The 72,089-nt window shown below is 39.1% G+C and overlaps 2 protein-coding genes across 2 annotated transcripts in view; one reads left to right on the forward strand and one right to left on the reverse strand.

The window, feature by feature from the left end:
- SPX (spexin hormone) overlaps positions 1-7,715 on the forward strand; it is a 9,124-nt gene extending 1,409 nt beyond the window's left edge. The window contains exons 4-6 of the mRNA XM_011236963.3: positions 1-8; positions 997-1,080; positions 5,450-7,715. The exon at positions 1-8 is cut by the window's left edge and continues 55 nt beyond it. Of these exons, the coding sequence (XP_011235265.1) occupies positions 1-8; positions 997-1,080; positions 5,450-5,508 (151 nt within the window). The 3' untranslated portion in view covers positions 5,509-7,715. The remainder of the gene's footprint in view (positions 9-996; positions 1,081-5,449) is intronic.
- A 1,804-nt stretch (positions 7,716-9,519) lies between these two features.
- Positions 9,520-57,449, reverse strand: GYS2 (glycogen synthase 2). The gene is made up of 16 exons (XM_002928988.3): positions 57,029-57,449; positions 47,808-47,989; positions 43,845-44,036; positions 41,347-41,529; positions 35,596-35,740; positions 33,118-33,235; positions 32,813-32,933; positions 30,132-30,238; positions 29,204-29,263; positions 28,121-28,199; positions 27,226-27,339; positions 18,734-18,860; positions 15,575-15,670; positions 14,596-14,759; positions 13,159-13,239; positions 9,520-10,795 (listed from the first exon to the last, which is right to left on the reverse strand). Exons 1-16 carry the CDS (start codon positions 57,147-57,149, stop codon positions 10,574-10,576), a joined length of 2,112 nt encoding a protein of 703 aa, XP_002929034.1. The 5' UTR covers positions 57,150-57,449; the 3' UTR covers positions 9,520-10,573.
- Between the last annotated feature and the right edge of the window lie 14,640 nt (positions 57,450-72,089).

Raw genomic sequence — 72,089 nt, forward strand, 5'->3', positions numbered from 1 at the left:
GCCGCCGGGTGAGTGAGCGAGAAACGGGAGACCGGTGCGGCGACTCACAGCAGGACCCAGCGGGCAGGGCGCGCTCCGCCCCGCGCCCCATGACAGCGGCTCCCCGCCGGGAGGGATGCGGCTCCGGGGCCGCCCTGAGAGAGAGCCGGCCAGGGCCGAGCTTAAGCTGGCAGCCGCGGCTCCTTGCACTACTGGGCGGCTGAAGCTGGTGCTGAGGCTCCCGAAACCGAACTTGATCTCGGCTGTTCCGACCGCCCTCTGGCCGCGCTCTGTGCAGAGGTCCCGGGGGAGTTATCCAGGGACAGGCCAGGCCTGGGGGTTCACCCTCCAGGAGTAAAGGAGAGGGAGCGAGAACGGTGCAACTGCCACTAAAATGTACCTCCCGGTTTATGCCAAGACACTTAAACAGTTTCCTCTTAATGTTTCTGTTGTTATTAAAGCAGTGATTTACCTGGAAACTTCAAATGTACGCCCCTATTACATTACTAGAAAGGGCTATAAAGCAGTTTAAAACCAGAAATTGTTGATAGGTAGGGGCCATTAAGAATAGGGCCAGGGACTGTTATGTGCCTTACGCGTGGCCAAGAATGTAGATTATTTCAAACAGCTTTGGATGGAATGAGAGGGGAAGTAGCCCAGGCTCCCAGCAGTATCCATTACATCTGAATGTTCCTGCCCAGACATTCCATTTTAAACTCTGAAGGGTGAAATTATTCAGGGTTCTTTACCTTAATCCACCCTCCTTTCGTGAAATTCTCTGTAGTACATAGTTTAAATTCTCTTTCATACCTGTAATATACAATATAACCAAAATAAGTAACATCTGCAGGAAGTGTAAAATGTTTCAATTCCTAAAAATCAGTCTTCTGTGTAAGGGGGGTGGGACTTTGCTAAGGGATCAAAAATCTATTTCATAAAGGTTTTTCTATTTATAGCATATCAGAATAAGAATATTTAAATGCTAATAGAATCTGTTATATACTTTTGTTTCTCCAGAAAGACGCAGCCCAAATCCCCAACTACTAACCCTTCTGGAGGCAGCAGCTCTGCTCTTGGCTTCCTTGCAGAAACCACAAGAAGGTACAAGTATAGTGACCTCTTTCAGCTGCAGGACAGGGAAGCTTTGTTTACGTTTGCAATTCTGTGTTGAATACAACAAAGTTGCCTTTATTCAGATCTTTAAGTATAATTAACAGTTGCCCTCAGCTCCAGAAACTCAAACACTAGTACATTTTTCATTAAAGCGAGTTGCCAGGAACAAAAACATTTCCTTGATGACCCTGGGGAATTTCATATTAATTTCATAATCCAGAGCCTATTGTAACCTTATTTCACTTAGAACCAAATGACTGAACCAAATGAAATTGCTGAAAATGAAATATTTTTATTCACATATATAGCAATAATGTATTGTATAATCGAATAGATATAGGCCAGTTCTGATTCCAAGCCTGTGTAATTTTCATTATACAGCTTCTCCTATACAAAGATTAGGTGTACTTTTCAAATACAGACACTCTGTCCATGTATCATTTAAAACCACGAGTTGAATTGAGGCATCTTGGTAATAGATAAGCCAGTGCTTTGGAGTATATAACAGACAGGGTTCAAATCCTGGTTCTGCTGCTTTACTAGCTGGATGACCCTGAGTCTTAGTATCATTATTGGTAAAATGGGACCCTGAGTCTTAGTATCATTATTGGTAAAATGGAATAATGATACCCATGTTCAGGATTGTTATGAGAGCCAATTGAAACCAAGGTACATAATTTTAATTACTATTAACAATAGAGGTCATCAAAGCATAATAAACACTTAGAATTTTCCCTCTCAAAAATTGTAATGATGCCATATTGTGACATAATGTAAATGTTTAAATATTTTAAAAATATACAGCAAGTGGTCTGGTGGTCAAAGCACAGATTGCTGCTGGCCTAACGCTCTGACACTTATGCTAATGGAGAAGACATGTATATCCTCTGTGCCTAGTATTGGATGGGCCATGCAGGGAGAAGAGAGCAAAAGGTACTTTCTGGCTTCGAGCTTATGGTTTTCTTGTGAAAAATATACTGATGAGAAGCAAATGCAAGAGAGTGAGATTGGGGGGTCCTCTGAATTCAGAGCAAGGCCGGGGCTGCTGTGGGTGGGTAGAGGTAATTATAATACTTAATTCAGCAAATATGCACTTATGCCTGCTAGGTGCCGGCTGCTGTGGCAGGCAGAGAAGAAAGATTAAAGGGAAGCAGGAATGAGAATGACCTTTGTAGCAAAGAGATAGGGTGAGGGGCACCTGGGTGGCTCAGGCAGTTAAGTGTCTGCCTTGGGCTCAGATCATGATGTTGGGGTCCTGGGATCGAGCCCTGGGTGGGACTCCCTGCTCAGGGTGGGAGTCTGCTTCTCCCTCTGCCCCTTCCCCAACTCATGTGTGCGCCCACGCACTCTCTTTCTCTCAAATAAATAAATAAAATCTTAAAAAAAAAAAAGATAGGTGAGCAGTCAGTGGAATAGCAGAACGCAGGAGGAGCGGCTAAGTCAGAGCTAGAACGATGATTGCCTGCTCCTGTTCCTACTACCTGGAGCTAATAGTTGTTGAGGGCTCACTATAATGCAGGGGGCCTGGCATTGTTCTCAGCATGTGATATGCAATAATACATTTAACCCTCATAGTGACCCTGGGAGGTAAGCACATTGTTATCCACACTCCAGGTGAGGGAATAGAGGCACAAGAAGATTAAGTAGCTTGCCCGCTATTACATAGCAGCTACCTACTGGAACTGGGATGAAGAATGACGGTAATTTACTCTTTGCCTGAGAATCAGTAAGATGCCCTCTGGATTGACAGCAGAGCGATGCCATGGTGAATGAGGTTGGGTCTGATCATGGCACAGAGAGTAACAATAGCTGCAATATAGGAAGGTCTGCTGTGTGTCAGATATGAATGCGAATCTTTCTAGCTCAGAATACTGAACCTTCGTGAGGTGTATTTAACTTTCCTCAGGGGATGCCATTAGTAAGAAGCGATGTTGGGATTTTAACTCTGGTCCGTGTGACTCTACGGCTCTCTTCATTATGCCATGCCAGCTCTCAAATGCATTGTGTCCAGGGGGGAAGAGGGCAATAAGGAGAAGCCAAGGAACATGACAGGAAACCACAGGAGTGAGGAGTGAGGTGCAGTCAGTCAGTGGGAATCGATGGGGAGGCTCTACTCTGAGAGATACTAGAAGGAAGAATAAATAACATGTGGTAGCTATTCACTGAAGGGATAAAAGGGAATCCAGAGTCATGCACATTCTTAAAGTGGAGTGTGTGAGAGTTTGAAAGGATGAGGAATGAACATTTCCGCAGGTATAGTTGAGATTCAGTTTGAGATGACAGGGATGGTCCAGCGAGTAAAAGTGTGGAAGTCAGTGGCTCTCAACTATCCATCTATGGGCTGGTTCCATCGGGGTTAACTGGAGAGCTTACTAAAAATACAGATTTCTCAGCGTCAGACCCAGAGATTCTGATTCTGTAAAAGTCAAATGAGGCCTCAGAATCTGTATCCTTGAGAAGTTCCCCCAAATGATTCTGATGATTGGTCAGACTTGGGAACAACGGGACATTCAGAGCCAAGTAATAAAGGCTGAAATCATGAAAATGGAATCTCTTCTAGGCCTCAGATATAGCAGGAGAAAGGCAGATAATAAAGGATTTGCCTTAGACAATGCCTAGAGATGAAGGGACAAGGAGGAAAGTCCTATCAGTGAAGGGACATTTCAAAGAGAAAGCAGCAATGTAAGAGGAGAACCAGAAAAACAGTCTACCCAGACTAAAGCATCACATGTTGCAGAATGGTTAGTGAGAGAACAGAAATCAATGGGAAGGGAAGATCGTGTTGGCTATGAGGGGTGATTGAACAGCAGTTCACAAGGTTTCCGTTCAGCTCCTGCTCCGGGATGCTACTTGCTACTGCCATCCCCTTCTGAAACCTTGTTGAGAGGGAATTTGGGACAAGAATAAAGCGAGTAGTAGCCAGCATGGCTCTCAGAACTCTTGCAATGAGAAGGTGAGAAATAGCTGGTAATGGTTAGAGGATGCTACAGCCAAGGTGATCTTTTCTAAGTTCAATATTTGGCACACTTACTGGTTGTTGAAATCAGTAGGAGGAGAGCAGTGGCGAAGATAGATTGAAAGAGAAGTTTTAGATTTGGTTGCTGGGAAGATGTGTGGAGCCAGAAAAAAAAAAAAAAAAAGGAAAGGTGAGCTAGAATGGAAAGGGAGGAGCTAATTTTAAAGGGGAGAAGAAGGATTTTCATTAGCAACTTTAGGGAAGGCTCCAGAAAACCAATATTGCACTATATGTTAACTAAAATTTAAATTAAAAAAAAGAAACTTTAGGGAAAAGTGTGTGACTATAGGTCCCAATTTCACGTCTTTTTTTAGAAAATAAATGTAATTTTTTAATCATCAAAGTTTCCAGAGTAGCTTGTTTCTGATGATGAAATAAGGAAACAGAATCTTACTAGTTTAAATTGATGGAAAAGTTTTTAATTTCCATATGATATATTCATTACACGCCACCTTTAATATTTTCATTCTAAAGTCCCTAAGTATTATTTGGTAGTCTCTTATTTTATATAGTGAGTTTTTATTTTAGTGACCAATGTACAAGGATGCCCTTCTTATTGAGTTTTATTTCCTTTAAAGAGCAGCCCATCATCTGTCATATTCTAAAATGTGCTAGCAATTCAGGTTAAAATGTAACTCAGGCATTCAAATTGTATTGTAACTAACTAAAGGAATGTGGTTTTATCTAAGGATAGTCTGCGAGAAAGTTAGGAGAGGCATTTTCCTCTGGCGACTCCCTTTCCCTCCCTATGGTAGGTTTTAGCTCTTCTACCCATTGTGACAGTCCCAGGAATCTGCTATCATCTGACTCCTTAGCCACTCGGCCCTGGAAGTGATACCTCATGCTCTAAAGGTTTCCGACACCATCCAGCTAACAAGTGTCCCTTCCTTTTGTCTCATTTCCTCCCCAGGCCTAGTCTAGCTCAGCTAATAAGAGAATATGTGTTCCCGTGTCATCTTTCCCAAGTAACATGCACCGTTAACAGGAACATGATGCAATTGAATGGTTCTAATGGTGGATAGTTAAAATATGATGAGACACACTTAGAGCAAGACATGGCCTCTTCAGATTTCTACCAAACATACCACATTATAGCTTCATTCATTCCGGAGAGTCAGATGTGAAATGTGAGTTCCCCTATGTGTCTTGACATGAGGAGGAAGATTTTTAAACCAAATCAATCAAAGCACACTTGTTTGGATTCTCAGTAGCAAAGTGCAGGAGTTAACATACTTTAGAAAACTAAATGTTTATTTCTTGAAGTTCTCTTCATCTTATCTTTTCCCCTTTTAAACCACAGAGAAGTGTGTCTATTTTATGTACTTATTTTTTTTCTTACAGTTGGAGAAGAAAACTTTGATCAAACCCGAGTCCTAGAAGACAGTCTACTAAACTGGTGAAAATAGACCAGATTACATTCAAAAACAGTTGCATTCTTGTTGAAAACATGAACCATGTAAATAAAGCCCTTGGACGCTTTTTGCTTCCACTGCAATATTAGGAACATGCATAACCAATTTTATTCTTTCCAGAAGCAAAGGTAATGTAGGGTTCTTAGCTGGGGACAGCATGGCCTTCTTTCATTGCTTCAGGCCCTGTTTAGGTCACCTTGTGTCTTATTCCCATTCATAATTATAATGCTGGAGACTCTTTAGAGTGTGCTTTCTATTTGTTACAAGTATCCGTCTTGATCTGGTGAGTCCTAGTTGTTGACTTTTTCATTCCTTTACCCCTTGCATTGTCATGCACTCAGCAGCAAATCTCCCTCTCCTTTTCTGCCCATCTCGGGAGAAGCATGGCACAATGGGAAAGAGAAGAGTGTATCCTGTTAGTAGTTCATCTTGGAGACCTAAGTTGTTAAGAAGGGAAGAGGGAAGGAGGTGACTGGGAAGCAGCCCTATGATAAGAACACTTCATTGTAGTTGTTGGGGGGGGGGCTGTGAGGCTGGTAGAAGTTTCCACAGTGGGGAGCTCCCTTTTGTGCTCTTTGGGGATCTCCCTGAATTCAGGGAGTTACTGGGAAATAAGCAATGGAGACACACTCTGCTCCTGTTTACCTTGTACAGAAGGAACAAACCAGTTTTTCAGAGATAACTCATGTTCCACAGCTAAACAGACTCAAACACTCTACTTACTCTAACTGACTAGAGCTCTAGGCTTTATTTTACATTAAAACATTACATAAAGGCACCCTGATGACATCAGTACACGGCGATATGCCTCATCTGCTCCTTCTCAAAACTTTCAAAACTATCTGAAAACACACACACACATACACACACACAGTGAGCATATTAACCTATTTATTTGGAATTACAGTATGATCAACATGTTCATTTTTTGGACCTCATTAGTTGAAAGTTATTATTGATAAATGTCATAAGTGGAAAGTATTGTTAATTCTTACTGTCATCAGTATGTAGCCATTATTCAGTAGCTAAAGGATATCTTTACGTGAATGTATCTGTATCTGAGAATTACAATTTCACTGTGTTATGAAGTCAAAACCCTGCTTATAAGATTTGTCTGTATCTTGTATTGTAATTGAATAATGAAACTATATTCAAGTAATTGTAACATTGATCTCTTCCAAAAATAATATGCTAGCATTAAAAAATTATGTGGTATCATAATAGGCACCTGTCATTTATTATGATTTGACTTTAAGTGGATTTTCTAGATAGTGCATATGTCCAGTTTATTGAGATTTTACTTCTCTGACATAGAGGGGTACATACCGTAGGCTATTTAAATATTAGGCGTATTCCAAGACTGTTTTAAAACCCCAAAACATGAAATAATTCTTCCCACAACTAAATAGAACAATCTCAAGTCTTTCACACCAAGAGTTTTTAAAAACTTTCTAAATGACCAATAACTATCAAAATAATACAGTATCATATTAGGATATTATATTGTATATAATACCAAGTATTATAGCTGCTTGAATTCCTTGAATGTTATTCTGCCGTTAATCAGATGTGCTGATTAACATATTAGTCGCAGGGCGCCTTGGTGGGTCAGTCATTTAATCAGCTGCCTTTGGCTCGGGTCATGATCCCAGGGTCCTGGGATCCAGCCCCACATCAGGCTCCCTGCTCCTCGGGAAGTCTGCTTCTCCCTCTCCCTCTGCCACTCCCCCCCACTCATTCTCTCTCTATCTCTCAAAAAAAAAAAACAAAACAAAACAAACAAACCAAAAACCAAAAACAAAAAAAACTTAAACAAACAAACAAAAAAACCATAGTAGTGCATACAGGCCCCTATGCCCAGCTGCTATAACATTCTGTCTCTCTTGGGACATCTTTGCAATTCTCTTTATTTCTATCTTTTTCAAAATTGAAATGAACAAAAGATGTTTACATTGTCTGGCTTGTATTTTAAAACTGGGAAATACCTCCCGCAAGTCACACCTATGTACTAGAATATCACTACCTCTGGTGGGACTTGCAGCCCCTTTGAGTACGGCTCCTGCTGCTCTTCCCGTCTTTGGGCAGGAATCCTTCCTCCCCTGTGGCTATCTTGGGCTTTCAGCTTGGGTTCTCAATTACTCTTTCTTTCCTTGGGTTTCCCCAGTGGATACCTCCTCTCCCCCTGACAGCACCATTATGATCCCAAGAGAGGAGAGAAGGCAGAGGCCCTGGCCTGCTAAAATCAGCCTCCAACTGGCATTTCCCCTTTATCTGGTTATGAGAAATAAAAATCCGTATCCTATGAACCTTGAGTTACATTGTTTGCTTCAGCCTCAGGAGAAAAGGAAGTTGGGAATGTAACCTGTTGGTCCCCTCCCACCGCACTATGAGTTCCTTTAGTAAGAGTTTATTTCTAGTATGATCTGATCCTTATAACCAGCATGTGAAGCTGGCACTTGGATCCCCCACATGACCTCACAGAAGTGTATCATCACCCTTTGGACCTCCCCAAGTACCCTCGACCCGTCCCTCTCCTGAGTCTTCCTTGTGCCCGTGGGAAACTATTAGCAGAGCACTTGTAACATTTTATATTCTCATTAGTACACGTAAAACCAGCTCTGTTCACCCTAACTCTTAACATGGAAGGCAGGGTGGGACAGTGCATAAAAAAAGTCTTCTGTCTGCTGGTCAGGCACACATTAACTGTTTTCTATAGTTCCTGTACTCCAACTTATACATACATACATACATTCTTTAAAAACATCAATTTTTTGTACCTCTATTTCTCCCAATGAGACCGTTCATTTGTTCAGCTACTGTGTACAAGGCACTGTGCTAGAAACAGTCATCTACTAACTATCCTATCTGTTGCTCCTCACTTGGCTTCGTCAGCCTTGGGGAAGGACGAACAAAGGACTGGAGCAAGGGGATGGAGTCCAGCGGCAGCAGCTGTCTGAATGCAGGAGCGAGTGCAGGGTAGAAACATGCCACTCAAAGCCAGGTGAATTTCCATCTGCTCTATCATTTGTACTCATTTCTAATCAGAGAACTATTCTTTCATTCAAAAAAAGCACTTGGATTTTAAAGTGTTATATTAAGAAGCTATTTTACTGGGGCTCCTGGCTGGCTTAATCAGAGGAGCATGCAGCCCTTGATCCCAGGGTCGTGAGTTTGAGCCCCACGTTTGGTGTAGAGAATACTTAAATAAATAAATAAATATTTATATTTCTTAAAAAGCCACTTTACTGAGGAAATGTCATATTTTCCATAACAGTGGACCAACCAGTTACCAACCAAGGGTATCATTTGAATGCACACTTTGTGCTACTTTACTACGAATATATTTTCATGGTTATTGTAACATTGAAACCCCTTTCTATCATGAGATCTTTCTGACACTTTAGCAAGTGAGTATTTATATTATAATACAAATCTATCTCATATTTCTGATTTCCTGTGCAGACTTTCCCAAACAGCTCTGCAGATGTTTGGGTTAACTGGCATCCATGGGCATTTTTCAAGGATTAGGTTTTAGGTAATTTATTTCCCTTTTTCCTGAACCTCTAAATGAGGTGAGTTTGCAACCATCTTCCACCGTGGCCTGATTTGTGGCTTATATCCACTTTCATCTACATTTTCTTAACAATGGGACAGGCAGTAGGAGAGATGGCTTAAGATTTTCCACTAGTCTGGAACCATCTCACACATGGTCACTGTTACTCTTCCCTTGTTGCATCAACAATCCAGCACTGAGCCGGCTAAAACTTTTCCTTTTTTTAAAGATCTTACTTTGAAGTAATCTCCACACCCAATGTGAGGCTCGAACTCAAAACCCCAAGATCAAGAGTCACATGCTGCACCAACTGAGCCAGCCAGACGCCCCAGACTAAAAGTTTTTAAAAACCTCAGCAGACCGAGGTCAACTGATATGCCAACCAAGGTATTGGCTGTGATCTAAGTGTAGCAATACTCAAGTTGTGGAAAAAAACAATCCAAGAGTGAAGGTGTGTTTTTTGTTTTGTTTTTTGCCTGTTTAGATTTCATTACATTTAAAACATAAATATGTTAAACCACAATCATTCAACGTCTCTTAGCACATCATGGATGTGTTAGAGACACTGTCCTTATTATAATTAGGTAGACTATTTTTTTTTGCTAATTTTTTAAAAGACAGCTTTAAATATAATCCTTTATAAGGCACTATTTCATAGCAGGTGTTTTATACAGATTATCTTATTTAAATGTCTAAAGAATTGTAAATAAGACATCAACGAAAGCTTAATACATTGATATTGATATTAAATAGCCATATACTATCATTTGGATTTAACAATTTATCATTTATAGAAGATTGATCAGATTTTCCAAAAAGCTTTCCTTTTTAAAGAATAGAAAAATTGTTACAGTCAGATGGTATAGCTCAGATGGTAACATCTTCCCATCATTAAGTTGAGAAGTGACCTTGTAAACACGCGTTAATATGTATCAGGATCTGGATTTAAGATAGCTTTTTTTCTTATGGATTTTGATTGTGTGCAAATCTAGATAGAAATTCATGGTTCTGATTCATATAAAACATGAACATAATCATTAAAGACAGAATTATGTAAAATATGTACATAGTGCGCTTTCAGGGCTCAGACCAGGATCCTTTGCAGGAAAAATGGGAGGCTTGTTTGGTAGATATGGTAGCTGTATAACTACTGAGCACAAGATTATGGTGACAATAATTTAAAAATAAACACTAGCCAATGAAAATTCTTAATTGCTTAAATTAACATTTTAAAAACATGTCTGTTCTTCCTCCTTTAATGAACATTCTTCCTTGTGCTTAAATTTACTGGGGAAAAGGAGTAGGGGAAAATAACTTGGATTTTATTAGAAAGTACCAAATTTCCATTCACTTAATCTTCTCCCCTTCATAGGCAGAGAATAAATCCCACTGTAAGTAACACTTAGAAGAAGAAAATGAAAATTGTAGCATTTTCATTTCTTTAAATAATCACTCTTACTCTGTTCTTACTACATTAACTCTGTTCGACAAGTGTGGAATTCAGTTCTTGTATTCACCATGCAGCTTTTTCTTCCCACGAGGAACACGGCCCAGAGAAAATGGCGACTTGATATTTAACCGATCCCTTTCAGCCTCCTCTTCCTCATTGTACCGCTCATCGTCTTCTTCATCTTCCACATCACTGCTTTGAGGACTAGAGACCTGAGACCCTGAAGGGGAAGGTGGAACTGAGGAAGGCCTGGGGTATTTAAATCCTTCCGTCTGCCAAAGACAAAAATAAGTCACAAACATTATAACGACTTCTTGATTTCTCAATGATGTAAACACTTTGCATGTGCATTTGATTCAAAACATAGTTGGATATTTTTCGTGGTCTGTTCATGGGATATTATTACCTTTGATTCCTTTTGAATCTGGTACCACCAAGCTCAAGAGAGATTCATTAAATAAAGAGCTCTCTTTTCTTATGTACTGAAATGTGCCAGGTGCCATATGTATGTACATATGTGTATATATAATCTTATTTAGTCCTTGTAACAACACCAATAAATGTGTTTTTCCCATTTATAGAAGAAAATTGAGGGTTAGAGAGGCCGGATGACTTGCCCAAGGTCATACAGCATGTAAGAGGTAGAGCAAAGATTTGTACCAGGGCTGTGATCGTTCCCTAGCCTTTAATATCAACTGTCATGTTACATTGCTGATACTGTCAGTCCCTATGTCACTTTGCAGATTTACTCAGCAAAATTATAGAACATGGGCATCCTGGACATGCCATGGACAGCCACCACTAGAAAGAATCCTGGAAGCCAGGCCACTTAGTTGACCCTGCAATTTCACCAGTTACTTTTATTTCAGTACATGAGCAAATGTCCCTAGGTTTTAGCCAAAATGCCCTTGTACCTAAGATTCACTGAGATGACTCATTTGATCAATGAGTGTGAAGTATAACTATGGGTCAGTCACCATAATGCCACCAAGGAAACAAAGAAGAAAAACTGATTCTTGCCCTTCAAGAGAGCACACGTTTGACTGGGGAGGACAACTGTATAAAATAGTTGCAGCACTTGTCACTCTGCATTTCAACTACTTGTGTTCGTAATTATCATATACTTATACAATCATTTCAAGGTTCAGATATTTTGCCCGAAAGCAATAAAAAAAAAGAAAAAGAAAAGGAGCTGATTCATGCACTTAGGACCTGGCTCAGAGTAGGAGCTCAATACATATTAATTGAATCAGTTGAATAAATGGATGAATATAGCTGAATTATTACCAAGTTGAGGGACTGCCTCTAAACAAGTCAAGCAATTAATCCTGTTAAAATTCTGAATATGAAAGTTGGAATTTGTATTTTGAAGGGTTTTCAAAACCCTGTCACCTTCTGCATGAGCAAATTTTACCTTGGGCTAACTTTTGAGATCTGTTTCTCTTGACACTGGATATAAACGGAGTATACGTTGTGCAAAATTGACTATGGTAAAAGGGACTCCTGATTGGCAAATTACATCTTTTTTTTTTTTAGATTTTTTTTTATTTATTTATTCATCAGAGATAGAGACAGCCAGGGAGAGGGGGAACACAAGCAGGGGGAGTGGGAGAGGAAGAAGCAGGCTCCCAGCAGAGGAGCCCGATGTGGGGCTCGATCCCATAACGCCGGGATCACGCCCTGAGCCGAAGGCAGACGCTCAACCGCTGTGCCACCCAGGCGCCCCTGGCAAATTACATCTGAACTCAGAGATTTATAAATACTCAATGAGGACCTACACCTTTGGGGAATCCCTGAATTGGAGGACTCTCATACTTGCATATATTTTTCGTGGAGGCCACTGAAGCTGATCTGTGGAGGTTGACATGAGATCTTGGCTCCTGTGGGGCATGAAACTACTAAGCTAGGATAGATCTCATACCTACCGATAAGGGTCTCATCTTTTTGCACCTAAACTTTTGCCTGGTGGGCAGAGGGGCTAAGAAGTGTGGCTTTGGACTGCTGTGTAGACTGCTGTAAGAACTAATCCCACTGAAGAGAATTGTCTGATGCTGTCCTACTTCCAGCTGTGTTTCCTACCTTATATCCTTCTAAGTGAATGTGATGACAAGTAGCCTATGCTCATCTCATGAATATAAACGGCGAAGACAGCTTCAGAAGAAGACTCCCTGCTGGGCACTGCTGATGGGTACATAAATACTCATCTAGTCCAATTCTTCCCGTGGTTCCTGAATTCACTCTATGTTACTCTTGCCAAGTAGTCACCCACTATTTAAACATTTCCTTGGATAGTGATTTCACCTGCTGTTAAAGGAGGCCAGTTCATTTTTCAATAACTCAAAAGAATGGATGTCTAACACAATGGTTTCAAGCACTAAGGCAGGGAGAGTTTTAATGTGGAAGTGCTTCTCCAATAAGAATTACCTGGCTGTCGGCTCATCCTCTATATAAGGAATCAAAGGCTTTGACTTGGTCAGAGTTGTCAGTTCCTCTATTCCTTGCTTTAAGACAACATTATGAAAAAATGTAAAAGTTTCTGTCCTTAACTAATTCTAAATTAAAAGGAGTTGGTAGCACTTACCATACACAAGAAATTTAGCTTTCAAAATACATACACAATACATAAAATACTTACCGTGGGTGGTGATGTAGGCTCCATATGGAATTTATCTGGAAAAGCTCTGCTTAACGTCAGGTACCTGGCGTGTTGATAATACTATAATAGAAAAACCAACTCATGGTTAAAAAAATTATATATCTCAAGAACCAAGTTATATAAAATCTTTTTCTCCTAGTTAATAAAACATTTTTAAAGTGGCAGAACCTATTCACCCTAAATTTAAGAATCAGGAAAAAAATGATAGTTTATAGTTTTATTATTTTCCAGTTACTAAGTAAAGAACTACAAAAAGTTGAAGGGAAAAGCCATAGTGGCCTTACTGAAAACTCTGAATTGTGTCCTAAAACACTGGCTTCATGACAGACAAGCAGTATGACACGGGGAAAAGGTGGTACCTGAGTAATCAGACAAATTGGACCTAAATCCTGCTTGAGACCTTAGATAAGAAACAGAACTTCTGGGGCGCCTGAGTGGCTCAGTCAGTTGGGCGTCTGCCTTTGGCTCAGGTCATGATCATGGAGTCCCTGGATGGAGCCCCACATCAGGCTCCCTGCTCAGCAGGGAATCTGCTTCTCCCTCTGCCCCTCCCCCTGCTTGGTTCTCTCTCTCTCTCTCTCAAATAAATAAATAAAATCTTTAAAAATAAGAAAAGTAACTTCTAAGGGCCTTATCATTCTGCTTTCATTGTAAAATGCACACAGTACGATGAGTCACCCATGGTGTGATGAGCACTGGTGTTGGTGTGGGGAGGCACTCGGCAAATGGCAGCAGCTATCATTTGTCAGGGAGTGTTTACTGGCATCTAAGCAGATACACCATGTGAAGGCAAAGTCAATTTATTTTTTATTAAATCATCCAGTGCTAAGATAGATAGACATCTGGGTATTTACAAACCTATTGCATGATTGAAAGGAGGTATTTCCTGTACTTGTCATTTGAAAACAATATTATTCCCACTCCCGCCATACTTAAGGAATATGGTCACATGATTGCTTAGGGTCAAGTAAAATAGAAATGTTTCTTTAGATGTTTTCCTCATATTCATCAACCAATACCTGAAATGTGTCAAGTTAAGCACTGACTATAGAATAACGAGCTAGATCCTGACAGACTTGCTGTTATAAGCTCAAACTAAATATAAAGATTTGGAGTTAGGACTTTGGCAGGTCATATTAAGTAAAAAAGTACATGAAAACAATGCTTGAGATTTTAACAGTTACAGTACAGAGTTGACTATGCAGATGATGACTAGAAACTATATTTTTATAGTCCAGTGGGATTTTCTTTTTTTTTTTTTCTTAAGTAGGCTCCACATCCAGCACAGATCCCAAAGCAGGGCTTGAACTCATGACCCCAAGATCAACAGTCAGATGCCCAACTGACTGAGCCACCCAGGTGCCCCACTCTAGTGGGATTTTTAAAGTGGTTCTCTTGATCCCAAACTTTACTTACTCTGCCCAAGTATCTCCAATCCAGAAGATCGGAGAGCCTCTCAGTTCGGTTTCTCTGAATAATTCTTTGGCGGCGTGACTGTTTGCAAAATCCATAGAGAAACTGAGTCAGCTGATTGCAGGAATCATCTGGAGAACGGAACCGCCTGTCAACAATGTAAATACCTGAGGAGCACAAAAAACAAAGCACAGGTAAACATCGGGCTGACCTTAGAATGTTTCTTCTCCCATTCCTTAGGTTCAATTACAGACCACCACACGCATTACCTACTCCCTGACTCCCCTACTGCCTCTGTTTTATCTTTTCCTTTCCAAGGCTGTTTTTCTTCTATGATCTCCTCCTAATGGTTCACAACTGTTGCCAGCATACAGGCAACACAGTGGCTCTTGCTAAAAAAAAAAATTGGCAGTAGAAGGATGCCCTGGATCAGTGATTCTCCCCGGAACTGCTCACTAACCACAATCTCTGGGGTGAGACCTGGGGATCAGTGATTTTTAGGCTCCCTAGTGTTCCCACTGTGCACCCCTGGCTGAGAACCACAGCCCTAGCCTGAGGAAAGAGAACCGTGACAAGGAGACCATAGAAAACCAGGAAATTGGCAACATGTAGGCAGACAATCCATCCCATCTCACTTTTCTTGCTGCTAGGCAACACAGACACAGAGATGGTGGTATGCAAATTCTTCTGTCATCTTAAACAATTTAAGTGAATTTTGCAAACTTGGCACAGACCTATAAAATAATGGTGTTGACCAATCTATGTACTCTAAGGCCATAGTTACTATAACATCAATATATTTAATGTTAATAGCATTTTTATCTTTTCTATGAACCACATAATTATATCTACTTTTAATTAAACAAGAAGTATAAACATTAATCATCAGGATAGCTTTAGAGTTAGGCTCCCTAAAGACCCTGTGCTTTGTTTGGTTAGAGGTCACTTCTCCCTGCATTGGGTGGATGATGAAAAACCTCACCGTAAGCAGTAGGATCAGCCACGTGCTCCTGCATGAAACAGCCAAAGCCGGAAAGGTTGGTCGTCACACTGGGGATACCCATCACAGTGCATTCAGCTGCCAGGGGAAATAGACAAAGGCTTGGCTTCAGGCCAGCTCCTATACCCTTTTATGCACAGAGCGGGGGGAAAGCCCAAGTCTGCCTAGTAATAGCGATGTTTCTTTTGTATCAGGCACAATATTAAGATCTTTACAAGTATTAACTCATTTAATCTTCTCAACAAACATTTAATCTTCTCAACAACAATGAAGTGAGACTGTCATTATCTCCATCATATAGATGAAGAAATTGAGGCACAGAGAGGTTAAATAATTTGCCCAATGTCACAAAGCCAGGAAATGGGATAGAGTTGTGATTGAAGCCAAGTGCCCAGTTCCAGGGCACCTGTTTGGAACTGCTACTCTACACTGCCTCTCATTGTAGCTAGTTTCATTTTTTGCTCCATTCTAAGCTGTGTCTCTAAGTACGTGGTGAGTTTGTGGGTTTGGGACATGAGCGCTCCTCCCATTGTATTAATCTCTCTTGCCACAAATCTCTCCACTTCCCCAAGTGTCCATTGTACCCATACCCTCCCCAGTCTTCTCTCCCCTTCTAGTCAAAACCTGTTTTTCATAAAATAGTAGACATGTTTCTTTTAAGAAGTATTACCTCTCAAGGATGTCTGCATTTTTAACAAGGAATTTATATTTGATTATGGAATTAATCTTGGTTGGCTAGTGGGGATAGGTTAAAAGAAAGATTTCTCCACTAATCAAGAAGTAATGCAGTTTAGACAGTAGCCTTTTCTTTTGCTCTGCAAGTATTGCCTTGTGGTTTATCTCTAGACAGATGTGGTTTCCTAGTTTTTGGAGGAGGTGGTGGAGGAGAAAATGGGACAGGGATTCTTGACCCATACGAGAATCTGATGAAAACCTGGAAATCCTCCCCAGAAAAATTCTTACTCATATATGCATAAGAATGTTGCCTACAATTCCATGGAAGTTCGCAGAACTTATTTTTATTTTTATTTTTTTTAGATTTTTTATTTATTTATTCGACAGAGATAGAGACAGCCAGCGAGAGAGGGAACACAAGGAGGGGGAGTGGAAAAGGAAGAAGCAGGCTCATAGCGGAGGAGCCTGATGTGGGGCTCGATCCCATAACACTGGGATCACGGCCTGAGCGGAAGGCAGCCGCTTAACCATTGTGCCACCCAGGCGCCCCAGAACTTATTTTTATTAAATACTCATTAACAGACAGGTAATGAAATACCAGGTACTCATAACCTCCACAAATGTTCATTGAATGAATTTAATGGAATAAGTACTTATATTCATTGGATTTTCTCAAAACACAGACTTAAATGAATACTTTCTGGAGTGTGTTAAACTTAGTACCAAATAAAAAGTGATTCTAAAAAAATTAGAATTATCTAATATGCTAACACCAAACTTATACCACCAGGGGTCTTGTTATTGCTGTAACTACAGGTTAGGTGAGGAGTAGTCAACTTCCTTTGGCTAATTCAAAGCAGAGAATGACTCATTCTCAAACTTGTTTTTCCATCCACTTATCTTTTATAATACTTTTGCTGGTCTTTATCTTAAAACACTAGATGTATCTCCTCTATCATTTTGGGTTAAGTGTATCTTTGTCCTATAAAATGACATTTGGTGGAAAGTCTTCTGTAAGTTATAGAACATTCTCTTTACCCAACACAAAGGATTTCCCACATCCTTCAGTCACTCAGGCTTTGGTTTTGTGCTTCTCTATTTTTGAAACTTCCTTGATAATAAATTATGTTACTTACTAGAAATAATGGGAACAAAAGTCAATAATAAAATGTTAAGTCCATCAGTGAAATATTCATTTTATGTATTGTAAAAAATAGATACCCTGTTATAAACAATTTAAGATAATATGTGGGTATTTCATAAGTAAGAAGACACCATTTTATAAAAGTGACAACTGATACCCATAACAATTTTTAGAACTACAAAAGAGATAGCTGGAAGAGTTAGATCAATAGTTTTTCTGTGTCATGTTTCAAGAGGAGATAATATTTTATTTATTTTCCCCAGAAGTTTTAATATTTTTACAGCTGCTGGCAAATTATTCTTGGTGAGACCTAGAATGATAGAATAGGACCTTATGTCAAAAGATGTGCGATTTCATGTTGCTCCTATGTAAAGATCCTACTTATATAGAATTTTCAATTCTATATTGATATTCTGGAATCAGAATACAAAGATTAGAAAAATTCTTACTCTTCATAATTCAGCCATGATCTCCCTAACCTTGACTCCAGCCACCCCTTGGTTGGGCAATGATGACATTGAGATCAGAAAGCAAAATGTATTAATTATGCATAAAAAGGTTTTCTGAACCTTTTCTTTTAAAATTATAAGTGGAATTATATTTAAATAAAAAGGAAAATCTCAAATTACTAATATGAGATGGAAAAGTCAGTGTTATATTCTTTCCATTGGCATTTATTTAAAGTATTTGTTTCCTCTTTAATTAGGCATTTCAGTCCAAATGCAAATTGATTGCTCTTGATTCCAATGACAAACATGATCATAGAGGACAAAAAAGAAAAATAGGTAGTGTATCTGGGAATCTACCATCGGGGAGGAAAAAAAAAAGGCAGATGAAGAGGTGGAAAGTCTGAGTGAAATGATGTCAGGGTCACAATACCTATCACCAAATTGACATTTTATCTTAAAAGTACCTCTTTTTTGGGTGACAAGGGTGTGAAGAACACTTTTCATTGTACACCTTCTTATACTGTTTGTTTCTTTAGCTATGTGACTGTGGTACCCATTCATAATTAAATACATCCATTAATTTTAAAAAAACATTCTGAAATAAGTTTTAGAGAACACTTTTGCTGGACCATTGTTTCTCATCTTAAACCTACTTGCACTCAATTTCTCCTTTATATGAATAGTTGGGACTGGTAGAGTCCCAACTCAATAATATGTAATCCTCATAACACATTCTTATTCTTTGTAATACAGCATATTATTATAATTTAACCTAGTAGAAATTACATATCAGCTTTGAAAATTATATCCATGTGCATAAAATAATAGATTAATAAGTTTTGAAACATTCCACAATCTATACATGCCACATACCCGGAGTATAACCCCACGGTTCATAGTATGATGGAAATACTCCAAGATGACAACCTCGGACAAACTCTTCATAATCCATGGGTAATAAGGGGCTGGTGGAGGATAGAAACTCTGGGTGCAAAATCACCTAAAAAAGGAAAATTCTAATGAGAAAAAAAAGAAAAGAAATTAAAGCAAAAAATCTCCTGTAGTTCGGTATCTTAATACTATAGAATCCTTGTGTTCTAGATTCAGGGAGAGAGAGAGGAGGAAAAAAAGAGAAAGAAATAAGCTTGAGTGCTTTTCTCTCTATCCCCATTCTGTGTAAGTGTCTATTCTGTGGACTAACTTTCTCTCAGATTCCAAGGCCTATGTTGGAGGAAAGGGAGTTAATATGACCATTTTTGTTCTCATGCTAAGCTACATCCTTCAACCCAGACTGTATTGACAATAAAGATATCTTTTTAAATATTTTATTTTTTAAGTAATTTCTACACCCAATGTGGGGCTCAAACTCACAACCCTGAGGTCAAGAGTCACATGCTTGGGGCACCTGGGTGGCTCAGTTAGTTAAGCTCAGGTCATGATAGTTAGTTTGGCTCAGGTCATGATCCCAGGGTCCTGGGATTGAGCCCCACATTGGGCTCCCTGCTCAGTAGGGAGCCTGCTTCTCCCTCTGCCTGCTGCTCCCCCTGCTCGTGCATGCGCATTGCGCGCTCTCTCTCAATAAATAAACAAATCTTAAAAAAAAAAAAAAGAGTCACGTGGTCTACCAACTAAGCCAACCAGGCATTTCAACAATAAAGTTTTCTAATGGCTGACTGCTGTCTTATTTCTCAATTTGCTCCTACCTGGAGCAGGAAAGAGGGCAGCTGTGTAATAGGCTGCCCTCCGCTGTGCCAGACGCAAGTAGCCCACGAAAATGGAACTAAGGGACAGAGATGCGCTAGGAATCTCATCTAGATTAGATCAGACTAGAAGCCTTTACTTAAGTCGCCATCCTCTCTCACCTGGAGGTAATCACCTCCTAAACTATCTCCCGGCTTCTATGCTGCAAGGTCTCTATTCAGTACAACTAGAATGAACGTTTAAAAATTCCAAATCCTTCAGTGGCTTCCCATTTCACTCAGAGTAAAAGCCAAAGTATTTACCATGGCCTTTAAGCAATTGTGTTCTGGTAAATGTTTAAGAATGAAAAACCAAAATATGAGTATATATTTGTACATAAGTTTACCGTACATTTTATTGACATAAAGAATGTGTAGCATATAATTTCCAAATAACAAAAAATGTATACACAAACACCTGTGCAGAGATGTTTGTATCAGCTTTATTCATAATTGATAAAACTTGGGAACAATCAAAATAACCCTTACTAGGTGAGTAAATAAATAAACTGTCCAGACAACAGAATATTATTCAATGCTAAGAAGAAATGAGCTATCAAGGCATGAAAAGACATGGAAAAAAATTAAATATACATTACTAAGTGAAAAAACCCAATCTGAAAGGCCACACACTATATGATTCCAACTATATGATATTCTGGAAAAGGCAGAAATATAGAGACAGAAAAAAGATCAGTGCTTGGATGGGGGCAGGGTTGAAAAGGCAGAGCACAGAAGAATTTTAGGGCAGTGGAACTATTCTGTATGATTTTGTAATGATGGATATGTACATGTCATTATACATTTATCAAAAGTCACAGAAGGTAAAACACCAACAGCGTAACTTAATGTGAACTATGCATCTTGATGCATAATAATGTGTCAATGTAGGTTCACCAGTAATAAATACAAGATCCTGGTACTATATGAGGACAGTGGGGGAGGCTGTACATGTGTGTGGGCAGGGGTATGTGGGAACTCTCTGTACTTTCTGTTCAACTTTCCTGTGAACTTAAAACTTTTCCAAAGAATGAAGTCTATTAAAATATATGTAATACTCTCCTTATTATAAATTCTAGATGGTTAAATGCTCCCAAATGCTTTTGTTGACTTTTGTTAAAATCTTGGTTTCAGAATCAACTTATGGTTTCAACTGAGGACTGAATGTAGTTATGACGTGAATGTTGATCCATTCAGAGATAAACGTCAGGACTTCATAGGTTCATCAGTGATGTGACGTGAGTGACTTCTTTCCTGAGTTGGATGTTAGCCTTTGAATATCAGAAAAATATTTCCTTGTGTTTTTGTGCCGTTCACAATTTTGTGTAATGACTCTAGACACAACCCTTTTAGGTTTAATTTGCATTGTTAATATTTCTCCACCACCTTCTTAAGTCTAGACAATCGATACACAATTAATCAAGCCATGATGTATAGTGTTCACCTATTTTCACTCTCTAGATACTCCCGCTACAGTCGGTTTCAAGCTACCAATGTGATGTCCCTGAACTGGAGATGGGAAAGGCAATAACACACCATTACAGAATATTTCCACCATGTGGGTACAAGAGCCGTAAATAACTTCAAGTGCATAGATGATTGTAAAATGTAGTAAAGGATTAGGATGTGATGAGTTTTGAGCATTACCTTTCATTTTAATATGCTTGATTTATATTTTACGTTGATATAATTTAACTTTAAAAATAGCTATTTTTAACTGGCTCACAAAACTTCTGAGAATTTAGCAACTGGCTCTCATGTGCTGGTATGAGCCAGTACTGGGACTACACTGCCTATAATGTTATGTAAAGGCAGAGACAAGAGAGAGAATGGCTGTTATTGGAACATTGTGACTAGAACAGCTACTTAACGGGTCACCTGCATAAAAGAAGTCTCCAATTTTTCCTATTTATTAAAATTTTTCTTGAACCATTAATAGGTAATGTGTCAGTCTCTCCCCATAGTTAAGGAGTTATTAAAAATAAATAAAATCTGATTTAAAAACATTGGGATTATATATATATATATAATGTGTATACTATATATAATATAGCATTTATTTTGTACACATATATATCATATACATCATATACGCATATAACATACATAATATATGATACATATTATATATTTATACCGTATATACTATATACAGTATATATCTTAATATAATATATAAATATATATTATTTATATATAATATAATAAAAGAATAAGTGTATATTTTTCCAAAGAGATTACTTTGAAGAAAAACCCTAATTCAGATATATAACAATGATAACAGTTGTATGATACTTTATATATTATAATGTTCTCATATAATACTTCATTTAATCCTAATAACATCATGACATTCTCATAACTCTAATCTTAGAAATTAATTATAAACACTATAAATAAATTATATACATTAGTTATAGCTCAGGAGATCCACAAATGGGAGCTAGGTTAAACTTAAGAAATCAAAGGTAAAATATCCATAACTAGTACCTAAAAATGGTAGTTCATTCAACCATAAGATTTACAAATTGCAAAGTAAAAATAGATAAAATATTTTCCTCCATAAAACATGATTTGAGTTCTTATCATGTGTAAAGTACCACACGAGGAAAAGAGACAAAGACACAGATCCTGTGTCCAGACAATCATGAAATCAGCAGACCAGTGTATTCCTGGCAGATATCAGCAAACAGGGATTCAAATCTCATTGTGCCTACTTTGGCATTTCCAAGCCTGGGAAAATCTGTACTCTCCAAATCCCATTTTGGAACATGAAAATATCATGGCTCATTCGTTTTGTTTCCAGCCAAACAGAATGACAGCATAACTAAAATACGAAAACAGCTGCTCTGGGCCCTGAACAGCCAATGACAGAGGCCAAGGGTGGAGAAAAGGATGTTAGAGGTCAGCCCAAGGTTACCAGGAGGATTAAATGAGATCCTGTATACAAAACCCCCAGCAAAGCACCTGGCTCACAGCAGACCCTGGATCAGTAGGGAAAAAACAAATAAAAACCAAAACGTTGTCTAACCACATCTATCCTGTGAGGGAATTAAGATCCCGGGAAGCTGATTTACTTTCACAGAGTGCTGGCACCAGGTCAAGACCTGGAGTCTGCACTGTAGCTTTTTCTCACTACACGCACTGCCGAGGCAGAACTGATGATAAATTCAATTTCAGAATAATCTGCAACGTTTCTGAATCAAGTGGTCACATTCATATAAAGAGCTTGTCAATCCACTCTGAGAGTTAAGAACCACTCGATAGAGTTCTGTAAATATGCAGGTGATCAAATGAGTACTCCCATTAGCGCAGGGCCTGAGTCAGTGTTAAGCTTTTAAAGGATACTAGTCATAAACAAAATACCTAATTCTGAGTTGGCCAAAATTTATCTCAGTGCTTGGAACGTGTCTTGTTATGAAGGGGCTATTTTATGCCTTGTGCCGTGTTTGCTTTATGATAATAACCAATGAAAGTCTCACACTACTCATGAGTTGATTTATATAAACATAATTTCTATGAGACAAAGTCCCTTCTCCATTCACTCTACAGAAGACATGTGCTTTTATATCTCTGTGCCTTTTTATCTACTTCTGCTGGCTCTCGGCATGAGGAACTGTTGTCTCTGCACGATAAACTCCTGCTCGTCGGTCAGGATCTAGCTAACATGTCATCCTTTTATAAAACATTATCAAATTCTCCAGGCAGAGATAAATCCTCCATTTTCTACTCTCATCAAACCCTGTTACGCCTCTCTCCTAAATGTTACCGAGCACCCGTGCTATGCTACTTACCGGGCTAAGTACGGTAAAAGCTGACAGTTCTCGTGCACTAACCACGTGCCACCTACTGCTGCATCTATCACTTATTTAAGCCTCACAACAATTCTGGGAGTGTGGGCCTCTTTTACCACCATTTTACAGATGAGAAGACTGAGGTAGGTTAAGTATATTTGCAAATTGATTAAGTGGCAGAGATTTAAAGGCAAACAAGGGCTCTTGATTGACCGCCCCAAGTGCCTCTGCTCTGGAGCAACTGCAGCAGCTGCTCTAGCCTGTAGACCTGGCAGAGATGGGTCCTAGTGGCCACTCGTTTCTGCACAACCAGGGGCTCTTTAAATGGGCAACTTTTGTTTGGAAAATCTCTACTCCGACTAACAGGAATCCCTATTAAAATTGTTGCATGCAATTGCTCATAGAATAAGGGATCCGTCTGCCTACCAATGTGAAACTGTTTGGTAGGTGAACGAACCACATGAAAGTAAAACATAAAGGGAAGGCTTAGATATAGGGAAATGATGTATGTGGTAACGTTAATATATTTAAAATAAGTCACAGTAAACCACAATACACACACACACAGAGGTATCTTTTGTATTAAGAAAGGAAGTATTGGAAAATAATTTGGAATCTGTGTTAGCTATAGATTGATCGTACTGTTGGAAACTATTTTTTTTTGGTGCACACAGGAGTGCACGTGCTTCTGTGTGTGTGTGTGTGTGTGTGTGTGTGTGTTTCCTTCCCCTAGCTGACCAGCCAAGTTAGTGGTCTGCTTTTTCCCTGTATGAATCACTACATAGTGCTGCTAGGTGTGTCTATTTTTCATGCACTTGTTAATTTTTATTAATTCTAGTTTTTGTTAATGACATTTGACTTTCCTTTCTGTAAAAAGAAAGAAAGAAAGAAAGAAAGAAAGAAAGAAAGAATTGAGAGGTGTTTAGAACTGGGCTTCAGTCTGTGGGTCTTTCCTCCTCATCCTTCCTTCCCCCTCTTTCCACTGTGTCTGATTACCCCTCCCTGCCTGCTTTTGCTTTCAATCTCTATCCTTCACAGGCATTTTCACCCATAAGTGCTTTCACATCTAATCCTGTTTTGGTGTCTGCTTCTCAGAGAATGAAAACTGAGAAAATTTATATGAGACACAATCACTGCCTCAAAGAACTCACAATCTCACTGGAGGAATGGACATACATATTTTAGAACTCCAAATAACTCAGTGTGATGATTCCTGTATTTGTAGTAGTATAAAGCATCTTGAGAATGCAGATAAGAAAGTGATTACTCCGTCTGGAGTAGATGAATGCGTGTTAACGACAAACACAGGAGGAGATGACTTCTAGGTTAAATCTCAAAGGAGCTGTTAGAATGGCTGAGATAAGGGCACTTCAGAAAGAGAATAACATCAGCAAAGACACAGAGGGATAAAGTGTTTAACATACTTAGGAAATAGTGTACTTGTCCATTCCTGAGAAATGGCTTCACTGTTAACCATACTTCACATACACACACAGAGATCAGCAGAGCATAGTTTGTTCAGAGCTCCTAATTTCAAGGGACCTTCCTGACTCAGTCTTTCCAAGAACAAAGGAAGCATGAACCACAGTCATGGCTCCATGCCTCCCTTTCCGTCTATATTTATTGTACATATCATGTGCCAGGCACCCGACAGATCCTCAGAGGAAGAGCTGCAGATTTAAATATAAGTGTGACTAAGTTCTGTAAAACACAAAGCTACAGGAAAATAATAGGCTTTCTTTCCATCACTATTTCCTTTCCAAGAGAAAAAAAATTGAGAAGGACCAGTCTAAACTACATGAAAATGAGATCAAATTAGTGCTGACACACCCTGAAGTGAGGTAAGTTCCTGCAGATCCAACAGTGCTGAAAAATGTAAAGGATGGTGCGCCCTGGGAGATACGTCCCTGCATTTCCAGGGGAAAATTTGTAGCCTGCCTACTATGGGATGTATGCTGGGGGTAAAAATTTTGGAAATGCAGAAACACAAATGAGAAAATAAAAGTCACCCATAACTCTATGGCACAGGGAAATATACACATATGTGTGTGTCTATGTATGCACTCATGCATGTGTGTGTGTAGGACATGTTTAAAATGGATGGGATAACACCACATGGGACATTGTATCAATAGTTTGTATCACCTAATTCCATACTATGAGTGGTTGCTATCTACTATCATGGAAATTTCTCCTACCTTGATTTCTGAGATATTTTTCTCTTCTAATTCTTGCTCATTTCTTTCACTGACTTTTCCTCTTCTAATCTCCTCTTAAATCTTGAGGTTTTCCTGGGTCAACACTTCTTCTCTGCTCATTCAGCCTGGTCTTCCAGCATGACAGGGTTGTCATTCCTTGGTATCCCCTCTGCCCCTCCACTAATGGCTCCCTTCATGATAGCCCTATATTTTCTCAGTATCCATGAAACATCTCAACTTGAATAGCTCACATGTAACTTAAACTTGTTCTACCACGACCTGAACTCGATTCTTGATGTGATCCTCAAGCCAACTCTGATAAAGCCTTTCCTTAGGTTTTAGAAAGTATTGACTAAATACTGAAGCCAGAGGCTATCATCCTTGCCTTCTCCCTCTTTTTCCCTCCCAATGACCATTGGCTATGAAGTATGATCTTTTCTATATGCAACCACCTCTTCCATTATTCCATCCTCTTCAGCACTTCCGGCATGGCCTTTGTAAGGGCCCCTTATCATCTCTCTCCTATCCTGTGGCAGGAGGTCCATAACTTGTCTCCTTCCACCACATCCACTCATGCCTATATCAAGGACTGAATGCAAGAGGAGGAATGAATTTACAAATAGACTATTTTTTTCAAGACATTTTGCAGAGAAGAATAGAAAAGACCAAAACATTTAAAAACATCAAGAGAAGACCAGGTTAAGGCAAAGTTTGTTTGCTTTGTAATGTGAGAAAATTTAAGAAATATTTGTAGACAGCAAGGGAAGGAGCCAGTAAACCTGCAATACAAGGGAGGTTTAACAGGGTAAGTTTCCCAAGAATGTCAGAGGGAATGAAATCCAAGAGCAATGCTCAGAACCCCAAGGAAAAGAAGTAAGAGTAGGTCAAAATCTATATTATGAAGGAGTTTATACATTGAATTCTCAGGTCATCTACTAAAGGTGAAAGAAAGAAGAAAAAGTGGGCCCTTTGAAAAGATTGAAAGCTTGTGATAACCTGATCTTGAATACTGTTGAACGGGATTGAGTAGAGATAAGGAACTGTCTGTTTACATATTCACCATGGTGTCCCACACCTATCACTGTGCCTGAACATAGTACTCCCTCAGGACCCACCAGAGAGGCTATGCTCCACCGTGGCAGAAACCGGGTCTTACTCACACAACTCACACCATGCTTAATCATTTAGAAACTCAAGCATCAAAAGAATGAATTGGTCTTAGGAAATTCTATAAAAATATCATTAGCCGAATTCTCTGAAACTGGAAGCTTCTCGTATTATCCTCTTAAAGTTGAACTTTATCAGGAAGAATCAAAGACAATTCATTTTCATCTCAGAGATTCACTAATTAAAGCAATTCTTAGAATATGTTTGTATCATTAAAAATTAGGCAATGTCCCTATTCTTACTGATAATACTGTACGATGTTAAGAATGATACTAAAATAGTCATTATATTTTAATTATGCAAGACAGGAAACAGAATTAATTTTTTTTTAGAAATATCATTTGAAATAGTTCTGAAAGATGTCAAAACAAATATGGGAGGCTTCTAATAAATTCCGAAAAAGTATATTCTATGTCACGTTGAAGCACCTTACATAACATAATTGTTATGTAAACAATTAGTTCTACCTTGACTCTGTCTGTGCGGCTGTTGAAAAGTCCGATCCGTCTAATGGTGCTGAGGATGGGATCAGTGGAGTCATCAATCATGTTGTGAGTGGTCACAGGAGGCAAAGACTGTCGCTGAAGTCATAGAGGGAAGAAAATGTCAATTGTGGAAAGAATTAATAAGCGTGACTAATTTCAACAATAGGTCATTGGCAACATGTCATCCAACCTTTATGCCTTCCGTCTTCTGAGATGACACTAATGATGATGACTAACTTTTGTGTGGGTTTCAAGGGAGGATAATGGCTTGAAGAACTTCCTTCGGGTGTTATGAACCTGTGATACTTGTGTTTCTCACCGGCAGCCACTACGTGAAAGGCCTAGACTTCTTGACCGCTCTTGGGACCTATTTGGAATGAAGGTGTCCTGAAATTGTGACTCACGATGCGCTCCTCTCCTGGATCCATCTAGCAGGGCTGTCCCCTGATGGTGCCTGACGCCTCACAGTTGTGACAAGATGTCAGTGCATGCCTGTCTTCCATTTTTGCAATAATTCCACTCAACTGAGAAACATTCACTGTTTCTCGATTATGACTCAGAATGCTATGCTTTTCAAAAATTTTAGGGACGATTTTGTTGTCTTTGGAATATACACAGTTTCTCAAATGGACATATTGGTTCCAAAGGAATTTTTTAAGTGGATACAAGATAAGTTCCATGAAAATTTTTTAAAGAGCCCTGAAAAGCACTCAAAAAGAAAATAAGCAAGTTGTCACTTAGGTAGTTGCATAAGAAAGTCTTTTCTAGCTCTCCGGTTTATACATTTCCCACACTAGCCCATTCCAATAAATTAAAATATTGATCTAAATTGATTTTAACAATCTTGGGAAGTGTTGGGCACTCTTTTCTTTATTACCTGAGTTGAGAAGATGGCTCTTTTCATAATTGTTACATCATCTCGATCCAAAATATTGTCCATGTCAGGAATTTCTCCTCTGTGGGGAAAACAATGTTAATAATAAAAATAAAAATAACTGGCACTAATTCAATGCTTCCCTTGTGTCAGACAGTGTTCTAAGCACTTTAAAAATAAATATAAGGCAAACATGGTTTCCTGATGATACTCCTAGACAAATTCCTAAAGCATGAAGAAGTTTGATAAAAGAACAATTTGATAGCATAAAAGAAAGTTGAATTCACTTTTAAAGCATTAATGTTGACCATCAGGAGGACACTTTCATTATATTTTTCCTACTCTTGGGTACTATGTTCACAAGTGGCCATGACTGTCCATCTATAATTTGGTATTTTTACTGGTAAAAGGAAATGATGTGGGGCGCCTGGGTGGCACAGCGGTTAAGCGTCTGCCTTCGGCTCAGGGCGTGATCCCGGCGTTATGGGATCGAGGCCCCACATCAGGCTCTTCCTGCCACCATCAGCCAGGAGACAACACAGCTTTCGCTTCACATTCTAACAAAATCCATATATTTTATGTATCTATTATTATTTTATAATACATTTTGATTTGATTTATTTAGATTTTATTTTATACATTTATATATTTCAATTATTTTATTATATATGTAAATGTTTATTATTCATTAAGTAAATATAGGTTACTTAACATTACTTAATGTTAATAAATATTTTAATATTTAAGCAAATATATGTATTTAATATATAAAGTCAACATATATTTTGCTTAAAAATCTCACGAAATCTCCCTCAGTTTTACTTCGACATTTTAACTCTTAATGAGAGTCCCATTGAATTAGAACCTATTTGCTTATGTGAATATGTTCTCATTTGTACAAACTGTTTATAAGTATTCATCAGATGAAGGATAAAACAAAACCCGTCCCCATGATATAATACATATTCAAAGATTACTAATTCCTTTATCTTTGGAACAAAAGAAATACATGATAGTGTATAAGTTGTTAAATTTGAATAGCGAAGCCCTAAAATATTTGAAGTGTTAAGTGCTCCCATCACCTACCTTAACAAAGCATCATAGAGTTTCTTCCCAAATTTTTCCTTCACAGAATGTGCAATGTCCCTGTATGAATTGAAAGATTTATAACTTAAACAGTGTCACAATTTAAAATCTTTGTTTGTCATGGCCATGCTGATGTTTTGTCAGTGTATCCTTTGCAATTACGGGTCTCTTTTGTGGAACCTCTTCTGTTTTTCCTAGTTGCCAATTTAGCTTGTGTTCAAGACTTCCAGAGCTGAGGCAGCAGAACACCCCTAGAGGCCCACAGAACTTAACATTTTTTTGCTTGATGATTTTCAGGCGAGGGTGGAGGGCAGGGTGGAGCAGTGGATGGAAGCATAGATGTAACAAGATGGTGAATTCATTGGTGATTGTTGAAGCTGGGCTATGGGCATGGAAGGGGGTCATTATACTAACCTCTTTACTTTGGCATTCATTTTTACATTTTCACAATAAAATTAAAAATAAATTCAACCCCTTTTTAAAGATTTCCATGGAGGTTTTATCCTTCCATGGTGGCTCATTCCAAAGTTTTTATAGTAGCACAGTTTGATAGGCACTACGTAATCTGACATAGTAGCCTATGAGAAGAGAACCTGGTAGCATTTATGCTATAATAATGTTTTTTTAAAAGATTTTTTATTTATTCATTTGAGAGAGAGAGAGTGAGCATGCACAGAGGGGAGGGTCAGAGAGAAAAGGGGAAGCAGACTGCCTGCTGAGCAGGGGGCCCAACGTGGAGGACTGATCCCAGAACCCCAGGATCATGACCTGAGCAGAAGGCAGAAGCTTAACTGACTGAGCCACCCAGGTGCCCCTTGTGCTGTAATAATCTTAAAGAAAAAACAGTTTAAGGAGATATATCAGAAATCATTCATATTAAAAAAATCTCTTGACACTTATTGAGAACATTCACAAGACTTGAGATTACCATAGCTGTTTCCGCACTGCCTGGCCTTTCAGCGTTTCCACATTGAAATTATTTGTCTTGGCAGGCATGATGAAAAACACCACCACTGTGACGTCACTTTTATGCACCTAATGAGGAATTAGGAAACACAACAAGTCAGCTACGAAAGGTAAAAGAAAACATCAACAGATGGACCTTAAATTTAAAAAATAAATAGTGTTTTAAATTATCTTCAGATAAAAGGAATACTTATTTATGATTCACAGAGAAATTAAACCCACCTTCCTAAAGCTTAACTCAGAAAACTTAAATCTGGCTTTCAGTTGAGATCTTTTGATTAACAATTTGAAAATTCATACATAAAATATTTTCCTTAAGCAGCTAAAATATATGGCAATTGCTAGTGATATTACAGTGCTTTTCTGGGATTAAAAAAAGTCACATGATGGTGAGCTAATGTTGCAAGGCCACAATTAGCTCTTTAAAACTTCACATTGGAAAATTAATGGGGATTTAGTTTTGTTTCATTCTATTTTTTTCTAGTTTATTCACATTGATTTGCATAAATAGATGAATTACACTTTTTTGTTAAATCTCTTGTTATAATGCTGCATTTTGGGTTTTTTTAGTCCTAGAGCGCAGGATCAAGCACATACTCAGCCCCTCTGGTGTGGCAGGCACTGTGCCAGATGCTTTAAATGCTTAATTTAATCCAAGCCTCATAATAACTGTGCACAATAGATATCCCTCTCTTCGTTTTACTAACTGAAAGGGTGGCATGGGTGTTTCAATTGTCTGAGCTCCTATAACAGATTATTGGCAAAGCTAAGATTCAAACTTGTGTTTTTTGATCCTATACTCTGTTTTCTTTTCCTCTTCCCTAGAACATTCAGAAGGAAATGACATATCCCCACCACTGTGAGAATGAAAGCATAAACTCACTTAAAACCGTAACCATATGAACTTTCACATATTCTGGAAATGACTATCTCCTAAGTGTGGGCACCATATACTTTGTGGCCCCCTCAAAGGTCTGACAGTCTATTAAAATAATCTATGGAGGTCAGAGAATAGGAAACTCACTCCAGGAGTAGTCAATGTGCTATGAAAGAATAAATATGCTATATGAAAAAGAATTTTTTTTAAAATTTCCAAGTATTATAATTATCTTTGATGTCTAGAATAGCAATTGGCTTCTTCTTCATACTTAAAAATTAAGTGAATATTTAATAAATGTGTAGATAAGTTGATTAATAATGTCCCTAAACAGGATATATGTTTGATATAACTTTGAGTCCATCTATAAAGCTTGTTGAATAGAGACATACCAGGAAATATTATGGAATAAGATTATTCCAGCCTATTCTAGAATAATCTATGTGGTCTTCAGTCCTATTTTATAGAGTTGGGTTTTTATTGATGTATTATTTCCTTATTAAGTGATATTGGTAAATCTTTTAGTATACGTGGTGCAATGCCTGCTCTAAGGCAAAAATAAATCTATGTCCAAGGGAAAAAAATTAACTGGAGAACAGTACAAGCTCAGGAAAGTTTAGGTCGTCTTGGTATCTCAGGAAGATTGACATTCTATGCTGGTCTCCTAGGCTTACTGTTACTTATCCTATATTTTTACATGATAGGATTAGAGCCAATAACTTTAATCACTAGCTATTACGTGGTACCATTTTGTATAGCGGCTTCTATTGGCATGGGTTTTATTGCTGGCTTAATTGGGAGCCTATATTAAGTCCCACCCTCCTGAGCAAAAACTGATTCCACATGTAAGTGGAAACCTCCTTTCCCCTCCTTTCCATGCGGTGGGACATCTCCTGGTTTCATAGTTCAAGACTCTTAATCTCGGGGAGGAGGCACGGCTGGTGAGTAGGGAGAGGAATAGCGTTCGTGTGCATCTTCCCCGTTGTAGAGGGAGCAACTGCTTGGCTGCCAGCTGTATGGTACAGGTTCCTCTGAAGGCCTTCTTTGGTTGGGGGAGCACAGCCATGTGATGAGCTAGCTAGGTCAGCTAGCAAGGTTCAGTATCAGGAAGCCTATGGGTGCCATACACCAAGCCACATCTTCTATTACAGTCTTTAACGGTTTCATTATTTTTGTTTTGTTTTTTAGATTTTATTTATTTATTGGAGAGAGAGAGAGGGAGAAGGAAGGAGAGAGCGTGGTGAGGTGACGTGAGGTGAGGGGCAGAGGGAGAAGCAGACTCCTGGCTGAGTAGGGAGCCTGATGTGGAGCTTGATGCAGGGCTCTGTCCCAGGAGTCCAGGATCATAACCTGAGCCAAAGGCAGAACCTTAACCGACTGAGCCACCCAGGTGTCCCTCAGTTTTTATCGGTTTTAAAAATGGCGAATCTTGTTCTCCATTTTCTTGATTTCTTCATAGTATCTCTCAGTTGATCAACTCTTGGGACAGGGAAGGAATGTTGTGATGTCATCTTAAAACAGAACACAATAAGTTTGTGGCTTTCTTAAAAAAATACCAGGTAACATAGATAGATACACAAGTGAACAAGTGGTGATCCCAATATGTAAATTGAAAGGCTGGAGCCATTTTTAGAAAAAGGTTGTCATTTTAAGTTTTCACAATCATATATCTGTTGGAAACTTCTAAGAAGCCAGAAAGTTCTTTACTTCCTACAGAAGGAAGTCCTCCTATAAAAGTATTGCTTGGTGTTCTACAGCGTTCTTACCCTCAGCAGAAAATTTAGCCTGGATAAGGCTTCTAGGAAGATGTCAGCTCCTTTGTTTGAAAACTCATATCTCCCAGCAATGAAAAGGAACAAAGTCTTTTCAAGATCAAAGTCCAGATGACTAAAACAAAACAAAACAGTTTCAAATGAAATAAGGCAACAGCAACAAAATGTACAAATGAATTCTGTTAAAGTTCAAAGGGGGCTGGGAAAGATAAACATTTACTATAACAATTTTGTTTTCTCTATGCCATAGGTCCCTAAAACACATGTCTTTTTTTTTTCTTTAATAAAGAAAAGCATACCCATAGAAATGACCTCGAACAAAATCTTGGATCCTGGCCTTGTACATGGCATGTAAATTTTGAAACTCATGCACTGCTGAAAATTTCTTAACGTTCAAGCCATTTGGAGTAACTACATCTGGAAGAGCAAAAATAAAATCATCACAAAGATCTCCTTTTGAGAGAGGGTACCATTGTAGAAAAATAGTGTGTTTAAATATATAAAATGAGATGACCTTTAACATTTCTGGTTTCTATCACAGAACTGAAAATTCATAAGACATCACAATAAATTCTTGAAATAGGAAATTAAGGGTGTGTGCCCAAAATAACATTAACTAGTACAATGAAACATCTAATTAAAAGCACTAAAAATTATTATTATAGCTTTCATTTATTGATGGCTTACTATTGCTCTGAATGCTCTAAAAGCTTTACAGTGTAATTCATTTAATCCTTGCAAGAAACAATGGAATAGGTGTTCTTATCCGCATTTTCAGAGGCGGAAACTGAGGCCCAGAGTTGTTAAGGAATCTGTCCGAGAACACAAGTGTTAGTAGGAGTAGAAGCAATGCAGTCGGCCTCCACATGTTCTGTCTCTATCCATGTTGTGCACGAAACTACCTCCTAGCATCTTATTTGGCCAAGCGTGTGGGAAATGTTCTGTCTATTTGGAGAACTGGAAAGGCAGTCCTTTATTTCTAATTCCCAGAAGACTTTACCCAAGCAGGAAGACATTTTTGGTTTTCCAGAATAATTAGTCTGTGACAAGAAAGATCAAGACTCCTCAGCATACAAGATGGAAACTACCTAGTGACTTGAATACATGGGTTGCTGCAAAAACCAACGAAATTTAAAAAAAGAATCTATGTCCAAAAAATTTAACACATGGCAATGGACATTTTTGCAATGAAGATTTGAGCTAGAGTTATAAGGATGCCATCATTTTGAAGGATATTTTACAGTTAACAAGCTACTTTTTGAAATGGTTCCACAAAATCAACCCAGACTTCTTGTTCAAGTTCTCATAATTTTAATTACCTAGCACCTTGAAATACCTCCTCCAGACATCCAGCTAGTATCCAGAAGAAAGACAACTAGAGACAAGATCACAGGGATTAAAGAAAGAGGATATATTCATTAGGACTGTTTGGTAGCAAATAACAGACCCAGTGCTAACACCAGTAAGTAGGTACTTACACTGACTTACCTATACTAATGAGGAATTTATTCAAGGGATGCTAGAGTGTCTCATGACAAAGGTTTCGCTAGGCTCCAGGAATTAGTTTAAACCATTAGTTTAAATCACTATAGAGAATCTAGAGTTCTCTCAATCTGCTCCTGTTTTTCATTGTACTTCATTGTAGTTTAGTCTTCTTTTTTAAAAAAAATTTTTAGGGGCACCTGGGTGGCTCAGTCATTGGGCGCCTGCCTTCAGCTCAGGTCATGATCCCACCGTTCTGGGATAGAGCCCCGCACGAGGCTCCCCGCTCAGCGGGAAGCCCGCTTCTCCCTCTCCCATCCGCCTTCTTGTGTTCCCTCTCTCGCTGCCTCTCTCTCTGTCAAATAAATAAATAAAATCTTTAAAAGAATTTTTTTTTAATTTGAGAGAGAGAGAGTGTGTGTGTGGTGAGGGAGAGAAAGAGAATTGGGGAGGGACGGAGGGAGAGAGAGAATTTCAAGCAAACTCCCCGCTAAGCAGGGAACCCCACTGGGAGATCTTAAACCTGAGATCATGACCTGAGCTGAAATCAAGAGCAGGCAACTTAAGGACTGAGCCACCCAGACGCCCCTAGTTTAGCCTTCTTTGCATCCCATGCAACATGAAAGAAAAATGGACACTGCCAACAGGGGCAAAGCTGTCCTTCAAGAGTGCGTCCCTACAGACTCATCTGTTTAGACTCCCTCCTGTGGGAGCATTCTGATTGGCTGGCTTATGCGGGCTATCTACCTCTGGACCAATCAGCTGTAGCCAGGTGATAGGGTCATGTTTTATGAACGTGCCTCTCGGCATTGCAACCTCTGGATGGGTCTGGTCTGGGGGATAGTCCCCAGCAAAGTTTTCGAGGTCTTGGGAGGGGTAAAACAATAGATTTCTACTAACCAGGACCAAAGAGGTAATGTCACAAGATGTAGGACTAGGATAGTCTCACACAAATTTCTGGTATTTTCTGAACTTTCGTTTCCTTAAAATAGGAAAGTTAACTTGCTTACACACACCCGGTCACTGTGACAACCCCAGGGCGTAGGCCCATTTCTAGCCTAGCTTGTTTATTCAACAAGCACAGGTTGAACACTACTGTGTTCTGTGTATAGCTTAGGGTTGGTGTTACCACAGAACTACTGACATTGAGAATTAAAATATATGTAAAGATTTGCATGGTAATAGTGAATGGAATTTTTCCTCTATTATTTTATGCTTTTTTGTTTCAAACAAAAGTTTTAGACTCTAATGTCATTTAGGACTGAAAGGTAGGTGACAAACTCAGAGATAATTACCAGGCTTCCTCTTCAGCATATGCTCTGCTTCTATTGCTGTTATTTCAGATACTGTGGTGAACACATGAGCACAATGGACAGAGGCCCTCTCCATGCAGTACCGGTGGTAAATCTGCCTTTCCCCAGCCTCTTTGTCTATGTTAAACTGTGAAGAAAGAAAGAAAGAAAGAAAGAAAGAAAGAAAGAAAGAAAGAAAGAAAGAAAGAAAGAAAGGAAAGAGAAAGAAAGAAAAAGAAAGAAGACAAGAAAAAAAACAAGAACAAGAAAAAGAACAAGAAAAAGAAAAAAGACATATACATTTGACATACATTTGCTCATACAATTGACCTTTGATCAACATGGGGGCTAAGGGCACCGACCCTCTGTGTCAGAAATCCGCATTTAACTTGTGACTCCCCCAACACTTAACTACTAATAGCCAACTGTTGACCAGAAGCCTTACCAATGACAAAAACAGTTAACACATATTTTGTATGTGTATTATATACTGTATTTTTACAATAAAGTAAGCTAGAGAAAAGAAAATGCTAGTAAGAAAATCATAAGAAAGAGAAAACACATTTACAGGACTGTACTGTATCGAAAAAATCCGTGTATAAATGGACCCACAAAGTTCAAACCCATGTTGTTCAAGGATCAACTGTACTGATCCTTCTACACAAGCAAAACAAAATCACATATAATTCATATTGTTTTTCCTCAATGCTGTGTAAAGTCTTACAATCACAAAAAAGTAATGATAGCTTTTTACTAAACCTGTTACAAAAATGCACAGCTACTCATGCTTTAAAAAGTATTGTTCACTTCATTTCTGCTTCTAAACTGCTATTTAATCCCTTAAGTAAATATTTCTACATTGCTATAATTACATAGAATTCTTAATTTTTTGGTATTTTAATTATATTTACTTACCTTACATCTTATAAATATTGAGCTATTTCCTTTCCCCATTAACAAAGAAACAAAGCTGACATTACACTCAATACCGAAATTCACGCTCACCGTTAATTCACTGAAAAGATATTCAACAAAGAGAAGAGACAAATGCTTTTCCAGGGCTGTATAACTCTCACAACTGTATAATTTCAAGGGGTGTACAGTTACTTTCATTGGACAGTGTGTTAGATTATGCAATCATCCATTATTCTGGGTATCTTAACTTAAAAAAAAACAAAACTTTAAAAACCAACATGCCAAGCACCAAACAATTAAACAGTTGTGGGCTTTTGCCATTTTGCTTAGCTGCTGAACGTTGTCTCACATAGCTGCAGATGAAGCTAGCAGTGTTTAAGAGAGAAAAGTATGTAAAGTTTCTGGCATTACATTAGCAGGGTGCTCTCCATAATAAAGATTATTAGAAGCTCAACACTATGCATTGGGTTCTCTTCTAAGCACAGATCATATTTAATCCTCATAAACCACTGAGGCTTGTATTTTGTCTTCAATTCATGGAGGGGAAAATTGAAGCTTGTAGAGGTTAGCACACCTGCCCAAGATCTCATTCTCATTAAGTGTCTTAGCAGAGCCCTGAACTGATCCCAAATTATTCTGACGCCAAGCTTGTGCACTTTCCTGCTTTTATATCCTTTAGACTCCAGCTTAACCAACAAGTCAGTCCCAATAATTACTGCGCTGTCTAGAAGAAAGCACTGAAAAAGACTCATTCGATGATTCTAAAGATTACAACAAAGAAAGTCCCAGAGCATTCTTTCTTGACTGTAATATTTGTAATATTTCTCTGAAAATGTTTGAAGCAGGTCTCGATATGACATCCTTGGATCAGCTGAAGTTTTCCTCAAAGCTCTATTTGGCTGGTCTCATTTATTCAAGCAAATCCCTCATTCAACCAGCATTTGTTGAATGATTTGTTGTTTCTATGGCCTTCAAAGAGCTTATAAATTAGTGAGAAAACAGGTTAAAATTAGGCAGAAATGAGTAAGTGCCTGAGAATCAGAGTGGGACTGATCCACTCTGGCTGAGAATAGGGAAACATATCTCAGGCTATGCAAGTGTTCGTATGGTCAGTATCACCTCCAGAGCATAAGATTTTCAAGGGCAAAGACCATGACTTATTAATCTTTGTACTTCCAAACTGATTGGATGAATAAAATGGCATTTGGACTGGGACATAAAAGTTTAATTTGGGGAAAGATTATGTGGATTGAAAAATTGGCTGCCCTAAAGAACACGTATATTAAGTCACACAGCATCTGATTTCCTGATGTGACTGAAGCATTGGAATAAGATAATAAGATGATAGACAAGGCTAGAAAGTTAGCCTGTATACAATGGAAAGCACTGAAAGGGTTTGTTTAAACATATGGTAAAGACAACCTATGGTTAGGAAAGCTAACTCTGGAAGAAGTATGAAATGTTCCCTATGTTACTGAACTTTTATGACGATTAAATGAGATAACACATTTAGGAAAGTGCCTGGCATAGTAACTTTAGTTATTGTTACTACTATTGTTGTTGTTGTTTTTGCAGAGAGTAATAAAATTTCATATATGGGACAGCATTTAACATCTGGACATTAAGAGATAAGAAAAAGGGATTTCTAAAAGGGGAAAATTAAGTGTGCAGATATTTAAGGGGAGGACAGCAAAGGCCTGGAGAACCCATGAAAGGTCTCCATGAAGACAGGCTTGTGCCTCTTCCTGGTCCCGTGGGGCCCCTTACCTCCCAGGCCTACCGAATGCATGGCCACATCTGTGGTTTACAGCAACCCTAGGTGTTTATACAGGTTTTCCACTTTCCCACATGTATATGATAGTCTGTTAAAATCGTTGTCTGGGGGGTTCCTGGGTGGCTCATCGGTTAACCATCTGCCTTTGGCTCAGGTCACGATCCCAGGGTCCTGGGATTGAGCCCCATCAAGCACCCTGCTCAGTGGGGAGTCTGCTTCCTCCTCTCCCTCTGTCCCTTCCCCCCCCCGTTTGTGCTCATGCTCTCTCTCTCTCAAATGAATAAATAAAATCTTTAAAAAAAAAACTATAAAATTTCTGTCTAGTAATTCCAACATCTAGGATATATTTGGCCCTGGTTATTTCGACAATGGATCTTATTTTCTTATATTTTCATGTATCTCATTACTTTTTGTTGAATTCAGGACAATATGTATAAAAGAACAACAAAATGAGGCAAAGTATATATTAATCAGTAAAGCTCAATCCAGTGACAGGGAGGATTGCCCTATGACTGAAGGTGATGAGCTCAAAACTTGGTCAGACAAAAGAGTTAAAATCCATCAAGTGATTGTCTATGTTTTTTTCACAGCTTTTTATACTGCTGTTCTTACATTTGCACCCAGGAAATCCTGAGGCTATCAAGGAAAGAGAAGCCAAAGCATAGGAAAATCAATGACCTTTTTGGCCTTTTTTAAGCAGTATTTATGTAGCTGTTATAGTTGAGGAGAAAATCAATCAATGGCTGGACCCATAGAATGAATTTGGAAATATCTTCTGGGAAGGGTGCCTGGGTGGCTCAGTCCGTCAAGGGTCCAACTTGGTTTCAGCTCAGGTCAGGATCTCAGGGTTGTGGGATCGAGCCCTGTGTGGAGCCCCAAGTGGAGCCCTGGTTTGAGATCCTCACTGGGCTCCTTGCTCAGCAGGGACTCGGCTTCCCCTCTGCCCCTCCCCCTACTCTCACTCTCACACTCTCTCTCTCTCAAATAAATAAATAAATAAATAAATAAATAAATAAAATCTTTAAAAAAATATCTTCTTGGAGAGTCTCAGAAGATTCATACGCTGGTTGAAAGTGGTTGAAATGCTATTTTAGTTAACAAATTTAACTAAAAACTTAAACCAACATCAAAGTCCTGTGAATTGACTATTAACAAAACACATTTTCAGTTGACAATTAGTATCTGAGTAAAATAGTTCTGATCTTTCTGTTTTTATAAAAGTTGGGTGCTTTTATTCTTGTTCCTGTTCTTCCCCCAGGTTTATTTGCCTGAGCCAGAGCCTTACCCCACAGTAGCCAGAGTGTTACCCCCACAATACCCCTCCATTAGCAACTGATTCCGGGTCTTGCATCAAAGACTAAATTATGACTCATTTCTAATGTTGAACTTTTAAAAACTTTTCATGCATATAACTTGTTATTACATAACATCCAGATTCTAAACCTGCTGTAAGCATGAGGTGGGGAGGAGATCTGCTGTAGAAAATTATTATGGGGGCCTTTTCTGTGAAAAATGATGATGAGTTTCACTCAAAATCTAGTTCCTAACTATTTGTGATCTACTAGTCACTCTGCTGGGCAGGATATCTTACTAGAAAGAGGGGCTGGGGCTGACGAAGCTCACGTATTTTAACCAGTGAAGAGCTTTAAGCTGGGGAGATATATTTTGAAGACAGCCCCATCCAAAGGATAAGATTGTAATATGTAACTATACACTATAATCCTTTGTTACTTAAAAACAACGAATAATATCTGATGAATTTTATTTGTTGTTTTTATTCATTGTTTCTATATAATGGTCTTAGGTATTCTGAAGTAAAATATTTGATGTGCCTCCCCAGTATTTTCTCTTTCACAAAAATCAAAGTCTGCTCTTTTCTGGGAAACAAGGTTGCTGAGCCTATCACAGATCACTGGTTTGCCCTTATTAGTCTACCATTATCACATACCATTAGGAAATTTCTTTGATCTGTTTTCTGAATTCCTCGGTAACTTTATTTTAAAGGTACATCTTATGTTTACAATTTGACCTTGAGGGTAGGCTGAGCATTTTAGAGGAAAGCTCTCTTTAGGACCACACACTGCTTTGCAAATGTTCAAGTTTGTCAGAAAGAACTTTCCTGCACTCAAAGGGTCTTCAGGATAGTAGGACAGCTTTCCACTATCATTATCTAAGTGTGCATGTATTACACACACACACACACACACACACTCACACACACACATGTTCTGTTTCTAGAATCCTAAAACTTTTTTAAACTGGAAAAATCTTTAGAAATCACCTTTCCAACTTCTTAATTTTCCTGACAGTAAATGGAACCCTAAAATGCTAAGTTGATTTGATTGGCAATCTAGATACCAAACTGTAAAACCCTGAATTTCTGGTACTCAAATGCTTTGTTGATACTGCTGACATGATGATATAAAAGATATACTTTTATTAATCTGATTTAACTGTCAGCAAATAAAAGAAAAAGTCAAAACTGAATGACTTTGGATATAGAGTTGGGCAGTCTTCTCAGATAAGGAAACCCAACTGTTTGGTCACCAAGGACCCACATCCCTATTTTAAATAGCTGACTTACTCAACCCCCACCCCGACTCCACCCACACCTTTCAGAGTTACGGGAGAAATCTGACCATTTGTTCGCTTGAAGGAGAGAGGAAGTCCAGTAGCGCAAGTTGTATGCCTAGAAGGCTCGGTCTGCAGCTGTCACTCAGGGCTACGTGTGGACCCAGCGTCCTCACAGTGTCTCCTCAGCTTCAAGATACACAGGTGTCCAACCCCCTTGCACCCACTCTCCCTCTTTGGATCTTGGATACATTGCTCCAAAGTAAACACGCATCCGGCCTGTCACCACTATGCTCTATTGCACTCTGACAAAGTTAAACTGAGGCAACTCTCTGTCACGTCAGGGGAGGCTTTGTCAGGAATATTGATTAGTTAAAAGGGCATTTCTGCCATCTGGCTGGCAGATGAAATGTAAAGATCAATACTTCTCATCCTCCAGCTTCAAGGATGAGAAAAGAAAGGTGGTGAGGGGGGAAGGTGGGAGGACTATTTACCTTATCGAGATGGTTGTAGAAATCGATGTTTGCCGCACAGAGATACCTCCCAAGCAGTGTGGCATGAGTGGTAAATATGGTAGCGATGGGAAGTTTCCGAGCTCGAGAAAGGATCAGTCCAGTTCCCGCCTGCCATTCATGGAATTGGGCAATGACATGCTTCCCATCCGCATTATCTGTCACCTACGTCAGAAAAGAAGCATTAGAACAGTTGTTGGTAAAGCTTGATCTTGATCACGGCCCACAGCTTTAAGGAAAGTTATCGTGCCTATAAATTTTAGCAAAATTTAAAGAGTGCTAAGCATGAAGTCTGGGGATTTAGCAAGCAGAATTGTTTTATCGGGTTTAGCTGCACGTTCATAAAGCCCAGATATTTTTATGGCATTATCCTCCCTTTCAGGAATGGATCAGATTTATTTTTGTATCTACAGAGGGGCCTCATAGAACAAATGCACAGTAGGCACTCCCTAAATATTCATCGGATGGATGAATGAATAATAGCAATAATATCCTTGAAGATATCACTGAGCAGCTGAATCAATGGGGACTACCCATTTACAAGCTTCTTTTGAAATAAACAATACATGGCTTCATGTTTTAAGTCAGTCTTATTTGGATCTCCTGTTCTTTGAAGCCAAAAGCACATTAACTAACATATTATTTTAAGAATATGGAACTGGGCAGAAGGAGGTGAATAACTTGCTTGGAAGCAAATCCTAATTTAGTAACACACTGAGGACCCAGGTCTAATCCCGGTCTAGTTCTAAAACTAGTGTTATATGCAAATAATGAATCATGGAACACTACATAAAAACTAAGGATATACTGTATGGTGACTAACACAACATAATCAAACATTATTATTAAAAAATAAATAAATAAATAAAACTAGGCAGGGCGTCAGTTTCCTTGCCTTAAAGTTACCTTGTTTCACCCCTACAGAAATTTAATATTTATATTCCACTCCCCTTTTGACTGCCTGTTTCCTCAATGGGGGAGTAGAATTGATCATGCAAAACACGTGCATTCAAGGAACCTGAGCAGAGGACTGGGAATTCTAGAGTTCACCCAAGAAGGCAGTTCTCACACTTGGAGGACATCAGCAGCACCTAAGGCTAGTCAAGTGCAGGCATCTGGGTCCCATCGCCAGGTAATCTGATTCTGGGCTGGGGACAAGAGTTTGCATGTCTTATAAGTGTGCAGGCGATGCTGCTGCTGGTGGTCCATGGAAATACCACTGACTTAGGTTAGGACCTTTGTAGTTCAAAGTACTTGCTCCTCAAAAAGTTCCTCATGGTCATTAACAGGTGCACAGATCGGTGGCAGCCAAGAGGTGACTGCAGAAACAGGGCTTGCCCCGGCACCTTGGATTGTTAATGTTTCTATTTACCCTTTGAATCAAAGAAAATGTGTGTTTCTGTAATAGCTTTACTTTAGAGAATACTGGGGTTTTCACTTTCTTGCTTCTCTCCTCTAGGGTGTTCCCTTTAACAGAAAGGATGAGAGCACACACACACACACACACACGAGTTGGCCTCAGCTTTGAGGGCCCTGGCTCAAGGAAGCAGTTTGCAGAGGAAGAGTTGGTTCCACCAACTGATGCTAAAACAAGACTGCTGATTGTCATGAGGCCAGATCTCGTCAGCACCCTCTCCCTGTTCTAATTCTGTCGCCAACACAAAGCAATGCGACTGCCCTTCACCTTCCCCTTCACTTCAAGGCAGCTTTTCGTGGCTATTGGACTACGACTTCATCAGTAAGAAAGGCTGGTCAAGGGGATGCGCTGCCGACATACAGTTCCGAGATTTGTCTTTAGACAACACGCCCACGTTGCTAAGGATGCTCTTCCTTCACCGTCTGGTTTTTAAGTTAGGCATAATCATTTTGAGGTAATGCAAGGAATGCAAAGAAATCGTCCTTTGAGAACTTAAGAGAGCGCAGGCTTGGCTCATTTCACAAGGATTGATATTTAATGCTCTTGGGGCCTTTGAGGTTTGGGGGGGTCGGTTTTTTGGAGGGGGGTATTTCACTGCTACAGATCCTTAGCAACTGCTGAGATCACTTCAGCCTTTAGAAAATAATGAAAATTCCTAAAAGCCACTGCAGTTGCCCAAGCACTCATGCATAAACAAAACCCAATACTTCAAGCTGTTTTCTACTCTCATAAGTCTAGAATTTAGGTCCATAGTGCATGATGTATACTGTTTTTTGCTTGTATATATATTACCATCTATGTAACAGGCTAAATATACTTGGTGGTTTGATACACATCATTCTATTTAAATCTGACATGAGGTATATATTAATAATAAGCTGTTCCAAAGGCTAGTATTTAGTTAGAGGAAGGCTGAACATTTTCTCAGATTCTTTTGAAATGTATTAGGACAATCGTGATGGCATCATCTCATTTAGCGTAATCTAAAAATCATGGGATCATGGCTGAGCACAGAGCACAATTACGCTGCCCCTCTGTTGTAGGACTAGACAATAAGCTGTACCTCTTTTAGGAACCAGGCAGTTAAAGATCCGAATATCAGCATATCGTTGGCTTCTCGGTCATGATAAGGTATGCCGACACTGCACGCTTCCCAGAGGTCACCCTTCCACCGGTCCAGGTTCCAAGCCGAATAGCCTATGTCGAAGAGCACCACATAAGGACTCCCCTCTATCAGCCATCTTCCAAAGTGCACCTGCCACATAAAGAACACAGAGCTTTGCAGTAATACCAGGCAATGTAAGGGAGAAAACGGCATCTGTGCTTAGAGTATATAAACTGTATTTGGATCTCAACAGCACACTATACAAGCTATAGAGGAAACTAGTGGTGACACAAAGCATCTGATATTTGAGCCTGAACATGGAATGGGTTTGCCTCCATTCATCTATACCTCCAAGTTCTTATCCTTCATTAAATTTGGTAATAAAAATGAAGTATCTAGATCATGTAATCTCTTTCCTTTTTTTAAAGATATTTATTTATTTATTTATTTATTTATTTATTTATTTATTTGAGAGAGAGAGCATGAGAGAGTGAGAGAGAGTGCGCACAGGTGAGGGCAGGGAGGGGCAGAGGGAGAGGGAGAAGCAGGCTCCTGGCTGAGCAGGGAGCCTGACGCAGGACTTGATCCCAGGACCCTGGGATCATGACCTGAGCCAAAGGCAGACACTTAGCCTACTGAGCCACCCAGGCACCCCAATCTTTGTCCTTCTGTTTCTCATTCCCCTCCTGTGACCTTGAGCTCACGGTTTTAGGATTTAGTATCATCGTCTGTTTTTATGATAGACTTGTAAGATGAACTGCTTTGTATCTTTAATTTGTAGTTGGATGTAATGTCTACAGTGTCGCTTATTTTACTCTATGCAACAGGACTTACTATAATATTTCATGCTAGAAAAATTTTTTTCTATAAACAAATGTATATGATTTCTCTCATTCCTCCTAAAAAAAAAAAAAAAAAAAAGGTGACACAAAGCATTTCCCAACATGGTTGCTGCCAGGTGTCTTAACTAAATATATTGCCCAAGATACTTTATCTCTTTAATCTAGCAGCTCAAAGTCTAATCCTGTTACATTCTTCACATTGAATTCTTTTATTCCTGTTTTATCTTGTACAAGTTTTAATGTATTTCCTATATTATTTTTTCCCAATTGTAATTATATAATCACTTGTATATCCAAGTCTCAACTTTTTTTTTTTTTTGGCTTTTATTTTTCTATAGTAATTTACTCATTCTTTTGTCTTGACTTTTATTTTAGGTTTATTCTCCAATTACATGGCATGCAACTCCATAAATCACTTCAAGCCCTTCTTGGAGGTTGGCAAAAGCTAAGAGCCTCTCGTTGGTATCCAGGCCTCTGTAGTAAACTGAACCTGTCCACATTGTTAAGTTATTGGCCCTGTGACTCTACCCAAAGCTGAATTTGGGGAGCTTGGAAGCCCATTTGATCATCATTCTCTTCCACAGGATTCAGAAATACATGGTGATATCTCTCCCATCCAGCCCTTGGACAACACTGAAAAACCCCCATTATCTGTCAGTTGTTTCCATTGTAATTAGTATGTATCATGGCACGCTTCCCCTTTCAGACTGAGTTTTCCTTTTCAATTGTTTGCTCTTTAGGACATTCATTGATTTATGAATTCATTCAATAAATAGTTACTGTCTGCATAATATATGACATATGATACAGTGAGCTAAGATCATAGAGAAGCATTGACACTAGAGAGTGTAAGCTGGCGTGTTTTGACTTCCAGTGAGTTCTTGGCTGTGACATGGAAATATCCTTACATCAGAAATCCGTTTAGAACCTTGAGATCAGTCAGACCATTATGCTTTTCACCTCCCTCTTCTTTCATTAGAGCTTCAAGGCAAACCCCTTCCAGTGTCTCACTCTTTCATCCCAACAGTACAGCATGCATCCCTCTCTCACTTTCCTACGTTCTCTATGCTACACTCACTGTGACAGATTTCCCTGGTGCCCTCTGGGACCTCAAGTTCCCTTCATTTAAATCTTCTGCTTCTTAAGCTTTGCATAGACCTTGTAGACACTGCTACTCTCATGGACATCTCAATGAAGGCTTCTCATCTTTTCACCCCCAGAAACTATATTCCTGGGGTCAGTATGAAGGACGTTTAGATCTTTTAAAATCACACTGAAACTTATCATTTGTGTAAAAAGACATCTTTGAAATTCATGTTATCCAAATATACTGCCTTTCCTTGTCCTATTAATCATCTGGCTACTTTTCCACCTTATTCTGGGCAACTTCAAACTCCAAGTTTTTACCCTACACACTTAACCTCATAGTTTTCTGACTTTATTGACTTCAAAGAACTTCATGTCCATGGAATTCAGGCTACACAAGCTCATGGCTACGTTGTTATCCTTGTCAAAGCCCAAATTGTTCCTTCTCTGAAATATTCAGCCTGAGCATTCTATTACGTGACTACAACATCTGTGCCTCCACTTCTCTCACTGTTTCTCCCAGCATATAGAGTCCTTTTTTCCCCATCAAGACCTCCAGTTTCTGGAACCCTCCATTTCTTCCTACATCATTGCCTTTGGCTTTGCTTCCTTTCCTACCACTTCAGACACAACTGTCCATCAATTCAACCATTAATTCAGTCAGTCACATAATCATACTTAATTATCCTTTATCTTCATAGAAAAATCTTATTGCCACAACTTCTGTACCCTTTTCTTCACCATTCACTCATTCCTCAGCCCACTGCAATCTGATTTAACCCTCTTCTCTCTTGAGCCTGTATTTAGCAAGATTACCATGAATGACCTGAATATTGCTAAACCCAATTGACATTGGTTAAATCTTTCATTGACATAATCCCTCCTTCATACTTGAAACTCTCTCCTTCCTTGTTTTGACCTATTGCTGTTGTGATGGCAACAGATTAAGCCACAAACCTAGTGGCTTAAAACAACACAAATTAATGATCTTTCAGGTTTGGGAGTCAGTAATCTGAAATGGGTCTTTGGGGTTAAAATCAACATGTTGGGGGCGCCTGGGTGGTGCAGTCGTTAAGCGTCTGCCTTCAGCTCATGGCGTGATCCTGGTGTTACGGGATCGAGCCCCACATCAGGCTCCTCGGCTATGAGCCTGCTTCTTCCTCTCCCACTCCCTGCTTGTGTTCCTTCTCTCGCTGGCTGTCTCTATCTCTGTCACATAAATAAATAAAATCTTAAAAAAAAAAATCAACATGTTGGCAGAGTCGCAGTCCATCTGTAGGCTCTAGGGGAATCTGTTTCCTGGTCTTTTCCAGCTTCTAGAGGTTACCTGCATTCCTTGGCTTGTGGCTCTTCCTCCATCTTCCAAGCTCATCAGACCAACCTCTGCTTCCATTGGCACATCTTCTTCCTTATTCTAATGCTACTGCCTCTCTTTTATAAGATCCCTGTGATTACATTGGGCCCACCTAGATAATCCAGGCTAATCTCCCCATCTCATGATCCAAATCTATAAAATCCTTCTGTCATATAAGCAAACGTAGTCACAGGTTCTGAGGATTAGGATTTGCACACCCTTGGTTGTACATTACCAGCTGTGTTTGTACTTGTGCAATGTCTGAGGGTTTTCTTAATGTAGATGTTCTAATGTGTTGACATTCCCAAAGGTTTGGCTCAAACCATTTGCTCTTAGTCTATAAACTTCTGCTTAACACTGTTATCAATACCCATAGTGTCAACTACAGTTTAAACACAAATGACTTTCCCCAAAACATTTCTATCCTCTATCTTCTGCTGAGCTCCAAACCTATTATCCTATTAGACATTTCTCAATGGTTTTCAGAAGGTGCCTCAAATGTAACCTATTTACAGTCAAATTCATCATCTTTCTCTTCCCTAAGTACATAGCTTCTTGTGAGTTCATGTAAATGGTGGTCTTTTGTCCCATAACAGGTTCCTAGTCTTGCTGAGTGAAGTGTCAGTCAGTGTCCCTTACCTGGCAGCCATGTTTATTCATTGAGTCCATTGCTCTTCTAACAGTATCATTTACAGGTTCACACTGTTCCACCTGAGTCTTCATATTATGCTCAAAATATGGGCCAATCAGAAAATAATTGTCTCCCCATTCATCTGCTGTGGTTTTGGCCTTCGTCTGAATCACAGTATAGATGCCACCAACTGTTAAAAAGAAAAGGTTCCATTTATCATTCAGGTTCGTATTTCATTGTAAGTGATGAAGGTATGGAAACAAGTTCTCATTTTTAAGTTAGCATTTACGATTTATCAAGCACAAGGGTTTATTTAACTTTCTGAAAGAAAATTTTTAAAGGACACTAACAAATAGTTACCATTTGGTTCAAATCATGCATATTTTAAAGCCTTTTCTGGATGCATTTCATAGAGTAGTAGGTTGGCAGCAGCTGAGAAATTCAAACATTTCAAGGAAATCTGAAGAGATGATCGAGAATAAAGCAGAACTTGGATTAAAGCTCTATCTACACTGAAGTGTCAAAGTTGGTTCCAACAGCCATTGTCAGGACACACACCCTCAGCAACTGTAGTTACTTTTTACTTCTTTTCCTACTCTGCTCCAAGAGGAGTCTAGGGTATGTCCAAGTAACAGCCACTGCTGAAATTATGAGTAAGTCTTTCAAGCTTAAGAGCCACTTACCTTGGAAGGTACCCAAAAAGGTACCTTTTGACAAGAGAAAAGAGGTGATAGATTTTGAGGGGGGATGCTTGGCCCAATCCTCATGTCAAGCCCAATGACTTACATACAAATTTTCTTGTGCTCTTTCATTTTCCCCTCTGGCATTGCTGCCATGACTATTAAAACAGAGCCAAAAAATATGTACACTCTTGGAAAATATGCACATTTTTGAGTCAGCATGTCTAAATGTAGAAAATTGTTCAGGGAAATAAGTGCCAAAAGATAGATGTATTGGGGTGTTTATGGAAACATTATAATAGTGAAAAATTGGGAACAACTCAAATTGAACTAGCTAACCTAAGGCTCAATTAGCCCATCTGTTCAGCAGGGATAAAATATTAGTTAGCTCGGGGGCAAAGGGCAGGTTGTAGCAGTAGTGTCAAAGGCTAGGGCTCTGCTTGCCTGGGTGGCTCAGTTGGTTAAGTGTCTGCCTTGGGCTTAGGCCATGATCCCAGGGTCCTGGGATCGAGACCCATGTCAGGCTCCCAGCTCAGTAGGGACCCAGCTTCTCCCTCTCCTCCCTGCTCATGCTCTCTCTCTCTGTCTGTGTCTCTCTCAAATAAATAAATAAAATCTTAAAAAAAAAAAAAGACTAGGACTCATTGAAAAGGTAGTATTTGAGTAAGTACTTAAAAGGGTGAAGAAATCAGGGAAGCAGCTATCATAGAGAAGAACTTTTTAGGCAAAGAGGAGAGTTAGAGGCAAGGCCCTAAGCTGAGAGCACAGCAGGCAAGGGCAGTGTAATAGGCATTCAAAAGGAAAGGCATGAGGTGCAGCAACCGGGCAGGAGGAATGGGGAGGACCAAGTGGAAGAAGACTTTCAGTAAACTTAGGCAGCCTATCTTGTGCTGGCTCTAAGCAATCATCTTGTATGAGAATATGAAAGTAGTCTGAATCAATTTCTTGAGTAATACTCTGTCTATGAGCTATAGGTGAGGCAAAAACTTAAGAAATGCCGTGTGAAATCCCAGAGCTAACACAAATCCGGGCACCAATCTTCAGCTCTATTTCCTAGAGTGATTTTATTACTTGTGTATTTTGGAAAAAGGTTCTTATTTTTACTTCAGTTTCTCATAAGTTATTTCAGTTCATCAGAATATAGGGTCCGATAGCAATTGCATCTCTTAAATTGTTTCAATAATTTAGACTTGAAATGATAAATCTTATCAATAGTCACAATCTATGGCCAAAAGGTAGAATTTGCCATCTGAAAATTTTTCTTTAAGCCTGAACCACTCAAAATATACTTGTAGGTAAATTGTCTTTTGAGAGATGAGAAACAAAATGCAAATGTTGGCACTGTGATATAAATACCAACAGGATTCATTAATTCATAAAAGAGTAGAGCTAATATAACTCCCAACATGTAATTATTACATGCCAACAATTTTCACATGAGCCTACATAAATTTATTGTCTTTAAGAACTTCATCTCTAAGAAAAGACTTTGTGATGGTAGAAAATCTAAAGAAACTTCAACTGTCACTTGAGCAAAGAACAATAAGGACATTCAATTACAACTCAGATGGCAGGTGATGAGAATAGCATGGGACACGTGAAGATGATCTGTAAACCAGCATGTAGAGACTTCCAGAAAGGACAAGGACAGACACCCAATCAACAATGAATCTGAGGCTACAAAAATTGATGCCAACATCTAGTATGCCTAAATATTTCTCCAAATTCCAGAAAATGTTATGAACTGTCAAAACCATCTGTTGAGAAAAACAAATTTAAAGAAAAAAATGTGCAAGAACAACCAAAATTTTTTTCTTTAAAGTGTATGAGTCATCTGTTCTTAGCAACACTTCTTTTTTTTAAAGATTTTATTTATTTATTCAACAGAGATAGAGACAGCCAGCAAGAGAGGGAACACAAGCAGGGGGAATGGGAGAGGAAGAAGCAGGCTCATAGCGGAGGAGCCTGATGTGGGGCTCGATCACATACGCCGGGATCACGCCCTGAGCCGAAGGCAGCCGCTTAACCGCTGTGCTACCCAGGCGCCCCCTTAGCAACACTTTTAAATATATATAAGCTTTATTCACACTCACTATCCATAAAAAGGCAAAATTTTCAAATAATTTCTTCTGTAGACTTATTTCCTTCATCTTCATCTTATCAAAGGGCTCTGTTATCGGGTTCTGATGGCACACATTGATTTTTGCCTTATTCACATTTCTATTCTTAAAACTCTTTTATTTGCAGCTATGTATTTTGCCCAGAGATCTTGGGACATCCTTGTTTGTTAGACTATGTGTTTCAAATTCAAATACACTAGGGCAAATGCAAACACATTTTTATTTGCTAAAGGACAAAAAGGAGACGAGAAATTCTTTACTCAAAAAAAAAAAAAAAGAATGATTAGATGTGGGAATTGAAATGCAAAATTAAGCACTGTTAGTTAATTTGCTGCTTCTTTTTCCCATTTGAGGCCTTCAACCTGGATAGAAATAGTCACCAAGTCGCCTTAGAATGTTCATAAATACAATGGATATGCTCTTTCAGTGTATCAAGAATAAAAACATAAAGTTTAAAAAGAATAGTCAATTCTGTATTGGTTGAGACCTAGTGATAAATGAACCATTCCCTCCTAGACTTCTTCATGTACAGCCTTTCCGTGGAGAGGTCATCTAACCACTGCCTCAAGCTCAAGCCCCACTTCAGCTTCTCTCTGCCCTCCGCATATTTGCATGCCAACTACTTTCCCTTAGCTCTTACTGTGTCCACATACCACATTTACCCAACACTCCTCTCCTGGCATGCTAATTATAGGTGACTGTGATGGCATAGAAATAGGGGCATTCCTAGTTTCAAATTTGGAGTATAAGCCAGAGGTTCCTGAACACGTATTTTTAATGAATTATTGTTTTACCAGTGTAGGTCACTGAATTTGGACTTACCCTTCACTTTCAAACATGTACTTTGTATTTTATTGATCTATATTTTCCTGAAACAACATGGGAGCTATCTTTCGTGTGAGGGCAAAGTATCAGGCCTTTCATAAGAAAGAAAAGATGAGGTCCCATGGCATATGCCATGGAGATTGTTAAAACCCCAAGTTTTCATCAAGGAACACTGCTGATATTGCTAAAATCGGGATTCCAAAGCAATATGGAATGTGGACACCAGCCAAAATAAGGCACTATATATATACACACACATATAATATGTTGTGTATTATTACTCTGTCTCTCTCTCTCTCTCTCTCTCTCTATATATATATATATTATATACAATAAGGATATACAGTTGACCCTTGAACAGTGTGGTGGTTAGAGGTGTCAATCCCTCATGCAGTCAAAAATCTAAATATAACTTCTGGGTCCCCAAAAACTTCACTGCTAATAGCCTACTGTTGACCTGAAACCTCACTGATAACATAAACAATTAACACATATTTGTATGCTCTATGTATTTTATACTGTCTTTTTACAACAAAACAAGCTAGGAAAGGAAAATGTTATTCAAAAAATCATAAGGTAGAGAAAATATATTTACAGTACTGTATTTATTGAAAAAATCTGCATATAAGTGGACCCATGTATTTCAAAATTGTGTTGTTCAAGGATCAACTGTATTTTATATATAAACTGGGAAAATCTTCACTATGTTTTAAATGCTTAAACATTACAGAATTGGGAAGTTATAAGACTTCAGTATACAGAGCTACTAATCTGCCCTCGGGTCTCAAGATACAGCTGCAGAACAGAGGTAGTCATTCTACAGTTAAGACATCGTTCTCTGAGGCTGCAAAGCTGATAGGAAAGAGGAAATATTACTGACAACCATGGTCAACAAATGTTTATGTGTCCAAAGCTTTGCTGGGTCTTTGGCTCAAAATAAAGCGTCTGCAGTCTTGGGCAGTGAGAGACGATATGCTTAGAGCAAGCCTGTAACCACCCCCCACCCTGATTGTACCACAATGGTAACTCCAAATGTTCTAGACGAGAGGGGCTCAGACACGGTAATCTGGATGAAGAGGAAGTGAGACTGGGGCTCATCTTGAAGCTACATGTGTGCCAAGCATGTTTTTTGCATGGATTGTGTTTCACGTGGTGAGGCTCAGGGTGCCACTAACGTGGCCACCGCGTACCACACCACGCAAAGGAACCTCACCCCTACTTACTGTAACCCTGATCATATCTTTTTTCCCCTCTCTGCTTTTGCATTTAAAAACAGAATCATGGAATTGCTCAAAGTGAAAGGCAGTATGAAAAGGAATGATCCAATTTCCTCCTTTGGTGAATACATTTTATGAAGAAATAGTAATAAGCTAACACCTACAGAGCGTTTACTAAATGCCAGGCCCTGTTCTAAGTGATTTACAGTCGGTATTTCTTTTAGTTTTCACAACACCATTATAGGTAAGTGCTATTATTGTCTTTATTTCTAAATAGGGAAACTGAGGCACAGAGAGTCTGTGAGACCAATCCAGTATCACGCAGGTAATGATGGAGTTGGGATTCCAATCCAAGAAGTCTGACTCGAGAGTCCACAGGCTATAGACAGCAAGACTGTAACTGTCTGGAGCAACATCCTGATGGAATTTGGAGCGTGGTGGGTGGGAGGGACAAAGGAAGGAGAGGAACAGTATCACAGGAAGATCAATATCTTTAGGTCTTGGGGAAGGTAGAATCCTTTCTATTCTGTCCTAGAGAAAAGCCATTTGGGAAGCAATACTTAGCTGAAATAGCTTTTTTATTTTGGCTCTTGGCACTTCTGGTTAGCAAAAAGGAACCCGGGGTTTAGGGAACTCAAGAGCAGCGGTTCTCACATCAGTCGTGGAGGCTTTTGGAAATCTGATGAAAGCATTCCGCCCTCGTCTCCAAAAGAGGACTTGCACATACCATTTTCAGATACAATTTTAAAGGTTTACAAACTCCTCAAAGCCCACTTTAATCAAGGTCCCACTTCAGAATCCTGCCTCCAAATAGCAGCCTCGCAGTTATAATCAGTTTCTACCACACCATTCTGACTGTAATTTTTGGAGTTCTTCCATATGCCGTTCTCACCATGTGACCCAGAGCTACGTGTCCGGTTTGAGGAGGGAGAAAGTAGAAGTATTGTATGTATTAGATTACATGCTGGCTTTGGGCTAAAATGAATTGTGTGTAATAATTTTATTTATTTATTTATTTATTTATTTATTTATTTATTTATTTATTTATTAGAGAGAGAGACAGAGCACGTGAGAGCATATGTGGTGAGGGGAGAGGCAGAGGGAGAAGGTGAGAGAGAACACCAAGAAGATTCCAGGTCCAGGGCTCAGCCTGATGTGGGGCTAGATCTCACCGTGCTGAGATCATGACCTGAGCTGAAATCAAGAGTTGGATGCTTAACTGACTGAGCCACCCAGGTGCCCCCGTTTTTAGTAAATTTTTTAAAAGAAGCATTCATTTAGCGACTACGTTTCAGAATTGTTCACATGTATTAAATAACTATCATTACTTGTGACAGTATTCATCAAAGTCTTTTTAATAACCTTAGATATCCTGAACATAATAACTGGTCCATAGTCTACCATGATTTGGGCAGGTCTGTGCAGAAGGAATGATTGTAGTGAGGCCCGAACAAAGGAAAAAGTGAGCCTTTTTGTTTCTAACATTTGGGCAAAGCTCTTCATCCTAGGCCATGCCACAGTCTCTAACTTGTCTGTTACTTTCCTGCTATCCTCTTGCCCAACTAGTAATAGTGTTTTTTCAAAAACACATCTGACCACATAACACGTCCCACTATTTAGAACTTCCCATCATTAACCATAAACTTCCCAAACTCCCCCCTGCTCGTCCCTTCCATCTGCTCGAACCCTCCATTCCTTTCCCCTCTCTGAGTTTCCCTCAGATCTTTGAACAGAGTACACCCTCTCACCTCTATATCTGGGCAAACAGCGCTCCCTCACAAAGAACACTGTCCCCTCCTGATCCCTCTTCTTCATCCTTACCCAGTGGCTAGTCATCCTCCAGGTGTCAGCTCAAATGTCTCTTCCTTACAGAGGTGTTTTTCCCTAACCCCTGATTTAGGTAGAAACCTCCTCTCCCCTCCCCCCAACGTACAGTCTCTTTTTTTTTAATTCAATTAATCAACATACAGTGTATTATTAGTTTCAGAGGTAGAGTTTAGTGATTCATCAGTTGCATATAACACCCAGTGCTCATGACATCCCGTGCCCACCTTAATGCCCATCACGCAGTTACCCCATCCTTCCACCCCTCTCCCCTCCAGCAACCTTCAGTTTATTTCCTATGGTTAAGAGTCTCTTATAGGTTCTCAATGTATAGTCTTAGAGCCCCTTGTTCTCTTATTCTTATTGTCATCACATTTGATTATAATTGCACGTTCAAAGTCTACCTGCAAGTTTGTAAATTCTGGAAGACTGAGAATCAATTCCATATCGTTAAGCTCTATCTTCTTGATTTCCCATTGCCTGACACCTAATAAACACTTGATGAATTTTTATTGAATAATAAATTAATAGCAATAATAAATGGATAAATGAATAAAAGCAATAAATGCCAAGGGTAGTATAAACAAGTAGAAGGTGTCATGTTGAAGTCTGAGAATTAATATCCAGTAATTTAACTATGACTCTCTCATTTGTTATATTTTACACACATCTGTTTTTCACTGGCAAAATTCCAGAAGAAAGGGATTTTTTTTTTCCTGTCAGAAATCTTTTGTTTTCTTGGATATGGATAGATGTCCTTGCTTGCCACAAAACATAATAAGATAGCTGGATCATAATACATTAATTTCATTCATGAAGAAACTTGATAACTCAGCTAGTTTAAAGAATGCTTTTTCAAAGTCTTAGAAATTTATGGCCTTTGATCGCAAGTCCTTTGTTCTTTCATCTATGGGACAGTTCCTTAGGCAATGATTTTAATTTTTAATTCTAGCATGGTAGTAAAAAAGAGAAGTGACCTTGAAGAAGACCTAAATGCTAGTCCCACCCCTTCCATTTGCTTGATATTTAATGCCTTAGGCATCCATTTCATCTTCGAAATAGAAGAGTTGGATTCCAAGGTGCTTCCTATCACTGCCATGAACTGCAGGGAAATAAAAGTTCAAAGTAAATTTTTAAAAAACACGATATATATATAGTGTCAATGTATTGTCAGGGATGAACACAACAATTGTCCATTTATATGAAAATTTCTAAAATTAGTAAATCACATTGTGGTTCCCTCTCCACAAAAAAAAGTTTTCCTCTCCCTTGTATGGGAAATGAAAGAAAATAGGTTTCAAAGGCAGTGAGGGCTAAAAAAAAAAAAAATGTATTCATTCCTTCATTCCAAAGAAAAAAAATCCATGAGCATTTTCTGTGCACCAGTCACCATTCTAGGCCCTGACATCAGCTCGCATAGCACCAGTATGTAAGCAAGCTCCATGGGATAACAGTGCTCGCCAGTGTGTTCCTAGCACCGGGAGACAATGCTCCATCAATGTTTGCTAAGTGGAGAGAAAAGGAGGAAAGAAGGAAGAAGGACTCTGTTCAGGTGCTAGAACTCATACAGGGGTCCTCTGAACTGATTCCTGGTCCTGAAGAATCCTTCCAATTTTTCTACCAACAAGCTATATCCTTGAGTTCCTGCCTACTCTGTAGATAAAAACCTTCTTTCAAGTCATAGTCTGGGATTTATGGATAATAAAGATGACTCTATTCCCAGGAACTTTGGGCATTTTTAAACACCCTTAAAAAAGCACATTAGAAACAGCTCTTCATAAAACACTTCTCCATAATAAGGTTTCTACTCTCTTTGTTTCCACTTCACTAAACTACAGAGAAGACGACGACTTTGCTCTCTTACATTCATTCCGGCATTTCTATACAAGCAGGATTGATTTTTGCTTTTGATTTTAAGATTTTATGAATTTTATAAAAAAGATTTTATGAATTTTATGAATGTATACACATGAGAAGTCCAAACACTTAGCATAAGGTGAGCATCAGAATAGATTCAAATATAATTCCTCTCAGTTTGAAATACTCTTATTCTTAATAGGAGCTCAACATAATGCCTTCTGAACAGCTACTAAGTTAAAACTTTAATTCCAAGCTACTTGCGAATTATTAGCAATATTATTAAGTATTTCACATAATCTTTAACAGTGCATGGCATTAAAAGTTTTCATTGGTCCTGAACACATATGGTTCTCCTTAAAGTACATATGGTTATGCTTTTTTGCTGAGAGAAATCATAAAACCAGAAAAGGAATTATTAGCGTTTTATTCCTGTTTTGTCACAATCTGCATTTCAAATTTTAGCTTACAAGCACATTCCCTGGCAATGACTAATCTTTTCAATGTTCTCTCCCTTCAACCCACAGCCACATCTAAGTCATTGTTGCCTGTTGAAATAGACACGGTTAAATGTAACCAAAACTTATATTCAGTTTCAATACTTTCCTCACTCCCTGTCGATTCATTCTCCCTGGAGTCACCGTGAAATCCTAATCTACAGTCTTCAGCGATCTGGCGAATAGGCACCTTCCAGGGCAGTACAAACCTTTATTGGTTACTTCCCACGCGACTTCAAAGAGCAGTACATCCTCTATGGGAAGTTCTTCAACTTCCCACTGAGGAAGCCCGCTCAGGGATGTCACTGATAGAGATCGGCCTCGGAGCATTCTTTTTCCAGTCCTCTGAAACTTTTTCAAATCCTTTTTTCAATAAACTATGATCCCAGGAGCGGTGTGCTGAGAGCTGCACAGGTTCAGGGTGGAAGATCTCAGGCTTGGGGAACTTTCATATGTATAAACCAGTCCAATGAGATCTCACGTGCTTCCTTCCCAGAGGACTCTCAGGTTAAGGAAGGATTTCAGCTCCTCTTTACAGTCTTTCTGGGCAGGTCCAGTGAGGACGGTATCTCCAATCAGTATCAACCCGACAAACGCAATCACACGTAAAATCCTCGGGTTCGGAGCTTAGGCAAGCACCCCTTCGGAGGGTGGAATCCTCATAGGCTGAGCATGACACAAATCCAGACCTTTAGCCCTTGTCCTTTTGACCAAACTCCTAGACTCATACAGTCATCAATGTTTATTTCATCACTTCCAAAGTGATCCAAGATTAGCAATTCCTCTTATTAAGTTTGCAGACCACTTTAGATAACATGAAGAATTCGCTGGGACCGTTTCTATGCCTTAAATCCCTTTAGATTTCCTAAGTATGCTTTTGATTCCTGTTTCTAGAGCATTAAAAAAATTATTCCTAGTTACTGTAGTCTATATTTGTCATCTAAATTTTGATGCTAGGCATAGATCTTGGTTCCTCTCCTCTTAATTACTTTTCTTAAAAATTTCCTTATGAAAAAGTATAAATCCCAGTGTGTTTTTGGGTATAACATACAAAGAATGTAATTTTGACTGATCAGTGATAATTAAAACATGAAAAACTGTTTTCAAAAGTTTAATCAGATCACCTGATGATTGTTTCACTCACTCCCACTCTCATTACTCTGACTTTTTGAAATTCCTGGTCCTCCGTTCTTATTTGGGGTTTTTGCCTCAAGTACCAGCATTCTCAACAACACATCATTTCCTAATGACCCTTCAAAGTAGACTTATGTAACTCTTTTGATCCTATAATTCCTAACATGAGGACATCCTTTACCAATTCTTTTTAATAGTGAATGCCATTTTCAAAATTGCTCCTTGAGGCAAGAAGGGTGAAATAAATGGAACCATATGAAATATGTCCACGGGATGTATCTTCATCTATCCATGTTATGAAGGTGAATCTTCTTTCGTGTGTGTGTGTGTGTGTGTGTGTGAGAGAGAGAGAGAGAGAGAGAGAATGAGAAAGAGAGAAAGACACTGATTTCTGCAATAAGATTTGGAGAGGAATCAGAAAAATTCTCTGCTTTCCATATTCCTGAATATTCTCCTCCAAGATTTGTGCTAAAAACACAAATTAATGAGCTGTGAGTAGAAAAAGAACAGTCATTCAGACAGAAAGGCAGGTGAAGTTTCTCCAAGATGGGAGAAGGACTCTCTAAAGCCCTGATCCCTAATTTCATACTCACACTAACATTTTATCATTTAGCGAAACGAGGTGAGAGGATGATTAGGGAAAAATTAAGGCTTGTATTTGGGTTCTTTGGTAAGTATGCCAGCAGAGGTCACTAGATACATTTAGAAAACCACATTTGCTTTGACAGTGCGTCATCTTCTTGTAAGTCTTTCGGATATTGAAGGCTTGATTAGCCTGCACCTGCATATCTAGAAGGAGTCGGTTACTGTATTTATGGAACACCTACTATGTGCTGCTGCTTCTGGAAACAGAAGGTATTTTAAGAAACAGTAAACAAGTCCTTGCCTTCACGTGGAAGACATTCATCATGTAAACGAACAATATTATTTCAGGTGCTGCTGTTTCCAAAGAAGAAAAGCGGTGAAGTAAGAGTGCCATTCAGTGGAATGCGTGCCTTAGCTGGGGAGTGCTGGGAAAATCATTCCAAGAAAATGGTATTTGAATTGAGACACAAAGGATGAGTAAGAGGCAACCTTGAAGATCTGCAGGAAAAGGGAATCCTAGCCCCTTGTTTGTTGGTGGGAAGGCAAACTGGTGTAGCCACTATGGAAAAGTATGGAGGTTCTCCAAAATTTAAAAATAGTACTACAACGTAACCCAGCAATTCTGCTACTGGGTATTTAGCTGAAGGAAATGAAAGCACTAACTCAAAAAGACATCCGCATTCCTGTGTTCATTGCGGCATTATTTGCAACGGCCAAGACTAAAGATGTGTTTGCAGGGTTTGGATGTACGTCACATGAACATTCAACTTCCGAATAGGCAATTATATCTGCTAGACAAAGAGAAAATAGAACAAGACCGAACAATTTAAATAGCTTGCGAGAATCCATGTAATGAGGAGAGAGGATGCCCCAGATGAGGAGGAACTAGGAAACGCAATGTCCTACATTTGGTCTTTACACAGTCTGAGTATCTCACTGGCTGAATGTGCCTGAGGCTTGACATACATTGTCCTACTTGTACGATGGCTGTAGATCCCCACCTCAGTGAAAATGACTCCAATATACTCTGTGCAAAAGATGGTAACAACTTGCACAGAGAAAGGGCAGTGAGATTAGAGAGAAGTGGGTCGTGAGATATGTGTAACAATTGGCATAACTTGGAATTGATGGGGTATGGAAAAGTAAGATGAGTTTGGTACCTACCAAACAAGGCAGATGGTCATGTAGTGTGCTAAAATAAGAAATAACGGAGGGAAGGATGGATTTATTTGAGAGATTAGATAATGACTTCAATTTTAGACATGGTAAGTTTGGGATACCAGCCAGATGCAGAAAGGTAGATATTTCTGCCTGCTCAGAAGCTCAGATGAGAAGTGTGGGATGTGGCTGGTAACCGAAGCCACAGGAGTAGTGAGATCTCACGAAGGGGGTGGGGTGCAGAGTGGGTAGGGTAGACTGACCTGAAAGGGTAGGGTCAATTGCTCCAGAAAGGTCAACTTTTATGGTTAAGACTACGATATGGTGCCCTGGGTTTTACTTAGTACGTACAATACTGCACAGAAGGTACAATTATTTCTCAAAAAGGCAGATCTCACATAAAATTGTGAATCTCTATTTTTTCTTAAAAACAAAATCTAAATCCTATTTTCCTACCTTCATGACAATAGTCTGTTGGAACTGGGGAAACCTGTCCTTTTCGCTGCCACCATAGTCATCTTAACCTCATGGGGCTACTTCACTCATTTTCGCTGTCACAACTCTAGAAACACAGGAGTCTTAGCTTTTGATTTAATTTTTTTTTCTGTGTACATTTGGAGTGATGATCAGGAAGTGGCCAAAGAAGGAGGAAATAACTATCCTTAAATTAACCTTGTATCTAACTGGAAATTCCCACCCATCATATCGAAGACAATGAGAGGGATTTTTGACCTCGACAGTTGAGATTATTTCAGAGACAGCATAAATGGGGTCTTACCCAGATACCCAGGACTTGTTTTTGGAATGGACCCTTTTCTCTGGTTTTATTTTAAACTCTTCTTTCACTGAATAGAGTATAAAAGATGAAGAGATTCAGAAAAGTAGCTTTAGCCCCTGTGAATAAAGAGGTGAAAGAATGAGATTTTGAGCAAGAGAGAAGGCAGAGCTATCTCTCTGGAAAGAGTTAGTCACCCTGAGAAGTTCAATCACATTTTGTGATGTTTTTGTCAATGTACGCCCATCCTCCATTTTCCCATGAAATGTTCAATAAAATCAATATGACCATTTTTTTAAAATCAGTTAAGGGTCACCTGAGTGGCTCAGTCAGCTAAGCATCTGCCTTTGGCTCAAGTTATGATCCCAGGGTCCTGCTATCCAGTCCCGCATCGGGCTCCCTGCTCAGCGGGGGGTCTGCTTCTCCCTCTCCCTCTGCTCCTCCCCCCTGCATGTGCTCTCTCTCTCAAGTAAATAAATAAAAAATCTTTTTAAAAAATCAGTTAAAAAATTAGAATCTGGAGCAAAGGTGTGTGAAGATGAGAGCAAAAGCTGCCAAGAGCAGAAGCCAAGTGCTACATGTTTACCAGGAGGTTGTTTAAAGAGGTAGCATAGTGAAACCATTAAAAATAAGGGCTTTGGGGTTGGGCTCGTCTCCGTGAGAATTGGACTATTTACTGGCCTGTAAGAGGGTGATAATATTTACCTCGTGAGGATGTTGTAAGGGTTAGAGAAGAGAATGTATGCATGTCCCTCCTACAGTGTCTTCCAAATCCCGTTTCTCAAAATGCCAAGACTACAGTGTGGATGCATGAAGGCGACTAATGGCAGCTCAGCTCCAGCTGCTAACCTGCCTCCTGACTGGGTCTCAACTCAGAAGACCATTAACTGGCTGTCATTAAACCCCCTTTTCTCCAACCTCTACTTAGATGTAGGGACACTGGTGTAGAGGTTAGACTATCAAGTACAGGCTTACTTTTCTGATATTCTCCACCACATTCAGGTTGTAAAATATTGCCAACTATTTTTATATAGTGATTTTATATTATACTATACACAGGTATACTGTGCAGAAGCTTATCAGACATATATATGTAAATGCCAAATACTATAAAGATAACAAGTCAAATAATGTATGTGGTGGGGTTAAACTATTTTCCTTTCAAAATGGTGGCAAGGAAATAGTTGATTTAGTAATATTTACTTGTTTTTTTAATATAATGAAAGAAACACTAATGGTAGAAGGGCCACTGCATTAAATCAGTGTCTGTCGGGTTACCATTAATGTTCATCAGATGTCTCCTTGAGATCATGTATTTTTCTATTTGGCTCTATCAACTTCATAAATCTCCATTTTTGTGTGCAGAAGGCATAAACGGTTGTTCTCAGTAAACACAAATCCTGAATGGGATGGTGTCCGAACAAAAGGAAAAGTTATAATAGTCCTAGATATCACCTAGCCCTATTATAAACACAATTCTGTGGGAAAACCAGATTGCAAAATTTAAGATTAGATTATATTCACTTAAAAGTTTTTAAAAAATCGTATCTTTTACAAGACCAATTTAGGGTTATTTCTCAAGTGCTCCACTTGGAGGAGAAGTATTACTTTAGGTAGTTGGCAATTCCCCTTGCACTTTGACTAGAAAACGAGTTGTTCTTGTAACACCGACGTGGCTCCCAAGGAATGCCATTAATAATATGAACAATTTTTAAAAGATTTTATTTATTTATTTATTGAGAGAGAGAGAGCATGCGGAATGGGGGAGGGCAGAGGAAGAGGGAGAGAGAATCTCAAGCAGTCTCCACACTGAGCATGGAGCCTGACTTGGAGCTGGATCCCACGACCCTGAGATCATAACCTGAGATGAAATCAAAAGTCTGACACCCAACCAGTTGAGCCACCCAAGCGCCCCATAATATGAATAAGTTTTAAACATTTCACTGAAGCATAATCTACACAGCAAAAAAAAAAAAAATGATAATTCCATTAGTAATTCCTAGATTCTTCTTTGCAAGGAAGGCTGAAAGCCCTTAGCTAGTTGTAGCTGAGAGAAAGGTCTTCTCATCATTTTTGCATCTTCTTTCGAGATGCCCGAGTTTTACTGATGCTTTCCCTAATGTTCCTTGGCAGACTGTCTCATGATAACACTCTACTGGGGGTCACTACATCTCAAGAGCCCATTTCTCTCTGCTGTCTCTATAGCCACCATGGTCCATTTATAACCTGTTAGCTGCCTTAGCCTTCTTACTCCTAACTACGCTCCCCACATTACCCTGGCTCTTCCTCCTGCCGCAAAAACACACAATCCATTTTCCACGCAGCAGCTAAAGTGATCATCTTAATAGGAAACTAGGACAGTGCTCCTATTCTACTTTAAATGTCTCATCTAATTCCTTTGCGCTAGGATAAATCCACCACCACCAAAACAACCGCCCCACCCTCAAGACTTTCACTCCACCAAAGCAAAAATAAAAGCATCAGTTCATTCTGATTCTGCTTGGAGTTCAAGTAATTTAATATTGGGAAGGACAGATATTGTTATGATGTTGTTTTTCCACCCAAGAATACAAAGCATGTCTGTGTTCAAGCCTTTCCATTGGCATGTTTTACAACATAAAGTTATTTTATTATAATTTATAATAGTAATTTTATAGTTTTTTTCATGTGAGATTTTACTTTTATTTTACTTTTCTTATTTAATTTATTCATACGTATTTTAAAGACTATCATTAGTGTTATGTAAGTGAATAAGATTTTTTCACTTCCATTTTGAATTTTTCTAGTATAAAAGAAAGCCACTGTTTATATAGTTATCTTTTATCTGCCATTTTAGCCTCTTAACCTTGATAGGTTTTTTTAATGGTGTTTTAATTTCTAGGTAGGCAATCATCTAAAAGTAGTAATTCTTTCCCAGTATTTATAACTCATTACGTTTTTGTTTGGTTACAATAGCTAGAATATACCAAACATTGCCAAATAACAATGACAAGCATCTATAATGTTTTCCTGACTTTAACGACATTACTCTTAGTATTTTAATACAATATTTGGCCTCTGAAATACAGCCTTTCTCGTGTTCAGTAAATTTTCTTAATTTTGTCTTTTTTTTTACTTTATCAATTCTACTTCTTTTCTTCCATTTGTTAATTTCAGATACAGTTTTATTTTAAAGAATCTCCTAACTTTTGTTTACCATCGGTCCCCCACACGATAGGCAGACAGGAACCCTGTCTGTGTGTCGTGGTCATTTCTCTATCTCTGCACCTATTATAGGCACTCACATATTATAGGCACTCCGGAAATAGCTCCTGAAATCATGGATGAATGAGGGGGTCTCCATAGCTTTCTAACGAGGTTGCTACTAATTCTTTATTGCCCAAGGAACAGTTTCTTATGTAATTTTTTTTAAAGATTTTATTTATTTATTTATTTGACAGAGATAGAGACAGCCAGCAAGAGAGGGAACACAAGCAGGGGGAGTGGGAGAGGAAGAAGCAGGCTCATAGCAGAGGAGCCTGATGTGGGGCTCGATCCCATAACGCCGGGATCACGCCCTGAGCCGAAGGCAGACGCTTAACCTCTGTGCCACCCAGGCGCCCCTCTTATGTAATTTTAATATGTGTCCTCTGTGATATCTGGGCAGCTGCTTGTGATTTTGCTCTTTTGGCAAAAATGATGTTCTTTTGTTTTAATCACTTGTTGAAGAAACTAATTTCCTTGTTGGGGTCTGACTTAAAAAAAAAAAAAGGATTCTCCCATTGGGCAAAAGCACGGTCATTTTTTGTAGATTGTTACTAGTTCAGAGCTTAACAATTTCATGCCCCTGAATGATTCATTCTAAACCAGTTTCAGCCAGGTTTGAAGGCAATAGATGCCATTTCTGAGAGTCCTCCTTGACTCCTCCTCTTCTCCATCTACACCCCCATCCCTGGTGTTTGATACCATCAAACATTCCTAGAGAACTTGCAGGTGTTGGCCAATGTGCTAAATCCTTTATGTCTTTTAAGTATTTTGTTCTCATGACAATCCTGGGTGGGAAGTACCAATATGTTTGCCCATTTTAGAGAAATGAAAAATCAAGGCTAAGGTTAATGAACTAGTTTAAAGTCGCAGAGCCAACAAGTGTCAGAGCCAGGATTCACATCAGGCAGCCCAGCTCTAGAACCACTCCGACCACTGTAGCCTAACCACTGCTTGTTGCTCTGAGTGTTATCAGTGCAGCTTGCAAATATCTCCAGACTTCTCCTGTTCCTCGACTTCTCCATCACCACCCCCGAAGCTAAGTTACAATCATCTCATGTAATGGCTTCCAGGATCCACTCTTGCCACTTGAAAACTATAGCCTTTTTGAAAATACAAATCTGATCAAGTCACTCACACTCAAAACACCCAATTGCCTCCAAATTCTTAGGCTAAGTATTCAGATCCTGAATGTGGTTTACAGGATTTTGCAGAACATAGTCAACGTGTACTTCTGCAACTTTCTTTTTCTTTCTTTTTTCTTTCTTTTATAACTCTCTCTCTCCTTTTTTTTCCTGTGAGCACCAACCACACTGGCTTTCTTTCAGTTGCTTGAATAGGCCATGACTCTTTCCACCTCATAGCCTTTGTACATGCTGTGCTCTCTTCCTGGAATGCTCTGCCTATCTTTCACCATCAGATCCAATGTAACTGTTCCCAAGGGAAGTTTCTGTGGCTCCCGGAAGAGGGCAGTTTCCTCTGTTAAAAGTTCTTGTGAGTATCTTGCAATGTTCCTTCATAATTCTTAATGCAGTTTGTAATTATATGTATCTAGCTGTGTGATTATTTGATTCCTGTCTTTCTTACCACTAGGCTTCATGTGTATTGCCTCCCATTCTTTGTTGAGAGCCTGTCACAGCACCTGGTACATAAACGCTCAATCAGAATTAATGACTACATTCATGAATGCATATCTGTTTCTGGAAGCACAGGCAGAACTCTTCATATTTAGGCACTTAAAAGCAAGATTAGGCAAGTTTCAGTCATCAAGCATGAGTAAAATGTTGAAATGTCACAATTGCAAAGATACTGAGGGTTTCTTCTAGGAAAAAGACAGAAGATTTGGAAACAATTAAGTGAAGGATAAAAAGAGGAAGGGAAAGAACAATGTGGAGACTTTTCCAAGGCTTTCTAACCCAGCCCTACCATGGAAGAAAGTTGAAAGCACTTTTCAGGACCAGGAGCTCTGCCTTCCCAGGGAAAATCCCTCCTTCTGGAAGAGGTGGATTTCTTTTCTGCGTCAAGCATCTCCATACATATTAGCATCATGGCGGTCAGTTCTCAGGTTAAGGAATTGAGGAAAGGAGGGGAGAGATTCTTTAACTTTTATAAAATATATTTATCTCCGTAAATATCTTTTTTAGACAGTTTATTTTTTTATTTTTTTTAAGATTTTTATTTATTTATTCAACAGAGATAGAGACAGCCAGCAAGAGAGGGAACACAAGCAGGGGGAGTGGGAGAGGAAGAAGCAGGCTCATAGTGGAAGAGCCTGATGTGGGGCTCGATCCCGTAACGCCGGGATCATGCCATGAGCTGAAGGCAGACGCTTAACTGCTGTGCCACCCAGGCGCCCCTTTTTTAGACAGTTTAATGAGTACATTATTCTTAAATCCAAAAGCCCTGAAAGATCATAACTATCCAAATAGCCTAAATATTGTTAGCATTCTCTGAAGATTTCAAGATGCTCGGTGGATTGCACCACTACAACTTCCTCTAGTGAATATCCCTGTTGCAAGTTGGCTTCTGCCACTGGCTCCTGTCTCATCATCTAACACTCAGAACCAGGAATCCGATGCTCCAGTGATGCCAGGCTGCATTTCAAAGCCTCCACACAGTGCTGTGACCTGCTTCTCTTCCCGTGCCAATACAGTCCCCTCTAACAGGCATAGTCCGTCGGGGGCTCATTCTGCACTTGGCCAACTCTTCTCTTATCCTCTAGGTGTCACTAGACCAATGTTTTCTTAGGCTCCACGTTCCTAGGCTACGGTAGATACTCCCCCTTCACGCTCCTTTAATTAGTTGTGCGTGTTCTCTGGCTGCATTTGTCATACTGCATTTTATAACAATTTTCTGTTCGCTTCTATTTCTTCTCAACAAGGTGGAATTGTCTTGTTTTCATCTTTGATTCCTAGTCTCTAGCATAATGTTATGTCTGGAGGTTTTGCTTGCTGTGGGCTTTTATGAGGTTTTATTTACTTATGATATACATTTTTTATACAATATTTCAAATGGTTTACCATAATACATACAATAACAAGAAGATAGCACAATTCTGATGCCGGGTTAAAAAAAAAAATAGCAAGGGGAGAGAGAGCGGGGGGGGGGGGGGGGGGGGGGGGGGGTGGGGGGCAGAGGGAGAAGCCGACTCCACAGAGCAGGGAGTCCGATTTGGGGCTCGATCAGTGACTCTGGGATCATGAACTGAGCCAAAAGCAGATGCTTAACCTACTGAGCCACCCAGGCACCCTTACTTTTATCTTTAAAAGGGTTTTATGTGTCAGGGGTGCCTGAGTGGCTAAGTCAGTTAAGCTTCCAACTCTTGGTTTCCACTCAGGTTATGATCTCCTGGCTGTGACACTGACCCCTGTAGGGCTCTGGGCTGAGCGTGGGGTTTGCTTCAGATTCTCTTTCCCTCTCCCTCTGCCCCTCCCCCACCTGGCTCACTTGTGTGTGATCTCTCTCTCTCTCTCAAATAAAGCCTTTAAAAAAATAAAAATAAAATTGTTTTATGTGTCTAAATATATTTTTATTATTAAAATTTGAGGGGCGCCTGGGTGGCACAGCAGTTGAGCGTCTGCCTTCGGCTCAGGGCGTGATCCCGGCGTTATGGGATCGAGGCCCCACATCAGGCTCCTCCGCTATGAGCCTGCTTCTTCCTCTCCCACTCCCCCTGCTTGTGTTCCCTCTCTTGCTGGCTGTCTCTATCTCTGTCGAATAAATAAATAAAATCTTTAAAAAAAAATAAAAAATAAAAAATAAAAAAAATAAAATTCGAATGACCTTACTATTTTTTAAATGGGTTGAGGGACGCCTGGGTGGCACAGTCGTTAAGCGTCTGCCTTTGGCTCAGGGCGTGATCCCTGCGTTCTGGGATGGCCCCACATCAGGCTTCTCCACTAGGAGCCTGCTTCTTCCTCTCCCATTCCCCCTGCTTGTGTTCCCTCTCTCGCTGTCTCTCTCTGTCAAAATAAATAAATAAAATCTTTTAAAAAAATAAAATAAAATAAAAAATAAATGGGTTGAGGCATGGAGGAAAGTGTTTAAGTGACATTAAATTTTAAAATGAGGCATAAATAGGGGCGCCTGGGTGGCTCAGTCAATTAAGCATCCAACTCTTGATTTTGGCTCAGGTCATAATCTCAGGGTTGTGAGATTCAGTCCTGAGTCGGCTCCACACTGGGCGTGTAGCCTGCTTAAGAGTCTCTCTCCCTCTCCTTCTACCCCCACCTCTAAAAAAATAAATAAGTAAAATAAGATGTAAATATATTACTGAGCTTATTATGTGTTCAAAATTAACATACAGAAAAAAATGTTTTCTTATGAATCTTTCATAAATATAATATTTAAGTATAAAATAGGTCTTTTAATGTAAAAGTGTGTTCCATTAACATGCAGTTGAACTAATTTTCATGAAAAGCCTGCTTCTGTCAAGCATTGTGTTAGCATACTTTTCTCTCCCATCCCCCTACACCGTTATTAGGCATAGAAACAAAGTGTAATTAAATCTTTAAATCTTAAGTGAGCTCATGATGTCTCCTTGCAAAGCCCTTGGCTAATATATATGTGTTATTTTTGTCTACCGTTAAAAATATCCTGTGCATTGTTCTTAGAATTATGTAGCTGATTAGAAAGGACTATTTAAGTTTCGGCATGAATTGAAAGCACCAGCTGCCTCATGTCAGGTGGGAGTCACAATTTCCAGGCAGCCTTATAGTTCCTCATTGCTAAGAGGACTTGCCCGGCAACCATGAGTGTTTTGTAATGCTAGTGGCAAATACCATGTCACTAGAACAAACAAGAGATAACCTGAGAAGTGAGTTGACATCACTGTCTGATCTTTTTTCCCCTTGGGAAAAAAATTCGATGTCATTTAACCCTTCAAAACCTCAGGGTTTTCTCTATTTCTTAGAGAAATGGTTTCATCCCAAACCAGATTCAGAATGATCTCATCACCTATATGTCTGTTCTCTGATACCCAGTAATTCAATTTCTTCGTTGTTTTAGAATAAGTTAAATTAAATCTGTCTTCTAGGGATTGTAAGAATTTGTTTTTCCTCTGTATCAGCCAGTTAAATCTATTGGTTTTAACTCTGTAAAGTCTGTTCTCTATTACCTAAGCAAGAAGTAACACAGAGGGGCGCCTGGGTGGCTCAGTCGGTAAGTGTCTGCCTCGGGCTCAGGGCGTGATCCGGGCGTTCTGGAATCAAGCCCCACATCAGGCTCCTCTGCTGGGAGCCTGCTTCTTCCTCTCCCACTCCCCCTGCTTGTGTTCCTTCTCTCGCTGTCTGTCTCTCTCTCTGTCAAATAAATAAATAAAATCTTAAAAAAAAAAAAGAAGTAACACAGATATTTAAAAAGAATGGTGATACTTTCATCATTAGTTCCTATGGGTTTCAAGTCAATAATCTAGAAATAAGGAAACACACATCTCAATGGTAGATTCAGATTACCCTGAAACACAGTGTATATTCAGAAACAACCTGTTCCATGGGTTTGAAAAGGGACACAGAATTTACTTCTTATAATAATGCTTATTATGTGTTACACAATGAAAATATCTTATATAGTGTAACATTTAATAGAATCTAAAACTTTCTCAAGATAAAATAATGAGATCTTGAGAAAGCTTTATGAAATCTACTTCTGTAAACAACAGTGAATAGCTCTTACAATCTAATGACCTGACTGGCGTGGGTTGCTTTACTTTGTGATGTAGGTGAGAACATTAAAAAAAAAATTGTTACTAGAACATTTAGAATGTCTGCAAAAAATGCATAAAATATTAAGTTCTTTTCATTATTTTTCCACATTTCAGAGGCTGAGAAAAAAGTGAAACAGACAGGATTAGGGGTGCCTGGGGACTCAGTCGGTTAAGAATCCAACTTGATTTTGGCTCAGGTCATGATCTTAGGGTCATGAGATCAAGCCCCATGAGATCGAGCTAGGAGCCTGCTTTAGTTTCTCTCTCTGTCCCTCTACCCCCACCCCCCACTCCTCCACACATGTATGTGCGTGCATACGCTCTCTCTCTCTCAAAAAAGAAAAAAGACAAAATTAATTAATCAGGATTTCTGAAGATTTTAATGTTCTTGCTATTATTTTTTACATTGAAAGCAATTTTTCCCTTTTTTGGTCACTACAGCTTTATTTTTTTATTGAAAGCAACGTTTAACATTTTTTATTTTTAAAATTTTAATAAACAATACGTTCACCTGCTTTGAAAGCCATAAAGTATAAAAATAATATCCTAAAATGCTCCCTTTGTCATACCCAGCTTCTCACCACTGCCTCTTCCCTAGCTACCACCCATTAGCTCTAAAGATAATTGGCTTTTTCATAGTTACTTAATATACATACAATCAAAGATAAAATATGTTCTTTTGTTCCCTCCATTTTTCTGTGGGCTATTCTTTTCACTTATCAATCCATCTTTCTGTATGGCTATGTGGAAAGCATGGTCATTCTTACACACAATGGAATAATATTCCACTGAGTGCATAGATATACTTCAACAGTCCTCTATTGATAGACATTTCATTGTTTACTGTCTTGTACTATTATAAACAATGCTGCCTGGTTAAGCTAAAATAGACATCATGTCATTCTTATGCTAATATCTTGAATGCATTCCCCAAAATCCAACTTCTAAATGAGAGGCTTTTGCTTTTAAATTTTGATAATTTGCTCAATTGCCCACCATAAGGGTTATATCAAGTCATGCTCCATGCAGCAATGTACCAGTTCCATTTCTCCCACAAGCATGGGATTAGAGTGTATTACCAAACACCTGGATTTTTTCTACTAGGTGAAAAATTGTATGTCAGTATACTTTCAACTTGTGCTTCTTATGAAAGAAGTTGAGAATTTTTTCAAATATTTCATAATAATGTGCTTCCTTTTAAGTGAGATGTCTATTTATATCCATTTGATTATTTTTCTATGGCATTTAAAAATTCGATTTCTAAGAAGTCTTATAGACTTAAAAAGATCCTTCCAAGTTCAAGGTAATAAAGGAAAGTACCGTATATTTTTTTACAACTTACGTATTTTTTCTTTTTGCATTTAAATTTTTGATTCACTTAAAAATTGTTCTGCTTTAGGGTGTGAGGCATGTTCAACATTTTTTTTCAATCATGCTGTTGGGTTATTCATAATTCTTTCTACTCATCTCAATCCTCTTTTCTTTCCCTTTTTTTTAAAGATTTTATTTATTTATTTGACAGAGATAGAGACAGCCAGCAAGAGAGGGAACACAAGCAGGGGCATTGGGAGAGGAAGAAGCAGGCTCATAGCGGAGGAGCCTGATGCGGGGCTCAATCCCATAACGCTGGGATCACGCCCTGAGCCGAAGGCAGACGCCCAACCGCTGTGCCACCCAGGCGCCCCTCAATCCTCTTTTCTGAATCAACCCCACAAGGTGTCTTTCAGCCACAAAGATTTACTGTTCAGAACTGTCATGGCACTCGGGATTTTACCACTGTACTGTTGTATTATGATAATAATGTACCTGTGTAAGGTTTTATAATTTATTTTTAAGTTTATTTAGTTACATAATCTCTACACCCAAGCTGGGGCTCGAACTCACAACCCTGAGACCAAGCATCACATGCTTCTCCAAATAAGCCAGCCAGGCATCCCAGTTTTATAATTTATAAAGTCATCTTCTACATTTAATCTAATTTTTATCTTTATTCACTACATTTTATTTTTTTTAAAGATTTTATTTATTTATTCAACAGAGAGAGAGATAGCCAGTGAGAGAGGGAACACAGGCAGGGGGAGTGGGAGAGGAAGAAGCAGGCTCATAGCGGAGGAGCCTGACGTGGGGCTCGATCCCATAACACCGGGATCACGCCCTGAACCGAAGGCAGATACTTAACCGCTGTGCCACCCAGGCGCCCCTATTCACTACATTTTAAAGTAAAGAATCTGACATTCTGATCACAGGGATTTGGAGAAGGGCCGTGACTCTGCAAGTGTAACGTTTGGACACAGGCATAGTTCTGTGTCCGGTGCTCAACATACATCTGTCGTAATACTGCTCTTTTAAAGGTCTGATTTTCCGGAAGACATGGACTATGTCTTCTGATGTTCCACGGCAACTAGAAGAGTTATTGATACCAAACACTCAATAAACATCTGCTTATTGGCTAATTTAGTGTATTATGACTTCCCCTGTGTTAATTCTCGACTTAATTACACTCACATACACCTGTTTGCTCTAAAACTAGACACAGGATTCCTACTTTCCTTTGATTTCTCAGTTTTCTACAGTAATGACTAATGTTTCTATGTTCAAGTTTCAAAAACAGGAACCAAACTGAACCAGATTCTAGAGTGGAAAATGTAGTGGCTTTCCCCTCAGAAGGTCT

The sequence above is a fragment of the Ailuropoda melanoleuca genome, chromosome 16, assembly GCF_002007445.2.
Source record: "Ailuropoda melanoleuca isolate Jingjing chromosome 16, ASM200744v2, whole genome shotgun sequence".
Taxonomy (NCBI): domain Eukaryota; kingdom Metazoa; phylum Chordata; class Mammalia; order Carnivora; family Ursidae; genus Ailuropoda; species Ailuropoda melanoleuca.

Excerpts from the sequence above, each read along its gene's own strand:
- GYS2 (XM_002928988.3), bottom strand. The coding sequence starts at position 57,149 with ATGCTCCGAGGCCGATCTCTATCAGTGACATCCCTGAGCGGGCTTCCT. Across the intron at positions 14,760-15,574 it reads GGCTGATCCTACTGCTTACG|GTATTTACATTGTTGACAGG; the intron begins GTGAGGTTTTTC and ends TGTGCTCCTCAG. Across the intron at positions 13,240-14,595 it reads ATTGGAGATACTTGGGCAGA|TATTATCAACACGCCAGGTA; the intron begins GTAAGTAAAGTT and ends TTTCTATTATAG.